At 45.0% G+C, this 72,089-nt stretch overlaps 1 protein-coding gene across 1 annotated transcript; it reads right to left on the bottom strand.

Annotated features, from left to right (window-relative positions):
* Nucleotides 1–18,859: 18,859 nt before the first annotated feature.
* Nucleotides 18,860–50,674, bottom strand: LOC146073006 (splicing factor 45-like). The gene is made up of 11 exons (XM_083180179.1): nt 50,666–50,674; nt 49,556–49,666; nt 48,587–48,750; nt 39,961–40,055; nt 35,398–35,454; nt 29,219–29,357; nt 28,837–28,988; nt 27,870–27,946; nt 24,163–24,261; nt 20,484–20,556; nt 18,860–19,282 (listed from the first exon to the last, which is right to left on the bottom strand). The coding sequence occupies exons 1-11, from the start codon at nt 50,672–50,674 to the stop codon at nt 19,185–19,187; spliced, it is 1,074 nt and encodes a 357-aa protein (XP_083036305.1). The 3' UTR covers nt 18,860–19,184.
* Nucleotides 50,675–72,089: the final 21,415 nt, after the last annotated feature.

The raw sequence follows: 72,089 nt of genomic DNA, 5'->3' as shown, positions 1-72,089 counted from the left end.
TATATATATATATATATATATATATATATATATATATATATATATATATTTATTCACTCCATATATTTTTTTTAACAGGGCAGCTTGATGCTGCTTCTGCTGCTGCTGCGGAGGGGAGGGGGGAGGAGGGAGGAGGGAGGAGGGCAGCGCTGCTGCGCTGAGCTGCCGGGGGAGCCGGGGACGCTGCTGCTGCTGCTGCGGTGAGTGCCCGGCGGGTGGGAGGGGGGTGCTGCACATCGGAGGTGATCGGTGCTGTACCTGACAGCACCGATCACCACCGATCCCTGTGTTACCGAGCGGCTTAGCCGCCGGTAACACAGGAAACGCTGTGAATGGCTGTTCAGATTTGAACAGCCAATCACAGCGATCGCCGACCGGGGGGGGCACCCCTGCCCCCCCTGGGCGGCGAGGGGGGATGTCTGCTGTCAGGGACAGCAGACATCACCTAACTGTCACTGCGTCTCTAGACGCAGTGACAGTTTGAAACCATGACGTACATTTATGCCATGTGTCGGGAAGTACTTCCCGACCATGACGTAAATGTACGTCAAATGTCGGGAAGGGGTTAAGGTCCATACACATTTGGTGGCTTTCCCCCTGCCCGGCGCCGATGGAAGGGGGAGGACGGCTTTGCATAACGCAGTGCTATGCAAAGCCGCCCTCAAAGCCGCTTATCTGCTGGTATAACCAGCAGATGAGCCGCTTTTCTGGCAATGATGCGGGAGCGCGCCGCAACGCTCACTGCTCATCGCCGGGGCATACACACTGGACGGCTTTGAGCTGAAAGCTGCTCAAACAAGCTGTTTTGAGCGACTTTCAGCCCAAAGTTGCCCAGTGTGTATGGGCCTTTATTCAATATATCCTGCAGATATCTTTAATTAACACTTGTATTAATACATTTATTTGTAACAAACAGTGTTTTTGTGACTTATTTCATCTGTAAAGACTGAACATTGTTAGTGTGAAATACTGTTTCAGGATGTAACAGAAGTCTTAAAGAATGGTGACATAAATTAATGAGTAGCCTGTATGTCGGCACTAATATGTGTCGACCAGTGCTCCTCCTGTTGTACTCAGTGCAATTGGAACCGCTACTGATTACCATTTGGTGTATGAGGCGGGAGCTACCGTTTGGTGAACTGATGCCTATATTATAATTTGATTCTCAGTGAAATCTGGGCAATAATCTAGAGGTATGTGTGTAAGGCAGCTGTAATAAGTAAATCTAAAACAGCAGATAAATTCAAAGAGTGAATTTCAATGAGATCCAGAAGAAGGTGTTTATGCCTGTATCTATGAATTGGCGATATAAAAATGCCACAAACTGTAGTTGTTTTCTTTATTAAAGGCCCCCATACATCGAGGCGATTTGGTCCGATGTAAGGGGCCGATTAGTCGCAAGTAGTCGGGTCCGATGCGCGGTCCCGTGTTCTCTTCTGGACCCGTTCTGGGGCGGGCGCGAAGCAGGGACGCATGCGATCCATCACAACGGATTGCATGTGACCCTGCTGCCGGAAGGTCCCGGCGGCTTGCAGTCCATCGGGTGTCCGTACACTTCTGCGAGACGTCGCAGGCAGTGTATGGGCACCTTTAGTCTTTTAGTCCTTTAATCCTTTTGGGGACATTGTGTCTAGTAGGAAGATGAGCCTTGTTTCTTGTCTAAGAAGTTAATTGTCCAGGTGTCAGCACTCAGAGGCTTACCACAGTTAGAGGTTGCTTGCCTGCTGCGTGTCTGTGGCTGTGAGAGGAGGTGTGCCTGGTTCTTTGTGGTGTCTCCGGTGTGGGGGCAGCCATGTTGGAGACTAAGGTTTCTCCAATCCCCTGCCAGGGGTTTCTCCAGCCAATCCGGTGTGTCTTTCCCCCACCTTCTCCCACCCACATTCAAGGGCTGGTCCTGGTTACCAAAACACAGGGGACAAAAGGAGTAGGGGTCCCCCGTATTTTAAGGGGTCCCCCGTATTTTAAGAACCAGCACCAGGCCTCCCCCTCTGTCTATCTCTTCACTGGCTCCCCATTCCTTTCCGAGTTCTCTTTAAACTCCTCATCGGTGGTGTCTATGTGACTCATGTCAACATGGACATGTATAAGTGTACCGCGTCCCCTCGCATGGCTCGTTGCGCTTGCCATGCTTCAGGTAATGTGCCTCGCTGCCCTCGACACACTATTCTAATCTAACTCAATGCCCACTTGGATAGAAAGTATGAACAAAGTTGGCATAAACAAAAAAAACATGAAAAAGTCATTCCGACCGTTTAAGTGTCGACCATGTACATGTCAACCTTAAACTTGTATCAACCTTCTGCCATTGTTGACCTAGGGTATGTCAACCTAAACATTGTCGATCCAGGGACCAAGGGCCTTATTCTACTTCACTCTTTCTGACAAAATCCTTCTTAGATGGACAAAACCATGTGCACTGCAGGTGGGGTAGATGTTACTTGTGCAGAGAGAATTAGATTTGGGTGGGGTTTTACTTCAAAGTGAGATCTATATTGCAATGTAAAAATAAAGCAGTCAGTATTTACCCTGCACAGAAACAAAATAACTCACCCAAATCTAATTCTCTCTGCACATTTTACATCTGCTCCCCTGCAGTGCACATGGTTTTGTCCACGAATACCAAGGCATCAGTGGCAAATGCAGGATTTTTAGAGGGGGGTTTCCAAATGTAATCCAAAATCTCCCACCTTGCAGCTCATTAGAGTAAGTATGGGAGTCTGGGGGTGCAGTAACAGCCCTGAGAATTGGTCTTTTTATATACAGGATACTGTATGGAATACTATATTAATATTTAACAGTACAGATGGTCTATAGTATAGGCTGATTCAAACATTTAAATAAGATAAGTGGTCAGGAAAAGGTTACACATATAATAAATAAATACACAAACATAATAGAACCAGTACTGCTGTTCTAAGATCACAATCTCCCACTTCATGGTAAGGCTCCTGTCTCTTCTTCCTGACAGCTGCTCCCTGGTCCATTGTTATGTTTAAGAACTCAGATCCATATCTGGTAGAAGAAGCTGGTACACTAGGCATGTGCAGCTGCTCTGCTCTGTCCCTTACACTGTATGATGTGGTGGGTGGCAGCTTTATTGATAATCTTATGTACCAGTTCTATTGTCTTAATTTAAGGCACTTGCCAAGAGGAGGGGGGTTTACGGGCAACCAGAACCCCCCCCCCCCCCCCTGTGTTTGCCTATGCGTTTACCCCTAAATCTGTGATGAACCACTTGTAAGTAAATTTCAACATATGAGGGGGTCATCTGCAGGCACCAGAAGGGTATGTTCCAGAATTTCACCAACAGGTGAGAATGAGAAAGGAGGGAACCACGAAGCGCAGTCTATATAGTGTCTATGGAGGGGGCCACAGGGGAAAACGCATTAATACCACGTTCAGACCGCACTCTGGACCCGGTTATTGCCGTGTCCTTGTGTCTCCAACCCGGGTCGAGGTGCGGTGTGAAAGCACCACTGTGAAAATTCCCAGAGCAATACTGCATTTCAACCCTGGTCTTGACCAGAGTTGAACACGGCTCTAACCCGGGTTGGGGTGCCGTCTGAAAGTCAAATGCAGCTATTGTATGAGGTCAACGGCCAAAGCCTGTAAAAACAAGCAGCACACTGCAGAGCACACGCCTGAGGCAGTATTCCGGCAGAAGCACAGCCATGTCCTCAATGTGGTCAGACGAGGAGGTGAGGGAATAGCTGAATATAAGGGGAGAGGAAAAAATGCGCAGACAAATGACAGGAACAGTAAAAGATGCTGTGGTTTACAAAATCATAGCTATAAGAGAGGCTCTCCCCCTGCACAAATATATGCATCGCTCAGTATTCCTCTCAGCCCCTCACTTTTGTTTCCTTTGAGACGTCATGTTTGTGAACCTGAAAAAAGGCCACTTTTAATGACACCAATAGGTTTTGCTGTGTTGTCTGTTTCTGTGTGAAAGTGACCAACCAGGGAATAACCCGGGTTGAAGTGCACTGTGAAAGGTGTCAAAAAGGAGTCTGACCCAGGTCGCAGCAGGTATAGACCCATGTTCAAAATACAGGGTTGGACCCGGGTTTGCGGTCTGAAAGCAGTATAAGTAAACACTCACTGACTCCCTCTTCCAACCCCCATTACCCACTGTCTCCCTGTCGCATTAGTGTTCACTTGTTTTGTGCTCCTGCAATGCTACTGGGTATGTGCAGTCTGCTGACTACACATATGGTCCTGTAATAATTTTTATAGACCAAAGCAGTATATAATTAAAGTCAAGGAAGGTGGATGTCAAGAAAGCCAACAAAAACATAAATTAAATTAGTGGAATTATATCTACAGCATTAAAAAAATTGCATATCTATAATAGATGCATACCAACACCTGAGTCAGGGAGGACTCGCGGTGCACACCATTTGTGATATTAATATAGTTTAAATAAGTAAAGGTATTCTCATTAGACAAAAGAATGAACATATAAATCTGTAAGCAAACTGCTACGTATCTCTCCAGGACATCAGCACCAGCAAAGACCTTGCAACTCTATTTAAAAAAATATTATTAAAAGAAAAATAAATTGCCACGCCCCACAAGGTGAGCTTGATACTTGAGGGAAAAAAGTATGGGACCCCCTAAAAATGCTAATATTACTAGGCAACATAGCTACAGCCATTATATGTAAGGACCGGTTTCACATCTGTATTGCAGTGAAGCAGATCCATATTAAGGGGCCCATTTAAGAAAGATTGCATATACAATGCGATCTGGGCAGATTATTACCTTCTAGGATCGCATAGTAATATGCAGTCTTATTGCTGGGATGCATCTACTGCATACACATGGACAGTGCTCCTGAAAGGACCCTGTCCCTGTAATGCACTCAGCAGGGTGCCAGGGGAGTAACGCTGCTGGCAGTGAGGTCTGTACCCCATAGACTACAATGGGCTACAGCCATCTCAGAATGTCTGTAGCCCAGGGATCTGTTGCAATGCAGAATCACATCCCCCATAGAGACCAATGAGCGATGCAGCTGCCGGCGGAGCAGGAGGGACCACAGCAAGTATTGGCGATTCCTGCCGTCCCTCCAGATACATTCATGTGATACTTAATATTTACAACTAATCCCCCAAAACTGCTTTTAGCCACAAATATGATAACTAATCCCAAGGGATGCAATTGGGATCTTGACAGTAAGGGATACACGTTAGGGTGAGAGTTAGGCTGTGGGGGTGGGATCCTCACGACTGCCAGGATTTCATACTCAGCCAACTCCTAGGCCAGTTAGCACAGACCTCTATTGGAGATTCGTACAAAACAAAATAAAATGTATCCCTGCCCGACCTAGAAAAAGCCAACATCTCTGCTGTGATGATCAACACAGTACAAGATACTGTATTTTATATGATTCTCTGATGGTCCTATCAATCACTGGCAGCCTTAAAGTGATTGGGTATGTTAGTGCTTGTAGAATGATTGCTGGGAGCCGTAGTGCACTATGGGGCACGGCTGAAAGAAAAACACACCAGATAAGTACAGTATACATGATAGATAAATAATACACACCACAACCACCCATCCTTCTCATTTGCCAATTTATTGCTCATCCAATTTATGTGTGAGGAGATCCTGCCCTTCTCTCTCTTAGGTGGCAGTCCAATGGGTACATATACAAAATACCCTCACAGAATGGCGCCACAATGTGAATAAGGCAGAATTACCTCAAACCATTGAAAAATGACTACTGATATATGCTGCAACTATGTCATATGCATTTACATGTTATATTACAGGCTTAGTTTACGGTTTCAAAAGTATAATGAGAAGCATTTTTACATAAAAAAAAAAAATTCTTGCTAATTTGCATTAATGTTACTTAACATATGTTTTATATTAGGTATACTTCAAGTGCATTGACCTTTATTCTTATTTACACTATTGCTTTTGATCCCAATTGATGGCTGCTTAAAAGAATTGTTTGTCAAGGTGGATTTGTTTAATAAGGCAGATACTGTTTCCCGGTTCCAGAACAGTAACAAGGCATAGCCTCAATATCCTTAACATCAGGGACTTGAACATGATGTTCTCTCATTGTTTATAATTAGTGAAGCACCTCTGGGAACAAGCGTAATCACAGTGGCATAAGGCTAATTTATTCGTTCCAGCACTAACAAAATATGTGCCTTTTTCAGGATTTTTTTCCAGGATGTATTTCACCACAGCGTCATCCTGATAGCGATGTGGTGAAATATATATCGAAAACATTTAAACTCTAACTGCGTTGGTCTCTTGTATATCCGAGTGCCGCCTGGATTGTGTAATTAGTCACTCAGGTTTGAGTGTCTTGGAGGGCACCGGAGCCTGTGTCGGTTCTAAAAGGTGTACTGCACTGTACTGCACTGTCTATATATATTAATTTATTACAATTATTTATATAGGGCACACATATTCACACCACTTTACAGAGTATAGTTGAACATTCTCATCCATCCCTGCCTCAGTGGAGCTTACAATCTATATTCCCTACCACATGTACACCCATTTATTATAGGGTTAATTTTGTTGGGAGCCAATTATCCTACCAGTATATTTTTGGATTGTGAGAGGTAACAACATAAAGTGAAAGCAATTTTTGCAGGGACACTGATATGTTTCAAACTTGCTGGATATGGAGGAATATATTTGTAAAGACAGAGATCAGAGCAGATAGGGACTGGGGGTGGGGTGGAAAGTTTGTGGGCTAAAAACTATCACAACTCAAAGTGAAAGTACATTGCAGAAGCTGTCATTTTGATGGGCTTTTAACTAAATATATACTCAAAGCAACATCAGCATGTGCTCCAGTGCCTAACTTTCTTCATGGAAACCATATACCTCTGCTGCTGGCTGGCACTCTGAGTGCCTGCCAACAGCAGAGATTATATACTTGTATATCTAGTTTCCATGAGTCTCCAAAACACTGCCATCTGCTGGCAGAGAGTGAAACTACATCTCTTTCTCACACATGCACAAACACAGAAGGTAGCAGAGGAGCTGGCTTACGTGTGTGTGTGTGTGTGTGTGTGTGTGTGTGTGTGTTCAGTCATATTTGTTAAACAAATTAGGTTCTCATTTCCTACAGTTTTACTCAAGTAATAAAACAATGACAACACAATGTTAAGCAAAATACCTAACCATACATGTGGCATATTTGGACTTATTTATTAATGTTAGACAAATTCAATAGGTTCATTATCTGGCATGGTAGAAAATGTATTAGTTGGGGAACTGCTAATTTTCCTGGTGTGGCCACAGTAAAGGTTCGTACACATTGGGCGACTGTGCCCAGCGTGTAGGATCAGCGCTGGGGGGAAAGCAGCTCAGTGCATACACACTGAGGGGCTTTCCCCCTGCCCGGCGGCATCAGCGGGGAAAGGACAGCTTTGCATAGCGCATTCATTGACCATAAACAGTTTAGTTTATGGTCAATGAAACATTCTTGCACTTCTGCTGTTAAGGCAGTAGCGCACGCAGGGGGGGTTTCTGGGTACCCAGAAACCCCCCCAGGAGTCTAAGGGCACTAGGCTGAAAGCTGAGGGTCCCCTCTTTCCATGGGTACAAGAATTTTAAAAATCGGCCCTTGGGAACCGGAGATATCTGACTTCAAAGCAGTGGTCCCCATCCAAGCCTGTTAATTGCTCTCCCCAGTCAGATATTTCAGTTTCTGTCTGACTTAGAGTTTTTCTGAGGATTCATTCCAAAAGCTGGGACTCTCCCCCTTTGGAGGACACTAGAAGCTGGTCTCTACTGTTTCTGGAACCAGAGATATCAGCCTTCAAGTAGCTGGTTACTGCTCCAGCTCCACACACCTGGTATGTAGTTTTATATACTCATTGGTAGATTGCTCTGCCTCCTGAACTCTGATCCCTTAGTCCCCAATACCATTTGGTAGGTAGGATTCTCTAGTTCTTTAATTCCATTACAATCTAAGAAATCTATTTCCGGGAACTAGAGATATCTGCAGTCAAGCAAGCTGTCCTCCCACCAGAAAATTATGAATAAGTAGCCCACTCCACTATACACCCCTCCTCTGCATATTAAACATCCTCTACCACCCTGGAAGTTATGTATGAGGGCCCCTTCATTCAGCCCAATGCACCTTTCTCCCACCTCATCTCCCACCATTTGTGCAGTAAAGGGGGAATTAGTGGAAATTACTGATCCAGGCCCTACATGCTGAGGGGTTGATATAATACCCCCTACCACCCGCGGGACATCAAAGCTTCCGCTCATAGCACTCCCACCACTACCGCTGAAGGATAGGTAGAGGCCCCAATACATTGCTATGCCCTGGGGTCTACACTGCTGTTGACGCCCCTGTATGTATATATATATATTTATATATATTGGTCTATCTATAATACTTTAAATGACCCGGCATATACTGGGTCACCTAAGTGTTCATCTCCGCCCCTCTGGAAACCCCCTTCTGAAAATCCTGCGTTTGCCACTGTAAGGGGCTTTATCAGTCTGTCTGTAATCACCTTTAAAGGCTAATTCTGTTGGCAGGGGATATGCAGCATTAACACGTGCAACGACTGAGGTCTACTTTTCACTTCTGTACTGCATGAACACCATCAAAACCCACACCATGCCAACTCTATTGCAGTTTTACTGCTTAAGAACAGAATCTGTGTATGCAACCATGTCAACAACCCTCCCATAACATGCGTGTAACGCAGTCCATCTCCATGCATGTGCTTAGACACCTCCCTGTCATTAGTGTCCTTCTCTTGTACGCGTTCGCACCAGTGCACAGGGGCGAGGAGGGAGTGTGGGGTGCATTCCGCTGGGCAGCAGTTACCTGTTTGCTGGGCTACGAGCACTCGCATCTCAGCGAGCAGGTCTGAATCAGGCCCCATGTCACTAGTTTGCAACATTGCGCAAGGACCACAAATTGTATTTGAACATTATACTGACATCTATTTCACTTATCTGTCAAGCTTGCCACAATGAGCAGTGAAAGTAAATTGTGCTTCCTCTTAATTTAGTTTATTCTACACAATCAATAAACAGTTAACGTTAAATTAAGACAAAGATCTAAATGGTGCTATTAATTTAGAAAGACATTTTGTGAGTAGAATAACAGTACTAACAGTACTAACAGCAGTTCAGAACTAAAATGAACATGATGGTCTAGATCACAGGTTCTCAAACTTGGTCCTCAGGACCCCACACAGTGCATGTTTTGCAGGTTTCCTCACAGGGGTGCAGGACAGGGTCCCGACAGACATTTACCTGACGTCAGGACGGCCACCTGCTATTTTCCCTTTGTGGGGGTCCACAACCCCCATAGAGGGAGAATAGAATAGGTGGCTCGCGCGGCGAGCCCGCAAGGGGATTAGTTGTGCTCACCATGCTGTCTGGGTCCAGCCAGTTGGGATCCCGACATCGGGCTAATGACTGTCAGACCCCTGTACCACACCCCCTCACAGAATCACAAGTAAAATAATTAGCTCCACCTGATGGCTAAAACTGGAAAACGTGAACTGTGTGAGGACCGAGTTTGAGAACCCCTGGTCTAGATCATGCTATAAATTGTATTGCAGGCCTGTTTACAATGCCTTAAGTAATTTTAACCTTAGTCTGTCTGTTGTTACCCAGTTTTTTTATTACTGTCTATGATTGTAAAGCGCAACGGAATCTGCTGCGCTATATAAGATATAATATACTGTAAATAAATAAATGTTAGGAGCATGTTTCCATAATCCCTCACAGCAATGTGATAGTCCGATTCATAATGACCCCCAAACCAAACAATGTCAAGCTCTGCCTCCAGGTCCTATACAACTCTGAGCACCGGGTGTTTATATTTGCTGAAAAATAAGGAATTTGGTACTTACCGATAATTCCCTTTCACCGAATCAGCAGGAGACACTGCAGTCATTACATGTGGGGATAGAGTAGGTGTACTGGAGGAGTGGCACTTTAAGAAAACTTTACTGCTGCAGGCTCCTCCCTCCTCTATCCCCACCCAGACCCCAGTCTTAGAAAAACTGTGTCCGAGAGGAGAAGAGAGACCGGGGCCGACCCGGTAGGGAACGGAGCTAAAACATAAAACAGAGTTAGTAGACAATGCACATAACGTGAACATACTAACAGAACAGGAACATAGGAATTTAACAAGTTCCCTATGCAACATATATGCAACAAACATTGCAACAAACAGAAAGAGCATATCTTTCACTCAGACCACACTAACATCATGGCAGGAGAACCAGTGCTGGGTGGGCGTGCAGTGTCTCCTGCTGATTCGGTGAAAGGGAATTATCGGTAAGTACCAAATTCCTTATTTCACCTACATGCAGCAGGAGCCACTGCAGTCATTACATGTGGGGATACATACCCAAGCTTTTAAGTCCGGGCGGGCGAGCTCTGGGGCTCCTGTAACACTGCCCTACTAAAAGCTGTAGCTGAGCTGGCGAAGGTATCAAACCTATAAAACCGTGCAAACGTGCTAGATCCCGACCAGGTAGCCGCTTTGCACACTTGTGTCAAGGAGACACCTCTCGCCATGGCCCAAGAAGTACTTACCGACCTCGTGGAGTGAGCTGACACCCCTGATGGTACTTTCTTCTGTGCATACAAGTAGGCTTCCTTAATTGTACAGCAAATCCATCTAGCCAGAGTCAACCCCTCTTGAGTGCATCATAGAGCACAAAGAGGCAGTCAGACTTTCTCAAATGTTGGGTCCGCGTAACATAGATTTGTAAAGCTCGGACGACATCCAATGAAGCATCTTCTCCCTGAAGAACCGGCACCACAATAGGCTGGTTTAAGTGGAACGCAGAAACCACCTTAGGAAGGAAGTTCCTGCTAGTGCGTAGTTCAGCACGGTCCCTGTACAAAGCAATAAATGGAGACTTACATGATAGGGCCTCTAATTCAGAAACCCTACGTGCTGAGGCCAAAGCCAGCAGCATCACCGTCTTCCAAGTCAGAAATTTGAGATCCGAGGTGTCCAGTGGCTCAAAAACCTCGGACTTTAGAAAATCCAAGACCACCGCTAAATCCCACAGTTCCGTACGGGCAGTAAACGGTGGTTGAAGACGAAGGACCCCTTTCAAAAATGTCCGTACTTCAGGGATCAGCGCTAACCTGTGATGAAAAAATACTGAGAGGGCTGAAATCTGGACTTTGAGAGAAGCCAGCTTTAAACCTGCCGAAAGGCCTGCCTGCAGGAATTCAAGGAGTCTAGCCAGAGAAAAAGTCGCCTTAGCTGCCTTCCTGGCCTCGCACCAGCGGATGTACGACTTCCATATGCGATGGTTGTGAGACACTGTCACATCCTTTCTTGCCTTGATCATCGTAGGAATGACTGTCCCTGGTATTCCTCTCCTTTTCAAAAGTTCGGCCTCAACCTCCATGCCGTCAAATGTAGACGAGGTAAGTCGGGGTAGGCGAATGGACCTTGCAACAGCAGATCTTCTCGCAGTGGTAGGCGCCATGGGTCGTCCACCAACAGGTCCCTGAGGTCGGAGTACCACGGTCGCCTGGGCCAATCTGGAGCAATCAGGATGACCTCCACTGCTTCCCTCTTTATCCGTTTGAGTACCTTTTGAAGTAACGGAATAGGTGGGAAGAGGTATACTAGGTCGAAGTCCCAAGGAATGGACAGAGCATACACAGCAGCAGCTGCTGGATCCTGAGCTCTTGCACAATACTGAGGAAGTTTGTGATTCAGCTTGGATGCCATGAGATTGATCTGTGGCATCCCCCATCTCTGAACCAGTTGTTGGAAAACCTCCGGATGAAGGCCCCACTCCCCCGGGTGGAGATCCTGCCTGCTAAGGTAATCCGCCTCCCAATTTTCCACTCCTGGAGTAAAGACTGTGGAGAACTGGTGGTGTAGGCCTCTGCCCAGGACAGAATCGGGCGGACTTCTCGCATGGCCATCCTGCTCCTGGTGCCCCCTTGTCGGTTTATATAGGATACTGCTGTGATGTTGTCCGATTGTATCCTTACCGCCCTGCCGACCAGAAGGGTGTGGGCCTGAGCCAGGGCCAACCTAATCGCCCGTAATTCCAGGATATTTATGGGTAACCGGGCCTCCTGGCTGGTCCAAAGACCCTGGAATGTGTGACCCAGCGTAACCGCTCCCCAACCCTGAAGGCTGGCATCCGTGGTCACCATAGTCCAGACCTGAGACTGGAAGGAGCGACCCTTGGTGAGGTTGGGTGTATCCAGCCACCACTGAAGGGAGAGTCGTGCTTCTCTGGAAAGCACAATGGTCCAGTGGATGTGAAGATGGGACCCTGACCATTGTGCCAGAAGATTTTTCTGGAAGGTCCTGGAATGAAATCTTTCGTAAGACAGGGCCTCGAAGGCTGCTACCATCAGGCCTAAAAGCTTTGTGCATAAATGCACCGAGACTCTGCGAGGCGTCAGAACCTGACGAACCTTCTGCTGGATTACTGTGACCTTGGACAATGGCAGAAAAACCTTTTCTTGGACGGTGTCGAACAACAGTCCCAGGAACAAGATCGCCTGCGTTGGTTGCAGCTGTGACTTCCTGAAGTTCAGGATCCATCCGTTCTGGACTAAGAAATTGCAGGTAGTCCTGGCATCCTCTTGGAGCTTCTGGGGAGAGGATGCTTTCAGGAGTAGATCGTCCAGATAGGGCACAATCGTTATCCCCTGAATCCGAAGGGCTCATATCATGCAAGCCATAACCTTTGTGAAGGTTCTTGGCACTGATGAGAGGCCGAATGGGAGTGCACTGAATTGATAATGCTGATGGCGAATAGCAAATCTGAGGAACCGCTGGTGGGGTTCCCAGATAGGAATATGCAAATATGCATCCTTTATATCCAGAGATAACAGGAACTCCCTTGGTTCCAGGCTTGCAATGACTGACCTTATAGATTCCATCTTGAACCTGTGGTACACTACATAATTGTTGAGGTGCTTCAGATTGAGGATGGGTCGTACCGATCCGTCCGGTTTTGGTACTACAAAAAGACTGGAGTAATAACCCAGTCTTTCCTGAGGTTTGGGGACAGGTATAATGACCCCTGCCTGGAGGAATTTTTGAATGGAGTTGACCACAGCTGCTTGTGTTGTTGCTAGAGCAGGTAGGCCTGTTGTAAAAAATCTGTTCGGCGGAGCCTGAACAAACTCCAGTTTGTACCAGTGTTCCACAATCTGAAGCACCCAACTGTCCCTGCAGTGAGACCTCCAGACCTTCTCGAAGAGGGATAACCTTGCGCCCCCTTTGGGGTCCCCCAAATGGGCGGGAAGCCCGTCATGCCACAGGCTTGTCTGCAACCTTGGGTTCTGCTCTGGGGGTAGAGGTGGCAGTGGCTGCGGCTCCTCTGGCACCTCTGCCTCTACGCCCTCGAAAGGACGAAAAGCCTCCCCTGGAGCGTCCTCTAAATGTAGCTCCACCCCTAAAGGCCCGAAAGGACGGGGCCGTATATTGCCGTTTTGGTGGTGGAGTGGCCGAGGGGAGGAAGGTAGACTTACCTCCTGTAGCCTGAGCAATAAGTTTGTCTAGCTCAGGACCGAATAACATATCTCCCGCATAGGGCAATGCTTCTAAGGCCTTTTTGATGTCGGCTTCAGCCTGCCAAGACCGCAACCAGATAGTGCGTCTGGCTAAGACTGCCGAAGCTGAAATTTTGGCCCCCAACTCAGCTACGTCCGCAGCAGCCTCTCCTGTATAGACAGCTGCGTCCTTTACATACAGTGCCAGTTGGAGCAGTTCCTCCCGTGGCCTGCCGCTCTGTAAACCTAGCGCTAGCTCTTCGGCCAATTTTTCCATGGCCTTACTGACCCAGGCTGAAGCTAAGGCTGGTCTGAGTAAAACCCCCGCTGTGGAATAAATTGATTTTACCGTGGTCTCAAGACGGCGGTCCGGAGCCTCCTTCAATGCTACTGCAGCCGGAACTGGAAGCGTGGTACGTTTGGAGAGTCTTGACAGCGAGACATCAGCTGGGGTCGGATTCTCCCATTTTTCCCTAGATTCAGGAGAAAAGGGGTATAGCGTTTTCATGCGCCTAGACAACTGAAATTTCTTGTCTGGCGTTTTCAACACATTTATCAATGGCCTATCCAACTCTGCTGAGTCAGGAAAGGTAACCTGGTGTTTTTGTGTTCTTCCAAAAATGGACAAAGGAGTATCCTCCTTAACCAAATTAAGTGTGGTCCTGACCGCCTGAATTAGGCCCTCTACCCCTTGTGGGTCATCTCGAGGTAATACCTCCTCCTGAACCTGCTCTGGTTCATCTAAGGGAGGCAAGTCCTCATCAACATCGGTATCATTGACAGACCCTTGCAGTAAGCAAATGGGTGACCTAGGGCCTTTCTGAGGAGGGCGTGAAGGGCCCGCTACTGTATTTGACAGGGAGTCCACTGACTGAATAAGGGTCCTAGCCCATGCTGGTTCAGTAGAGTTCATAATGGATAGGTGGGCCTGAAAGCGCTCCCTATCCTTTCTGGAAGCAGCTAATTCTGCAGCCAAACCTGCCAATACATTTTGCAATAAGGGCTCAGAAGGCTCTGACTGGGAAGCCTGTATCTGAGGCTCCACATCCTGTGTGCGCTCTGCCTTATAGCAAGATTCACACAGGGAAACACCCTTTATATGCTGGGTGTATTGTTCCTTGCAAACCTTGCAAGTAAAAACCTTAAGGGCAGCCTTGGAGGCAGCTTTTCCTGCCATAGTGTCAGTGCAGCAAGTTTTAGTGCACACTGCCACACACTCACACACAGAATAAAGCACACTGACTGTAAGCCACAGTATCCCTCTACTTAGAGCAGCGGAGCTGAGCTAGGATATGGAGAGGGGGGAGCCTTTGTTACAAAAACCCCCCTATTAGTGTGCCCAAAAAAAGACCCCCACCAACGTACAGACCTTCTCTGTAGAGTGTGAGGGGTGTGCTGGACTGCAGTGTCTGCGCGATGCTGCGCGTTATGCCAGTCCTTTCAGAAAGCCAGCGGCGTGTATTGAGCTCACACGGTGGGACAGTAATGGCGCCGTCGTTGTGAGAGGAAAGGAGAAGGGCGCCAAGCCCTGACGTCACTAAGGACTGCCCTCTCCCTCCGGTGCGCATTGTACTGAGAGCGGAGCGATGTGAACAGCCTCCGCTCTGAACTTGTCCCCTCTGATGGCTGCCAAGATGGCGGCCGCCAGTCCAGGTTGTATATTGAGACGGTTGCGCCTGCCCGTCTCAGGCCACATTCCGGCGTCAATCGCCGCTTACCTGCAGCCATGCTGCTTTATCCTGGAGTAGTGGCCAGGCCGTGGACCCGTAACGCGAGCTGCGGGCAGCTGCGGCGGGTCCCCGGTGCGGTGGCACCAGTGGCCGGGTGCGTGGAAGGCGCACTGCGGGCAGTGGCGACCAGCACCCCTCCAGGTCCCACGAAGCAGGCAGACCCTGCGGAGGGGTCTGCCTGTGTCAACAGTAAAAAAGAAAAAAATCTTTAAAAATAAAAATTAAAAAGACCTAAACTCCCTGAGGAGAAGAGGCCCAGAGAGCCTACTCCTCCGGGCACTTTTCTAAGACTGGGGTCTGGGTGGGGATAGAGGAGGGAGGAGCCTGCAGCAGTAAAGTTTTCTTAAAGTGCCACTGCTCCAGTACACCTACTCTATCCCCACATGTAATGACTGCAGTGGCTCCTGCTGCATGTAGGTGAAATGCATCTTATTAACAATAATGTGACAGAAGCAACAGGAGACTATTGATTAATTTGATATGCGACATAGCTGTGTGCAACAGAGTCTATATATGAAGCACAATAGAACTTGGTATGTAAAGCCATGGCTACTGCATCGTAGCACTTTATATGCAGAGTCAGAAACTCAGCCGCACAAAGTGTCATAAAATTAATCAGCAGTGTCTCCATGCGAGTCAAAGCTGCATTGCGCTGCAACTATTTCCTACAAAAAGATGTCCTATGTAATACGGTCTCACAGGACATGGTGAATCAAGAAGCCATTTGGCACGACTGCAGCAATGATGTATGAGGACATATCTGTAGGTTTTAAATTATAACCTTGTTTATTTTATTTTTATTTTTTTAAATCAGAATCAGCTTTATTGGCCAGGTATACTTACGTATACTAGGAATTTGTTTTCGGTTTGCTGTGCAGGTGGGTAACAAGTAAACAACATACAGTATAAACAATATAACCAGGTGGGGGTAACATGTACAGTCATGCAGAAAGTTATTCCGAGGGGATACCATGTTAGATTATGTGCAAAGGGTTATGGCGGACTAGACAGTGAGGTGTTCATGAGTTCACGTGTCAACAGGTGAACCGCTTGAGGAAAGAAACTTTTTAGGCTTCTGGTGGACCTGGTGGGAATAGCCCTATAGAGTCTGCCTGATGGCAGCAGGTTAAACAAGCCAACTGGATGTAGGTGGTCCATGACTATCTTCGTTGCCCACTGTTTTGCTCTGGACAGGTACAGGTCCTGGACAGAGGGAAGGTCCGTCCCAATTATCTTTTCCACAGTTCTGACTACCTTTTGGAGTCTGCATTTGTCTCTTTTGCTGGCGGAGCCGTACTAGACCAGTATTGAGGAGCACAGTACAAACTCCACGGTACTTGTATACTATCACGGCTCCCACGATGTGCATCGCACAGGGAAAAATCGCATTCCATTTTCCTCAAAAATCATGGACATGTGTTAAAATCATGTTAAAAGCACCCCAAATGTCATTTTACACACTGTAGCACCCCCACTATCAACGGCAACCCAAAGCGTGGCGAGCCCGCGAGGGGCGGCGGTACGCGTCCTATGACCTTTTTATACCCCCACTATCCAAGTCGGCGTGGAGTTGAGAATAGAATGTGTGGGGAGCGCAGCGAGCCACAAGTGTGGCGAGCGCAGCGAGGGGACGCGGATACCTTCACAGTTATCCGTGTCACCTCGCGGGCTTCACAGGTATCCGCGGGGCTCGCCACACTTTCTATTCTCAACTCCACGCCGACGTGGATAGTGGGGGTATGAAAAGGTCATAGGACGCGTACCGCTGCGCTCGCCACGCTTCGGGTTGGCGTTGATAGTGGGGGTGGTAGTGTGAAAAATGACATTTGGGGTGCATTTAACATGTTTACTACTAATTTAAAGGCATTTGGATGCATTTGTGAACAAAATCGCAAAATCTTGTTACATAGTAGGTAAGGCTGAATAAAGACTTGCGTCCATCTAGTTCAACCCTTGTTGTATAGTATATTCTGATATTTTAAAGACAGATTATGTTTCTAAATTGTACCCATGTATTTATTGTGTCTGCCGACACCACTTCTCCAGGAAGAGAGTTCCAAAGTTTGACTGCTCTGACCATAAAGAAATTTTTTCTTCTAGATGAACAATCTTTTTCTTCTATTCTAAACTCGTGCCCTTGTGTCCACGATTCCTTTCTAGCAGAAAAAAGGGTGTTTGACAGTTCCTTATATTGGCCCCTTGTCTGTAGGCCGATTCGTTCCCGTCCTTGATAAGGCTAATGACAGTAGTGTCATCAGCGAATTTGATTATCTTTACTGATTGCGCCTCTGAGGTGCAGTCGTTGGTTTACAGGGAGAAAAGCAGGGGTGAGAGTACACAGCCCTGGGGGGCTCCTGTGCTGATGGACCACACTTGGGAGGTGAATTACCCCGCTTTCACAACTTGTATTCTATCAGTCAGAAAGTCCACAATCCAAGAACACGTATCTTCAGGAATTCCTAGGAGGAGTAGTTTGGGCTGGAGGATGTTGGGGTGTTGAAAGCCGAGCTGAAGTCGACAAACAGAACCCTTGTAAAAAGGTACCAGGCATATCCAGGTGCTGCAGAATGTAGTGCAGGCCCAGGTTGACTGCGTCCTCAACACATCGATTGGATCGGTAGGAGAACTGGAGGGGGTCTAGCTGGTGGCCAGTCACAGCTTTCAGGTGGTTCAGTACCAGGCGCTCAAATGTTTTCATGATCACAGACGTCAGCTATTGGCCGGTAGTTGTTCAGATTTGTAATAGTGGATTTCTTGGGGACCGGAACAATAGTGGAACTTTTGAGGCAGGAGGAAACCTTGCGTAGCTCCAGTGATTTGTTAAAGATCCTGGTTAATATTGGTGCAAGTTAACCTGCGCATACTCCCAGGGCAGATAGTGAAACCCCTTCAGGACCTGGTGTTTAATGTTCATTAAAAATCTGTTGTTACACAATACAAAAGGTTTATTGAATTCCATATGGCATTTGTGCACACTGCATTAGATTATTGCATTAGGCCCTTTAAAATATTAAAATAGGCTATGTTGCCAAGCAAAATTAGTTTAGGTAACGAAGTGTAAAGGTTTCAAGAGATAACTTTATTTAAAAGCACAATACACACAAACAAACAAGTGTTTTTGTCTAGACAAGTTATTTGAATCTCAAAAGTACCATATTGTTTTATTGGCATTTAATACCATGAGCAATCCATTGTTAAATATGGATAATGTGTACCCTAAAAATAACACTGCTGTAGTTTTAACATTTGTCCTTTAATGACATATTGCATTTGTCCTAGTGTATCATAGTGATGACACTGGTAAATTCAATGAATGAGGCCCTAAGTAACCCCCAAAAAAACATGGTTTGGTCATTTTTGTTTTTAGTATATAAAGCATTGTACCTTGCACGTTAAACATTGAAATATTATAAAACTCTAGCATATGCCGGAATATTTTCACAGTATTTTACAATATTAAAATAGATATTGAGATTTGAATGGCAACAGTCATCCAAATCCAGAAATATTTTTTTTTTAATATAATGACCATTTAAATGGACAGGGGGTCATAAAGGGTTAAAGTAAAAATAAATGTTTTGATTGATTTCCTAATCAGGTTAAATTTGTAGGGGGTAAAAAAAAAAAAAAAATGTAGAAACCAAAATTAGCCATTTTAACAATTGGCTTAAATGTTATGAAACTGATAAAGCAGCTAACACTAGTTATTTTACTCTAATAACACAGTGTTACACCGCAGTCTGACAAAGGTAATTTTCAGGAGAAAATGTCACTCGAAAATGGGGATACACCACTTTCTTTTTACCAGAAAAAGACACAAGAATTTTGTAGTTTTAAAAATGTTTTTATACTATAAAACACAAAAAAAGCCTCATCACAATAAACGTGACAAATTTAGATATTTTTTTCAATGAGCAAATTCCTCCCATCAAACAGAACTTATAATAATCATTCCGCAAGGTCCAAAGTTCTGAACTTGTCCAGATTGTAGAAGCATGCCTTAACAATTCGGCCACCGAAGTATCTCCTATTTAGATCCACCACAGCTGAAACAAAAAAGAAGTTATTAAACTTAACAATTGTAAAAAACATCTCATTGCCACCTGTTGCAGAACTATTATATTATATACTATTGGCGGGATGTACTAAAGGGAAAATGCGGTAAAACCCCCGTTTTACCGCATTTTCCTATGTACTATCACCGGTTCGCCCCGTTTTCGCAGGCCAGGGTATCGCCACCCAGAGGGTGGCGATACCCTATAGAAGCCTATGGGCTTCTTTCGCCGCCCGACGTACGCCGTCCGCGCGCCGCCCCCCCTCCCGTCCTCCTTTAACCTCCTCCTCCCCCTGGTGTGACAGCCGGGAGGACATCCGGCTTCAGGGGGGAGGAGGAGACGCAGGGGGACGCTGGCAGCCGCCGGGAGGTGACGGAGACCCCCGCAGCCAACATCACAGGTATCGCGGGGGTCTCCGTTACCGCAGCCCGATGCTGGCCGCATATGTTAGTACATATGCGGTAGCATCGCGGCGGCTGCCGTGCGAAGGGCGCGGATGTATGTTGATACATCCCGCCGTAAGTGAGTTAATGAATTGAAATAGGAGCTCGTTCCCGGTGCCCCATAAGACACAGGGATATGGTCGCTCAGCTCCCCAGCGATTGTGGCTGAAATCGCCCCCTGTGTATGGGGCTTTCGAGATCCACAAAAAGCCAGAAACTAAGTTTCTAATGGTAACTTGTAAGCAAACTACAAGAAGCCTGATTCAGACATAAGGGGCGGCCTACCCTCTCATGCAGAAGTGCCATATACACAGCAATCAGTTTTTTAATGAATCATGTGGCCAGAAACTAAAAAAAAAAAAAATCACCCTTGGCAGTCTTTGCAGTAGATTATACTACAAAATGGCAGAAAAACGGTTTATCAATTTAATACAGGTTGTGACTGCCTAGTAATACATGTTACTAAGGCAGAAAACACGGCCGTGACAGTTCTGATTAGCTCACAGTAGTATTTGTTTTGCTTATTCTTTCACATTTTGCAAGTTCGGGTTTCATTAATAAAACAAAATAAAGAAATGAATGCTGTGGTTGTTAAAAACAGAACGATTAAAAATAGATTGGCAATAAATACTTGGGAGCGAACAAGTAAAAATCATTATTAGATGTGTAAGCACTTATCCTGGAACCTCATCTTCCACCCACTGAAGCCTCTCCTATTAGTCAGGCTTTACAATAGCTATGTAATTTACCTTTTATAGCCGATTCTACACGCTCAAATTCCAGAAATATCCTCACTGCTTCTTCATCTGGAGCACCAGGGGTCTAGAAAAAAAAATAATAATTACAAAATAAGCTCACAATAATGCAAACCACTGTGTACAATCTGTCTTTTCAATTACATGAAAAAACAATCATTAGGCTTCCGAGAACTCACGCAAAGGTGGTAAAACTAAATACATTGTGGTATTTTGCATCAGCATCCAAAATGAATACAAAAACCAAACACATGACTGGTAAAAAAAAAAAGAAACTATTTTGTTCCTGTATATAAATAATGTGGCTTACACAGCTATCTATAAAAGCAAATGTTAAAAAGGAGTATAATAATACAGGAAGCATACCTATGTTCCAGCAATAAAAACAAACCATAGAAAAATGACTAAGATACCACTTATGTTTACAGATAGATACAAAACAGTCTTTCTTTCCTTAATATTACATGCAGAAACCAAAATAATTTATTTTTATCTTTCAAGACCTCTCATGGCAATGGGCAGATGGGATGCGTTCAGCATTCTGGTGGTCAAAATTCCAACATCATTGGAGATTACAAACTCTGGAACCTCTATCATAATTATGCTAGGGTCTCTTAAAATTTAAACAATTCTGTATCCTTGCAATATATGAAGGGCATAAGATATTATTGAAAAAAAGCCATATAATCAAAGTTTCTCCTAATAGCTTACCCAATTTTAGATGTGGTTAAGCTTATAGGGTACACATTTGTTTGTTTTTTTGTTGGGGGGGGGATCCAAAGTATAACCACCGCTTGCACTCTAACTTTAGTGAAAATGTCAGGTCGCATTCTATTTTGGTCGTCATCCAATAAGCTGCAGTAAATTTCCGTAGCTATCCCATCAGCCCTGATGTTATGCTTTCGGAGCCTAAAGCATACTTCCCAATAAGCAGCCAGAGGATCCACGACACATGGGTCCTTGAGGTTATCCCTTATCCAATGTGTTATGGTAAAAAAACTGGACCTTTTTAGCTCAAGAAAAATGTCACTACCACCAACAGCAGTTAAAAGATAAATTGCGACTGCATGGAAATGCAATAACGATTCTCTCGGCTATTGGAACTGCTAACAGTAGCAAGTTAGCTGATCCCAGCCATAATTTTAACTAAAGGGCCCCTTACACTTGTGAGATTTCATCCAATTTGAGTCAATTTATCTGACGAGATCTGATGTGCCGTCTGACAAAATCTTATGTGCCTGATGTGTAGGACACAATCCACAATCCTGTGCCATTGAGTATAACCAAGAGATTGGAAGAGATTGAACCTCCTGCACATAGGATAAATCTCGAGTCAATCAGGTTCAATTTGTTGAGACAATAAGTTGACAAGTGTAAGGGGGCCTTAACAGTCAGTGGTGTAGCTAGGTGTCACAGTGCCTGGAGCATGGGCATGCTTCGCCCCCCCCCCCCCCCCCCGATTTGTGGCAGGATGACACCTCCCCCTGTATTATTATTATAATAATACCCCACAGGCTTCTCCCCCTGTATAACAATAATACCCCACAGGCTACTCCCCCTGTATAGTCTTAACGGATTGCTGGATTCCAGACACTAGCCAGTGGCAAACTCAGGATTTTCAGGGGCGGTTTCCAAAATACCACCTCTTCATACATTTTCACCCAAGTCACTATAGATGAGCGGCACCATCTGTGACTTGCTAACACACATCTCACTTTTTTTTATATTATCCGCAGTTTATAAACAGCAGCAGAGATTTATTGCTGACCTCACAGGTACATGTAGGACGGGATTAATCCTTAGCTGTAAAAGAGAACATGTTCTCTTTCCTTCCAAGTCAAGTTCCAGGTGCATGTAGAGTGCTCGGTCCTCAGGACCCCACACAGTTCACGTTTTCCAGGTCATGTACTGTACTGACACATTTTAAAAGATCCACAGGTGGACCTGATTATTTCACTCGTGATTCTGTGAGACCTGCAAAACATACACTATGTAGGGTCCTGAGGACCGATTTTGAGAACTTGTGCACTAGAGACTGATGAATTAATTTCTCATACTATACCCCAGAATAACCTGAGATCACCCTTTAATTTATTTAAGCAGTATGGTTACCTTCAAAACTATTTAAGTCAGGGTGGATCCAGAAGTAAATCACAGGGGGACACTTTGATAGGGGAAGGGGCTAGCGGTCAGTGGAATATTTTTGTGTATCGCAGGTACGTACGCTCCCATGAGGGGCATGGCAGTGATACAATGTGGGGAAAGTACTGCCAAGTATATGCCCACCTGGGTTTGTCATAGGTATAAGGGATATAAGCGACACCCCACACAATCCATTCCACCCATAAAAGTTACCAGGAATGCTGCTGCTGCCAGATAGATCTCACAAGTCACGCTAAAAGTTAGGGACAGTCTGCAAACTACTTCCCACTATACAAGTGTAGTCAGCAGTGTTTTAATGCACTTGAAAAGTGGCAAACGTTTTGCAGAATGCAGACTATCCACACACACACACACTTCTCCCAGTGGATTATTGTAGTCCACACACACTTCTGAAGCTATCAGGAGTCAGGGCTGTCTGTCCCTCCCCCTTGTCTGCCCGACCAGCACAATATAACTAGCCCTACATGAGACACTCACACTGCTCTACTGTTATTACTCACTGTCCCACGACGACAGCCAGCCTGAGCCCAGCACTGTCAGAATGAAGCAGCAGAGATGGGAGAACTGCAGAGGAGAGGGAGAACTTAGGGTAGAGACTAGTTCCCATGCAGTATAGCTTACAGGAAGTGACGTTCAGTGAGGGCGGAAGGAGAACTTAGAGGAGCTGCACAGTGACTGTGCGCTAACGCTGCAGCCCCCCCCCCCCCACTGCCAGAGCAGTCTCTCACGGAGTCACGGAGATAGAGATGCTGCTGTCAGCCAGGGGGGTTTCTATGTATTCAGAAATCCCCTTGTGTGCACATGTGAACGAGGCGAGCTGCAGTGAAGTTAAGTAGGTATAACTCACTGCAGGCAGCAGCCTGTGATCACCACAGACAGACTACTTCCTACTACCCCTCCCTTTGTACCGGCCTCCTGCACTAGACATGTCCTCAGTGCAGGAGGCCGGCGGCCATTTTTCTGTAGACTAGTACTAACTGAGAAGACAGCGGGCGGGCAGCATAAAGGACAGGGATGCGGTGTGCGGATCAGGCGCCATGTCAACTGTCAACCTCTGATCCATCACTTCCGGTCAATCGCTTTACAATGTAATCATCAGTGCAAGCAGAATCACAGGGCACCTCAGTTTATGCATGTGGAAAAGGTTAACAAGCAAAAGGTCGACAATATTTTTATGATTTTTTAACCAACTTGTTCTTACTTCATAATCTATGCCAGCATAGAGTGAGATTGCAATAACCTCACTCTACGCAGACATGGATTGTGAAAAATTCAGTTAAAGAAATAATCATGAAAAAAGCATGTCAACCTTTCCATGTGTCAACCATTTACATGTTGACCTTTTACGTGTGACAACCTTTTGTCAATGTTGACATGTGGCACGCGTCGACCTATTGCCAGTTGACCTAGATATTGTCGACCCATCAACCAGATCCCTGTAAGAACTCACTGTTAATGCATACCACTATACCAGATAATTCTGCAATACCCCAAAAAAATTGGTACCAACCTCAAATATAACACATTTTCCAACTTTGCCATATTTCTCACACTCTTCTTTTGTTTCACCCTCCAAGTCTTCATCAACTTCCCCTGAACCCACCATGTTCTGAAAAAAATGGGGGGGGAAACCAGAACAACATTTCACACACAGACTGGACAATATGTAAAAGGACTGGTGCACTATTAGGCCGATATTAAAGTAGAGCCTTGAAAGAAAAAGAACGTCCAAAGTCCCTCAGGCCATCCAAATTGGATGCCGGAGACAGACAATCACCCCCGGCCTACTGCATGTAGCCTCCAGGGCAGGTCATTGTATGCTTCCTGGTGCCTAGGCTTTATCACTGGATCAGACATCTGTTTCTCTTTCCTCCCATGAAGTAGGCACATATGTTATTTGTGTGCAGACAGCAAGAAGCAGTGCCAGATGGACAGAAAGGTTGTGAGCTATTGATGTAAATCGCCAGGTAAGAGTGGAGCCAATAACAATGGTGAGTGGGAGCTATTCATGTGTTGGCAGGGTGATGTTGGGAGTGGTGTGATGTATCAGTGTTGTTATGGTGGAGACTCACTTTAATGGAGGTGATGGGACTATTACTTAACCCCTTCACAACATTTGACGTATATATACGTCATGGTCGGGAAGTACTTCCCGACACATGACGTATATATACGTCATGACTTCTAACTGTCACTGCGTCTAGAGACGCAGTGACAGTTAGGTGATGTCTGCTGTCCCTGACAGCAGACATCCCCCCTCGCCGCCCAGGGGGGGCAGGGGTGCCCCCCCCGGTCGGCGATCGCTGTGATTGGCTGTTCAAATCTGAACAGCCATTCACAGCGTTTCCTGTGTTACCGGCGGCTAAGCCGCTCGGTAACACAGGGATCGGTGGTGATCGGTGCTGTCAGGTACAGCACCGATCACCACCGATGTGCAGCCCACCCCTCGCACCCGCCGGGCACTCACCCGGCAGCAGCAGCGGCTCCAACGGCTCCCCCGGAGCGTCTGGAGCGCACGCAGCGCTGCCCTCCTCCCCCCCGCAGCAGCAGCATCAAGCTGCTGAAAAAGGTGCACAATAAAATATATGTATATATATATATATATATATATATATATATATATATATATATATATATATATATATGTGTGTGTGTGTGTGTGTGTGTGTGTGTGTGTGTGTGTGTGTGTGTGTGTGTGTGTGTGTGTGTGTGTGTGTGTGTGTGTGTGTGTGTGTGTGTGTGTGTGTGTGTGTGTGTGTGTGTGTATATATACCCCACCGATCGCCAGCCCCCCCCCCCCTCCCACCCGGCAGCCCCCCTCCCTCCCACCCACCCGGCTGCCGCAGCGCCAGCACCCCTCCCACCCCCCCGCCAGCCGCAGCGCCAGCCCCCCTCCCAAAGCTGGTGACTAAAATGGGGTCACTTGTGGGGGGGTTCCACTGTATTGGTGCTTCGGGGGTCTTGCTAATGCGACATAGCACCCACCATTCATTCCGCCACCAAAAATCACTCCTTCCCTTCTGAGTCCTGCCATGCACCCAACTGGTATTTTTTGGTCACACGTGAGGCATTGCCGTACTCGGGAGAAATTGGGGCACAGATTTTGGGGTGCTTTGTCTCCTTCATTCCTTGTGAAAATAAAAAATTTTGAGCCAGAACTGCATTTTTCTGTAAAAAATTACATTTTTTTACACAAAAATGCAGATCTGGCTCAAAATTTTTCATTTTCACAAGGAATGAAGGAGACAAAGCACCCCAAAATCTGTGCCCCAATTTCTCCCGAGTACGGCAATGCCTCATGTGTGACCAAAAAATACCAGTTGGGTGCATGGCAGGACTCAGAAGGGAAGGAGTGATTTTTGGATTTTGCAGCACAGATTCTGGTTGAATGACCCCCGAAACACCCATACAGTGGAACCCCCCCACAAGTGACCCCATTTTGCAAACTACACCCTTCAGGGAATTCATCAAGGGGTATAGTGTACATTTCAAACCCCCCGGGGTTTCACCAATTTTGATACAACTGAGCTGTGAAAATGAAAAATAATTTTTTTTTCATTTTCACTGCCCAGTTGTACCACAATTGGTGAAACCCCTGGGGGTTTGAAATGTACACTATACCCCTAGATAAATTCCCTGAAGGGTGTAGTTTGCAAAATGGGGTCACTTGTGGGGGGGTACCTAACTTTTAGCATCTTATGGTGCCTAGAAACCTACATTGTGCCTAAAAAATAATCTCATAAAAAGGAGGCTCCAAAATCAAGTAGGTGCTCCTTCTATTATGAAGCCTGTGGTTTGGTCACCGTGCACACTAGGGCCACATATAGGATATTTATGAAAACCAAAGAATTGGGGGAATCAATTTTTAGTCACATTTCTCTAGTAAAATCTACTGTGTTCCTTAGAAAAATGTATTAAAATTGCAAATCTGCAAAAAAAATGAAATTTTGAAATTTCACCTACACTTTCTTTTAATTTCTGTGAAACACCTAAAGGGTTAACAAACTTCCAAAATGCTGTTTTGAATACTGTGAGGGGTGCAGTTTTTGAAATGGCATCATTTATGGGGGTGTCTCACATACAAGTCACTCAGTCACATCATAACTGACCTGGTCCCTAAAAAAATCAGAGTTTGAAATTTTCTTGAAAATTTGAGAATTTGCTATTCATATTTTAAGCCTCCTTGTGTCCAAAAAAATGAAAATGAGGTTGAAATAATCATGGCAACATAAAGTAGACATATGGTCTATGTTAGTTATTCACTATTTTGAGTGGTAAGATTATTTGTCTCACAAGCAGAAAATTTAACATTTTGCAAATCGCAAAATTTTCCATTTTTTTACGACATTTTGGTATTTTTCACAAAAAAACACAGACTGTATCGACGAAAATTTACCACTAACTTGAAGTACAATGTGTCACGAGAAAACAATCTCAAAATCACTGGGATAAGTAAAAGCAAAAAAAAAAGTTATCCCCACTTAAGTGATACATGCCAGATTTGAAAAAAAGGGCTCTGTCAGGAAGGCAAAAACTGGCTCTGTCATGAAGGGGTTAAATGCTAGGTTAGCATGGGGGCTATAACTGAACATAGAGAATAGTTTGTGGAGAAATAGGTCTATAGTAAACGTGAAAAGTATTTAATAGTGGAGCTAGTTGAGTGGATATAGGTCTATTGATTAAACGGGACTGCTATTGAATGTAATACTTGTGGTTGGTTGCAGGAAAGGATGCATAATTATTAATTACCAATTTAAATGTCAGGTTTGGTGGGTTGGGAGAGGGAGGTCTAGCTTTCCATATTTAATTTTCCTATCCCATCCCTTTTCGAAACAGGTTCCCAAACAAGCAGTAGCTGTGCTTAGGAGAGATCCTAATCCATAAACCATCTTGAGTGTGATTTTGAGTAAATACCCCACTCTGGCTGAATATTATACACGAAACAGCTGGATTGTGTACGCTCTCTTCCTTATCAGGCTGCTATGATTGATGGGAAATGCTTTTTTAATTGGAGTTTTATACACCAGCTATACAAAAGCACTAAATCAGTTGATCTATACATGGTGTTGACGTAATACATGCAAATAACAGCCTTCCAACTTATAGGAGATCCCATTAGGTCAAGATTGAGTTGTCTTGTGGTGCTAGAAGGCAACGCTGCTACTATGGGCATTGATCGTACTTTTAGCCTAATTAGAAAGTATACTTTTTCCTTACCCGCAGTAAAACCACCTTGGTAGGAAACTTTAGAATTTCCGTTAGGGGGTTAGGATCACTTTTCTTACCAGTTTCAGCTGAAAAACATGAATGCATTTGTTAAACTATACATTCCAAAACAGAAAAGTAAGATAGGTACTGATCAAACAAAAGAGGAATCAATCAAACAAAAGAGGAATCATGTGCACAATTTATTGTCACAATAGTGTCACATTGCCAACAGTGACAAAAACAACAAGTCAGTGTTGTCCTGAGAATATCCAATTTTAAAAACTCCTCAGGTAGGCTGTGCGTCTTCCGGCAGCTGCCTTCTAGTACAGGGAGTCAGGCTGCCTATGGGCTGACTGAAGGGGAGCTAGCTACAGAGGCAGCGTGCAGCTCCTCAAAGGCAGGGCTCCATGTGGCTGCTGTGTGGGGAGAGCTGGCCAGGGGAGGCAGGGAGTGGGACTGACTGCTGCAGATTAGCAGGTACATTATTCTAATGTTTGAGGGAGCTGGGGGTGTGTCGGTGCGTGTGTGTGAAGGTAAATGCGGTGTCTGCCTGAGCGTGTTTGTGTGTGAGCACATGCTGTGTGCACGTATGGTGTGCGTGTTTGTGTCTGCACTGTGTACATATGCTGAATGTTTGTGTCTGCGGTGTGTACATATGCATGCATACCTCCTAACTTTAAAAATCAGCAGGGTCAGGACTCCTGCGTGCGACTTACCATGTGAGCTCCCAAAAAATGGGTGTGGACTCACAAAAGTGAGTGCTGCTGTTGATCTATGAGCTGCTGCCCATTCCCCCTTTTCCTCTGTGAATAGACACTGTCATTTATCTCAGTTGAAAAAAATAAACACTGCTATTAACTTACATATAGCTTCTTTATAAATCGCTATTATGGAAAACCATCTTAAATAAAATATAGGTATCAAAAACGTAATTTTTTTTCCCTCGACGATTGATATAATAAGGAAGGATGCACACCCTTATCTGCCAGATCTCCAACAATGATTTTGCCTCCCCTCTTGCTGGTTTTCTCAACAGAGAGCGCTGTGCTGAGTCCTTGCTCGTGTTTGCCCAGACCCTGTCCTTCCCGGAAGCCGTACTTCTGCATGATTTTGTGGGCTACAGTTCCACTGTGAAACAAATATAAAAAGTGATAAAGTAATTCCTTCAAGCTTTGGATGTCGCATACATAAATCATATCAACCCACTTTGTAAAACATGGAAGGGGTGAAATTAAGCTATGCGTAGAAGAAACTAAATACAACGGTGCATGGATGGATTAAATCATGTGCCATTTGGGAGAGTAGATAATTTTCATCTGGACTGCTTTATGCAAAATAATTAAAGATCAGAGTCTTACCCCATGTTTGCAATAAAGGAATTACTTGGCCCAGTTGGTGAGCGTGGTCTCTCTGGCTCATCATATATAGGGGGTGGAAGTGCAGCCTTCGCTGCTGGGGGACGAGGTCTAGGTTCATCATCATAGGATGGTACTATAGCTGAGAAGAGAAATTTTCAAATGATAATGTATACCTCAATCACACGTAAAAGTAGATTTATGCAGATAGAATAAATAAAGCGCTACTTACAGGTACAGTATTCTATTTTAGCAAACGCTACATACAGCTTTTTCTTCACTTTTTACAGCAAATGTAAGGTTTACAGGTGTTTGCAAATGAAATAAGATCACTTATATGCACACACACATTGGCAAAGTCCAATGGGTCATCGAACTAACTTTAGTAATGGATAAGACTCCACCTAGTGGTAGCACTAGGTATTCCTGTAAGTCCTTACAGTTGGCTCACACACTGACAAGTCTGTTATGTGAGCTCATGAAGTATGTATGCAAAACATTTTTTATTTAGATTATTGTTATTGCAACCAGTTGATCTAATTTAGCCTACTACAATTTTGTTGAATATATATATATATATATATATATATATATATATATATATATATATATATATATATATATATATATATCGAAAGGGAATGGGGTTTAGTGATCCTTTTTCCGCGCCGGGTAGTGGGCAGCACTTCTATCGTACCTAGCTGTTACTATAGGTACCAGATGAGAAAAGTAGAAATATAGAGAGAGATAGATGTGCGCTCTATTCACCAATTAATCATCATACATTAGTACAGAAAATGTATATTTATTCAGACTTTTCTTTACAGTATAAATGAAGTAACTTTTCAATAAAAACAATGACAGCAATGCAGATTCCAGAGTCAGATAAGATGTTTTTCAAATGAATGTCAGGAAGAAGATCCGACTTCAACACACAATAGACTTCTTTAGCAGACTGCTAAAGAAGTCTATTGTGTGTTGAAGTCGGATCTTCTTCCTGACATTCATTTGAAAAACATCTTATCTGACTCTGGAATCTGCATTGCTGTCATTGTTTTTATTGAAAAGTTACTTCATTTATACTGTAAAGAAAAGTCTGAATAAATATACATTTTCTGTACTAATGTATGATGATTAATTGGTGAATAGAGCGCACATCTATCTCTCTCTCATATATATATATATATATATATATATATATATATATATATATATATATAGAGAATCCAGCTGGGGGGCGGCACTCAAAATAAAATAGACAAAGCAGTCAAATGGTCATGAAACAAAGTGTATTCGCGCCAAGCGCTTTCGGGGAGAATCCCCGTCCTCAGGGCATAGATACACGGGAGAGAAGCACATACACTACATACTCACCCCTCTATATACCCCTCTGCCGTCTTCAGACGTCTCACGCCGCCGGGCGCCGCCATCTCCATAGCCGGAAGTCCTGAGCGCGCACTTCCGGGTATCGCGGACCTCACACCCGGAAATGCACTGTGTGCGTTCCAGCCGGAGCTTCCCTGCGGTTCACCTGGACTGCTGCTCTCACTGACTTGCAGCACGGGCTAGCGACACCTGCTGGTCTGGCGGAGATCTATCAAGAAGAGGAGAAAATACATGTAAAAAACACATCGTATACATGTAGCTACACCAGCCTTAATACTCCAGTGTCACCACCAGCATAATGTGTAGTATATTGAAACAAAAAACGTGGAAAAATCATACAAAACAAGAAACCAGAATAATCAAACAGAAAAAATAAAAAATAAACAAATGAAAAAGAATAAAAATCAATAGACAATAAAAAGTGAAAAATAAAAATCTATTACACAAAACAAGTAAATATGCAGTCGACACTAATGATAATGAATACTTCAATGTGCCTGGACATGGTCAGTATTAATATGGGACCCTGTTCCTCAAAGTAAACTGTTCCAATTTATTTTTTCGTTAAGGCCGCCTGGACTGGTAGTGCCCAGGCGTACAATCCATTGTGACTCCTTCAGGAGAAGGGCCTTGGCACGGTCACCTCCTCTAAGAGACAGTGGGACATGATCAATTATGAAATATCTCACTGACTCCAGGGAGTGACCAACTTCTTTGAAGTGCCTGGCCACAGGTTGGTCCAGATCCCGGCCCTTCAGAGCCAGGGATATGGATGATCTGTGGCCCGCCATCCTTTGCTTAAATTTGCAGGTTGTTTGGCCAACATAATGTAAGCCACAAGGACACTTGACAATGTACACCACGTGTGTGGTATCACACGTGAGAACATATCTGATGTTGTAAATTTTCTCAACGTGGGGGTGTTTGAAGGTTTTACAGGGTAGGAGGAATTTACAAGTGATACAGTTAAAACAACTGTAGCACCCCATTGGTTTGGTGTAAACATTCGGTTGAATCTTCTTCCCCATCCCTGTAATATCTGATTTGACCAGCCGGTCTCTCAGATTTCTACCCCTGGTGAAGGCTAAGATAGGACGTTTGTCCTTGAATACAGGTAGATCTTTGTCTGTGCTTACAATTGGCCACAGAGCCTTACTTGCTCTCTGCAGGATGGGGTGCACTGTAGAGAATTCTGTGACAAAAGGGATGATATTCCTGTTGTCTTTCCTAGATGGGCCAAGGAGCTCAGCTCGATTCCTCTGCAGAACTTTGCGCTTAGCCTGTAATAATGCATCTTTATCATATCCTCGACTCAGGAATTTTTCAATCACCATATCTAGACTTGCTGGTAATTCCTCCTTGTCGCTGGTGATACGTGCCACCCGAACCATCTGCGACATCGGTAGGCCCCTTTTAAGGGGTGGGGGATGAAAGCTAGATGACCGCAATAGTGTATTGCGGTCAGTGGGCTTGTTATATACTCTGGTGTGAATTTTTCCTTCTATCACTTGTATTTCAACATCGAGGAAGTGCAAACATTTTTGGTCACAGGCATATGTGAACTTGATAAACGGACTAATAGCATTGGTCCTGGTCATTAATTGAACAAAACGCTCCTCTCCGCCCGTCCACATCAGGAACACATCATCGATGTATCTGGTGTACATCAACATGTGCCCCCTAGTGGACGGGTCAGAGAGGAATAAATCAAACTCAACAAGGAACATAAAAACGTTCGCATAGGAGGGTGCCACAGAAGAACCCATGGCACACCCCCTATGCTGAACATAGTAGCTCCCGTCAAAAAGGAAATAGTTGCGTCTCAGCGTAAGTTCAAGCAAGGTCAAAAACAAGGTGTGATCAAATTTCGCATTATCAAGATTGTCCTGTAGAAATTTTCTCATAGCTGAAAGCCCCCCTTCATGGGGGATAGATGTGTATAGGCTACACACGTCGAGGCTGCAGAGGAGAGTTCCTGGCGGAATCGTATCAAATTCTTGTAATTTAACAAGGAAGGATGTAGTGTCCTTGAGGAAGGTGGGCTGTTGAGGCAGTAAGGGTTGCAGAATACTATCAAGGAGTTATGAGGTCGGCTGAAGTAAGGAATCTCGTGCCGACACTATCGGCCTCCCTGGAGGTCTAGCGGAGTCCTTATGCAGCTTAGGTAAGGTATACAGGACTGGAGTTTTAGGATGTTGAACTCGTATGGCTTTTAACACTTTTGATGGTAATTTCCCCTCTTGGTGTGCTAAATCCAACACTTCAAAGAGTTCCCGCTGGTATTGAATAGTGGGGTCATGGGACAGTTTACTGTATACCTCCTGATCTTGAAGTTGACGTAATATTTCTGTGCGATAGTCTTCAATCCTCTGAATAACGATCGCCCCGCCCTTATCTGCGGGGCGTATGATAATCGACTCATCCGTTTCCAATGAGTGAAGTGCCAGGGATTCCCTTTTTGTTAGGTTTGGACGAATCTTGCGCGGGGTTGCCAGGTAGCGGGTGACGGAGTCATCCATCAATCTCGTGAAGGTTTTTAATGACCCATTGGTCGAAATCGGGTCAAAGTTCGACCTAGAATTCTGACAAAGAAAGGGTGTAAACACTGTGTCTACTTCGTTAATAGGCTTATGTTGGAAATGTTCCTTTAAACGAAGTTTCCGAGAAAACTTATGGAGGTTAAGTTTCCAATTGAATACATCATGTGTATTGGTTGGTATATAACTGAGACCAAGGTTTAACACCCTCATTTCATCTTCAGACAGCACCCTGTCTGACAAATTAAATATTAAACCTTTAGTTTGGTTGCCGCCACCGCCGCTGCTTTCCTGACTTCTCTGAATTCTCTTGGTTTGGCCCCCTCTACGGGTGGCCGGGCGTTTTTGGAATTCCTTCGTCCACCTAAAGGGATCTGACCTGGGCCGCTCACATCATCGGTCTCCGATACGAGGAAATCACTGTCACTGCTTGTAGCATCCTGACGGGATTGTGCCCTCTTCTGCCATGGCCTACGGTTTCTGGGTGCAGGCCGATCTTGTTGAAATGAATTACCCCCATAAAGCCATCTATACACACGATTGTCTTCATAATCCTGGTCGACCGCCATTTTCTTATTGTTTTTGAATTTCAGAAGATCTTTCTGATATTGATCACACTTTTTTTCAAGTTGTTGTATGCCCAAACTATGGTTTTCGTGTTTCAAAGCGTCTTCATGAACTGACTGGAATGAGGAAATCTTCGATCTGGTGACCACAAGTTCTCTATTCGCCTCCTCGACCACCAGGATCATCAGATCAAATGCACACTTATTAAGGATGGCGATCCACTTTCGAACAAAGTCGGGATTAGTTCTTCCGATAGTAGGGGTGTTACGCACCCTAAATCCCCTGGGGATTTTATGCTCCTTGAAATAATTGGCAAGAGATGTACTATGCAATTTAAAATCAATTTCACGCTTTCTAAGCTTAAAGAGCTGTTGCAGGAGGTCATCCACATTGGGAGATGCAATCGGAAGATCCGAGGATTCCTGTGCTAGGATATCCTCAATTTGTGTCTGGGAGAAGCTAAACGTCTCCCCAAGTGGGGTGGTCACCAGCCCCAGATTCCTGTCAGGTTGAGACGCTGAGTCCATACTTGAATGGGGATCCATATCACGGTGTGTATCAAGAATATGTGCCCTCCAAATGGCAGTAATAGGTTCACAAAAGAAGATGAATTTATAGTAGAGAAAAACAATGATTGCTATGGTGCCACGCAACTCAGTACAGGGGGATATCCAGATACACCCACAGTACCCACATGCACAGTTCCAATATGCTGGCACTCCAGTATATAGGTGAAGCAGGTGCCTTCCCAAAACAATAATGCAGAGAATCCAGCTGGGGGGCGGCACTCAAAATAAAATAGACAAAGCAGTCAAATGGTCATGAAACAAAGTGTATTCGCGCCAAGCGCTTTCGGGGAGAATCCCCGTCCTCAGGGCATAGATATATATCAGTGGTTCCCAAACTGTGTGCCGTGGCTCCCAGGGGTGCCTCAGGACACATACAGGGGTGCCCTGGGTTGGTGGTCCCGGACCAACTCAATTTATTAATGGTTAGTTATTTTTGAGCAAAAGCCGTGCTGCTGGCTGCCAATCATAAAATGTGTACAAACAGAAGCAAATCCTGCCCTTTACCACATAAATGACCCTAAGAATCGCATATAAACACAATCTAATTATTATTTTTTTAGCGTTGGGGTGCCGCAAAAAAATTCTGATATTCTAGGGTGCCGTGATTCAAAAAAGATTGGGAACCCCTGATATATATATATATTTTTTTTTTTTTATTGCATGTGAGTTAGGTGCCCATACACAGCATGATTTTATGAATAATCCAATGTCACCCAATTTCCCTTGAAATCCGGAACACTCCTGACTAAAACACATCATTGCTCACAAACTGAATGACTGTGTAAAAGATCAGAGGATTAGATGGGTTCAGTGCCTCATTGAAGGTTCCAGGTGCCCTAGGCTAATACACATGTAGCTCCCAGTTAATGCTGCTCAACACACGTGTATGGGCGCTCTGGGCTCGTCATTCATACTGGCCATGTGCATGCAACAAAGGTTATACAACTGGCATGTATGATCTAATGCTTATGGCGTGTGAAGGAGACTTTGGCTTTAGGCTGCCCAGCTGGAGCACAATGTAAATAAAGTAATAGTTCCATCAGTAAGTTACATTGGCACAGCCATCTGGCGGTCACCTTAAGAACTCTATTTCCATTTAGTCTTGTAAATCATCAACACTTACATTCCCTGTCTTTCTCAACAAGTGATGTAGGCGGTGCAATAGCCGCTCCTCCGACTACTGCAAAAAGGAGAAAAAAAAAAAAAAAAGTTATAAATATAAATTGCAAGCATTTTATTTTCATTTAGGAACAGTTACTTACATAGCGCTGCAAATATTGTGGTGCTTCACAATTGAAAAACAGTGATAAAACAAACTGGGTATTTACAGACAGTCATAGAGGTAGAGAGCTCTGCTCTCAAGCTTAAAATCTATAGGGAAGGTGGGTTGTATAATATGGTCACCCAACAATGTTGGCTTTGGGGTCAGGAGGATGGGAAAGTCCTGATCAGCCTCGCAATTGCAATCAGGGTTGATTGTTGTGGTGAAAATGTCACAGATGAGAGCATAGATTAAAGTTTTAGCAGTGTCATGTGTAAGGTATGGGTGTATTTTGGATAGGTTTTGTAGAAGCATGTATTGTAGCATAATTTTCAGACAGATTGAATGTGGTGAACAAAGCACAGTTCAGAGTCAAGGGTGACACCTAGGCAGCAAGCTCTTGGGGATAGGATTGATTGTTATTAGTTGGTAGAAATATAAATAGTTTTTTTACATATTCAGTTTGACGGGAAGAGGACAACCAAGATGAAATGGCAAAAAAGGCATTAAGTGACACGGACCAATAGAGATGCTGACAGGTCTGAGATGGATAGGTAGAGTTTAGTAACATCCAGCGTACATAGGATATAAATCCAAAAGACCCAAGACTGAGCCCTACTCCAACTGACAGAGGTAGTGAAGAAGAGGTGGAATCAGAAACAATTAACAAGTAGAATAAGAACCAAGAAAGGGCTTTGTCCTCAGTAGCACACACAGGGAAGGAGGGTTCTGAGTACCCAGAAATTCCCCCAGGAGTCTAGGCTGAAAGCTGAGGGTCCCCTCTTTCCATGGGTACAAGAATTTTAATTGGCCCTTGGGAACCGGAGATATCTGACTTCAAAGCAGTGGTCCCCATCCAAGCCTGTTAATTGCTCTTCCCATTCAGATATTTCAGGTTCTGTCTGAGAGTTTTTCAAAAGATATATTCCAAAAGCTGGGACTCTCCCCCTTTGATGGACATTAGAAGCTTGTCTCTACTGTTCCTAGAACCAGAGATATCAGCCTTCCAGCAGCTGGTTACTGCTCCAGCTCCAAACACCTGGTATGTAGTTTTATATACTCGTTGGCGGATTTCTCTGCCTCACGAAATCTGATCTCCTAGTCCCCAGTATCATTTGGTAGGTGGGATTCTCTAGTTTTTAATTCCATTAAAATCTAAGAAATCTATTTCCGGGAACTGGAGATATCTGCAGTCAAGCAAACTGTCCTCAGAATCAGAGAGCTGTAGAAGAATAAGAAGTGAGTAATTTATAAATTAGCAGTAACCAAATCATTCACTACTTTAGTCAGTGCTGTCTCTTGAGTGTTGGGAACAAAAGCCTGACTTAAGTATCTCAAGTAGCTTGAAGAGGCATGGGAGCTGAGAGATAGGATGGTACTTAAAGAGAGTTTGGATCAGAATTGTGTTTTTAAGAATGGGAGTAATCATTGCATGTTTGAATAGTGAAGGGGATAGAGAGGAGGAAGAGATAGATTGATCATTTTAGTTAAGTATGGGATGAGCACAGAAGACAGAGCTTTACTTATGCATGAGGGTACAGGATCAAGAAGAGAGGTAGTAGAGCAGGAGGAAGAGAAAAGTGAAGATATTTCATCTTCAGTTGTGGGATCAAATGAAGAGAAGGTCCCAGAGGGTTCAAGTAGAAAATGGTCACTGACTGAGGAAGTGCATACCATTTCATCCCAGATCTCTCAAGTTAATGTTTTTTATGGACCCGGCAGAAAGTCTTGAGTTCCGACAGAATTGGAATTTGGAAACTGTAGTTTTGCAGGATTTATGTAGTGCATATGAATCAAAGGGTAGGTTTACAGTAACTAGGGAAATAGGTTGAGGTGACCCAGGACAGGGTCGAGGAGTATAACACTTGAGGTGGTCTTCACCAAGAACCCACGCAAGGAGGTTTGGACTTTTAGCGGCACCGGATATGCAGGTCGCAACCCCCTGCCTCATGGATAACCAAAGAATCCATATGACCTGAAGACTATCCGAGTTCCTAGTAAGGACATAAGAAAGGATTGGAGCTGAAGACTGAAGAACATAATCAATAACTGAATTGATCGGACTGAAGCTGAACAGTTGATGGGAGCTCAGGACACTGCTGCAGACAAGCTGAAGGATAGTGTTGCACTAGAATCAGACCCTTGTGTAGTAAACACCTTTATACCACCTGGCGACGAATTGTCTGACAGTGGCTGAAGATGGAATTGGTCAGTGCAGTCATGTGGTCTGGCAAGATAGTGGCACCCTGACAATGGACCCTGAACAGCAATACCGAAGCGCCCGATACACCAAATTGTGAAAAGTTCATATCAATATTGTCCTTTAATTAGGAAGCAAGAGTAGTTGGTTTGGTGGGTAACTGAGGGTTTAAAAAAAGTAATTTAAATCTATTACAAAGTCACTTAAGCAGAGATGATAGTTTGTAAATATGCGTTGTAAGTTGGGACCTTCTATAAAAAATAAAAAGAAAGTTTGCTATTTCTGTTTACGGTTCAAGCAGCAGTCTAGGTGACTGGATACTCCACCCACACTAAAGAAAGCCAATACAACAGAATTGATGTATGTTATTCTTGTTAGTGCATGCAAATATTCTGTGGTTAGTAAGCAAGTCCAGTTGTTAACTATAAATTAGTGGTCCCAATTGGAGTAAGATTTTGCTGTAGTATTAGTACTAATACAGTTAGTTGGGTTGGTAATAGTTACACCTCTTTGCATTTATCTATCGTATGGGGTGCTGATTATGTGGTAAAAAGTCGCAAATGATAGCATCCAGCAACTGGGGTCTGTGAACTATTGCGTTTCACCGCCTTTTGTATCAGCGGCTTCCTCAGAGGAGCCGCTGGGGAGTTGTATACATCGTAACTTTACCACTTTTTGAAGCTTACTATATCTGACCCAATACGTTTCACTTTCTTTTCTATTGCCTCAAAAATGACATATGTACACTTCCATTACACAGTAAATGAAAAGAGATGTCAATTGTTTTGAATCATGGCAAAACTATAAAAATAGAATAAATAAATCGCTATTAAGCGAGTTTAGCTTTTCATCTGGTAACATCTGCCCTTGAATTGCAAAGAGTTTGGCCTAGAAGCAGGCATCAGCTCATGTCATACATTTATCCTAGAAATACGGATCAGCGAGTCTGGCGTCTGTATCTGGTTGATCGCATACACATTAAATCTCTTAATCCTGTTCTTGGGAGCAACCTTCATTATACCTCATAGCATTTAGTCAATCTAGTCCATTGAGAAAAACCTCTCTGAATGAATCAAACATTACTATAAATAATCGAGGTTGGGTACATAGTGATGAAAACAAGTTGAGACCAGCACTTAACAATATTCCGGTAATTCCTAACCACAGTACTCCAGGCACACTAACAGTCCAGGTTTTAAGGTTATGCATGTGCTTTAACACAGATGATTTACCATTTAACTGATGATTTTTGTCTAACATAAAACTGCCCAAAATTGTAAAAAAAATTTTACCTACTTCATAATAGTTCAAAAACTATTTATATGGAAATATTTTCTTTAAAGATTTATGTAGGCATCCCCATAGGGCTCTATTACAAAACAACTTCCCACCCCCATTAGTAAAAGACCTCCCCAGTGGTCTTAAGTTTTAATAATAGCACCACCACGTTCCCTTAGCAGTGTATTAAAAAAAAAATCCTGCTCCTCCCAGTTAATAGCTACTCCCATCCCCCCCCCCCCCCTGATATGTTGAGTCGCAAATAACCATAATTTCAGCCCAATCAGCTCTTCACATGCCGCACATTAGTTTAGAGGGGATTAGCTGCTGCTAAACCAGGTTAGTTTGGGTGCGATGTGGGCCGCCCACAAAAACTCACTTGATTATTGCCCTGTAATCTCTAGTCCCTTTATGGTAGATCTGGTGTGCCTTGAGGACTGAGGTTGGTGAACCCTGAACTAGTGAGTTACAAGGGCTGGCTTCCTTCTCTGTGTACAGTAAGGTATACCGTTAGTGTAAAGGTCCCCCATCCACTAGTCCAATTTTGGCCACTTTTTACCCAATTCCAACAGATTGGGATGAGAACTCGGGTGAAAAGTGGCCAAACCATATGTGTTTGACATCCGATCTGACGCGCAGTCCCACGCGCATTGGATCAGAGTTACCGATCAGACCCGCTTGCAGGTCCGACACTGGCAGCCTCCCGGCAGTGGGGGAATGGGATCACATGCAAAAGGACTGTCCACAGCACACACGTACATCATATATGTTCAGCAGTACTTGTCTGGATTCAATGACAACATGCTGAAATATACACTTTCAATAACATACAGTGAATTTCAGTTGTTATGAATTGCTAAATCTCAATGGTCTTAATTCAATATTAAGAAATAGTGTGTTTGAGATCAAAAGAAATAGCTAGCCATAGCACCACACAATAAATATACCTCTCTTCCGCCTCTCTTTTTCATATTCTTCATCTTCAGATTCCGGGTCAGGCCTACGAGAAAACCCACTAGCTTCATGTCTGTCCTTTCGCCTCCTGTAATACAAAGTAGAGTATATTGCACTTAAAATCATCAGGAGAACCATTTATAAAATTGCAGGAATGTGGTATTCTATAAAAGAAATGGCTTAAGCAATATGACTGATACAAGTTCTCGAGCATTAACAGCTATTAAAATGTACCCAGAGCAACAGTTCTCATTTAATATTAAACAGGGTTACCGAATACCCAATGTTCTACAGGGCTAAATGGTGTAAAAACAGAAAGAAATATAGTAAATAGTGTGGGGCTAAATACAATTTGCTGGTTAATTACCTCAGGTTGATTAATTGAACAGCTCTGGCAGATCAGAGCCTGTAGGCTGCACTCAATGCAAAGTTTTGTTCGAGACTAAGGGAGATTCGAACAGATTCGCGGGTGCAACTCTGGTTATTTAATTTGTATGCTATGGGTTAATGCACGCTAGTGGGTAACTTAATCGTGAGTAAAAAGAGGCTCTAATTGAATATCCCAGGCATTAAAGCATGAAGTTACCACCCTTTTAATGCTCTTGAAAGCAGTGCTTTTTCATTGGGAGCATACCAGGTTTGTTCTGCGGCAAAACAAATAAATACGAGATGCTAAACATGCTGGGTACAATGAAAGCAGGTATAACTCTACCCTTGGCGTGCCCACCATGAACGGTGTCGTGTGGATTAGCTCACAGACAATGGGGCAGATGTATCAACCAGCGTTAAGTGCAAAAATGCACTTAACGCTGGTTAACTGGGGGGATTACGATTTTGCTAATGTATCACTACTAGCGCACCTAACGTGCGCTAGTGACAGCCCACCGAGTTACGCTCGGCGGGGCTGTCCCCTGCAATCCCCCCAGGGATTAACAGCCGGGGCGATGTATTAACAGCCTTCAAGGCGTTAATTCGCCCCGGCCGCTTCGCCAGCTCAGGGCTAGCTTTGTCCTATCCCCCACTATGGGGACAACGCTAGCCCTGCGTCTGGCTCGGGCTGCGCTGGAGATCTCGCGTTTTTGCGAGATCTCGTGCATGCCCATTAGAGCCGGACAGGGGGGAGAAGCGCACTGAGCATGCGAGGGGCGCCGGGGGAGACGAAAAGGAGAGCTGTTAACACTGGGCATAACGGCTCTCCTTATCGGCTTGAGGGATGTTAATACATCCTCGTTATGCAGGAGAAGCGGGACCCGTTATTTCACCAACGTTAAAAGGATATTGATACATCTGCCCCAATGGCCCTTATTCAGATCTGATCGCAGTACAAATTTGTTCTCAAAATAGGCAAAACATGTGCACTGGGGGGGTGGGGCGTTACTTCTTAATATAAGGATAGGCATACCGCGCACTTCCTCGCCACTCGTAAGTACTGTCTAAATTTCAAATTGAGAGGAGGGGGTACTCTTTAATGAAAAGCTTAATCAAGGGGTACGGGAGAGAAAAAAGGTTGGGAACCACTGAATTAGAGCCTCTTTTACTCCCGATTAATTGACCAACTAGCGTGCATTAACCCATAGCATACATGTTAAATAACCAGAGTTGCACCCGCAACCCGGGCATTTCTGTTCGAGTCTCCCTAAGCATGAAGTGGGCCAAACAAAATTGGAAAGCGTGTGGAAAAAACTCATGTCGACCTTCTCCATGTTGGATCTTTGTCAATGTTGACCCATTGACAGTTTAACTAGACATAGTCTGTGAGCATTCCAGATGCCGGAGTCAGTATATAATATTTTCAGACTGAATACAATATATGGTATTTCAAACGGTTTTAAAAGCACTGACAGGGCAATACAGGGTATCACCGCTTGCTTGAGCAGATTTGTTTAAAGCTAGGCAGTGCAGAGCACCAACAAGACTTGGCTCAGTACTGCCCCACTCAATGTTCGGCTGTGCATGACGTCAAACAGTATCGGCTGCGCAACCACATGCCAGACCCACCCACTTAAGTGGAGGACTGCCGAGCAGTGATTTGTTAGCACTGGCCATGTCAGCGAGTGTCACACTTAGCGGTGCCTGCAACCTGAGAGCTCAATGCTGTCCTTTTGATGGTGTTTGGGTGGGACTTAAAGTTGTACTGGCATCTGTGTGCTTCTGCCTGCTGCTGAGAGAGTGTTTCCTGAAAACCCTGCTTACAATCTGCTGCTCCCTCCTTGTACATTGCTGCCTAATTGCGGTGTCTGCTGTTGCTGTAGACTAGTACTACTAATACTCTCCTGTGTGTCCTGTCCTTTTGGAGTGGAATCTGGAGGATGGTGAGTCAAGGGGGGGAGTAGTAATAGTAATTTTATTCCTGTGGAATAAAGTAGGAATGGCCATTTAGGATCACCATTGATGGTATGAAATAAAATCAACAGAAGACTGTTTTGTCTATTACTTACTGGGCCAGAGTTGAGGGCGGTGCTTCACAAGTCACATTAGCGACAAAGAACTAAATTTCCACTCAAAAAGTTTGAAAGTGCTCAATGATCACAAGAAAATAAAATATAGCAAAATAGTTCAAATAGAAAGTAAATCAAACTGCAACTTATATACATGTATAATGCTTCTAAAGGAAAGATTACATATATCAAGAAGGAGGAAATGACCTTCCCAGCTGGCTTAATACATGCACACACTATCTGTATGCACATGCACAGGAAAGATAGCTAGTATTACAGCAAATCCCAGTGAGCTGATTACACAGTATTTGATTAATAACTAAACAGTGTGAGCACCTTAGGCTACATTTTATTTACTAATTGTACTTAATAAAGTTAATTCGAATAGGATCATTTAGTTTTTTGTGTGTTTTTGAACCGGAAGTGTAACTTCTTTACAGCAGGAGCCTAATGAAGGAGTAACCATATAAAATATACAGTAGTTTCACCTTTTCTTGTGGATTTGTGGGGCTCACAAGGTCAGACACGTCATATGCTGAGATATGTATTGTATGTGTGGGATACATACGGATGACCGGCAGTGGGAATTCCATGGTGGTAGTCGGGATGCTGGTGTCAGTATTATGAACACCGGCATACTCACCACCATGAGAGGAACTTATCCCATATGTGTACCTTATTGGACTCTACTTGATGACTGGTCACAATGATCAGTTACCAGTTGTGCTTTTTCCCCCCTTCTATTCCATGAAGAACTGGTACATATAGTATACATTTAATGTGCCCAGACAGCAATAAGCAAGCTTCTAAATCCTGGAAATGGCAATTCCAAACTGGATCAATGATCTTTTCTCTGCTATACATATTGGAAGACTTTTTTTTCTACCCAACACATAATCCTACAGGTTTCCATTATTACAAAAGAGCACTCTACGACTCCCTCATGGTTAACAGTGCTATGTATCAAGATCAAGACTGCCAAGCTTTTTGGAGCAAATTCAGGCGTGGGTGTGACAGTGCTTTCCATAACACCACTCTCTAACGGACCATACCTGCGGTGACTGTGTGGTGGTGTTGCAAACTTGTTTTGGAGACCTGGACACCCCCCCCCCCCCTGTGCCCATTATTACTGGGGACGAACCTTGCCCAACCATCTGCCCAGCTAACTTTGTAACCGGCGAGAGATGGAGGTGGACGCGGACTGGCTAGGGCTCCCATTATGAAGCAAAACCCAGACAGCTGCTACCTCGCGAATCGCCTAGGACCCGAGGGAGACATGACTGCTTCGGGAAACCTCTGTCACTCGTGGGACCTCTGTCATACACCACAAATCAAACTTCCTATGCCCTGCTGTATAACTACCACTTCAGAGGTGATCAGCAGTGTATCCGTTGCCCTCAGAGTTGCTGTGGGAATTTAGCGACAGTCTTCATGGCTGCTGTAAAAGCCACCCTGCCCCTGTAAGTTCCAGCAGTGAATAAACTCAGAGGGAAATTGTGTAGCAGAAGCCTCTGGAGGACTGCTACCCTTGTTCCCCCTACTTGTGACAGTCCCTGCTTAGATGCCTATCTGGCTGCACTTGGGTTCGGAGGCATTCGCTGTCTGGCCGAGCTGCACCTTGCTGGACAAAAGCCTGGCAGCTAATGTTGGAGACTATGTGCCGATCGTCGACGCCCTTGTGGTGCTACTGCAGGAGACTGGTGTGCAGCCTGGAGGAGCCACAGCTGCCGACCTTTCCCAGTTACTGCAGACATACCCACTATCTATGGTGCTGCATCCCTAGGTTGCATTTTAGACGCCCTGCACTCTGCTGACAATTTTAACTAGCTGGACCCTACAGCTGTGAGACTATAATGCTGGAGGAGTTTGAGGTCTGCCGGTAAAGCTGGCCATACATCAGAAAGATCGATCTTAAGAGCGATTGCGCTCATGATTGTGTACAATTTCCCTTGAAATCCCCGGCAGTCCTTGGTGGTTTTTGGACACACAATCGATCATACAATCCATCTACTGCATGATTATGTACACACAATTTGCATACAATCCATCTTACAATCAATTGAGATTGTATGATTGGGTACAATATCTTTCTGATGTATGACCACCTTTACTGCTACCTTGGTCACTTGGAATTGGTGAACACCCCGACCCCTACGGCTCAACTCTTCAACATTTACTTTTATTTGTCCTCTAACCATCCCATACTCTGACCAAGTCACTTCTTACAACAGCGGCGGTAGCTAGTGGTCGCTTGTCCATATCTTCACTGCTGACCCCCACTCTGATTGAATTGTGACTGGGCTAAACCTCCAACGCTTGGAACAGGAGGTCCTTTAAAAGGGGTTGTGTATCGTGAGCACTATTTACCTGGGACTTTTGCTGCTGTAGTAGTAGTAGTACGTTTATTTATATGGCGCCGCAAAGTGTCCGCAGCGCCGTACATAGCAAACAAAAAAAAATGACGAGGTAACGTACAGGGTGTGTTGAAGAATACAGTATACAGTAAATGGGGGTATAGCTGGTAGAACTAAAATCAGCATCAGTTCAGAAGTAGGTGTCAAAATTGTCAAGGAGACTAAAGATGAAGTAGAGGAAGGGAAGAACAGGACAGGAGCACAGGTGAGGTAAAGAGGTAGGGTGAGTACGTGAGGAAGGAGGGCCCTACTCATAAGAGTTAACATACTAAAAATAGGTGGGTGGACGAACGAAAAACAATAGGATAAGTAGGAACGGAGGGGAACGGAGGCAGGATAAGAGGATCAAAAGAGGTTAGGAGGAGGGATAGGCTAGTCGAAAAAAGTGGGTTTTGAGGGAGCGCTTGAAGGAGGTAAGGGAATCAGAAAGCCTGATGGGTGGCGGGAGGTTGTTCCAGTGCAGGGGGGCAGCTGTAGGAAACGCATCGACTTAGCGGCCTACTACCCTGTTCACTAAAAATTACCTCCGTCCCTGTATCACTTGTACCGACCTCCACCCTGTGCCACAGTTAACCCACTGTATACTTCTATAAACTCACTTTGAAGTATCTCATTGTTCTAATTGCCAGCTTTTCTATGGAAACCAATTCTATCCATTAGTGACTATTTGCATTGGAACACCCCCACCTAGTGGTAGAAAGAGTATATTACTTGTATTTCTGTCATAAATTTAAGCCTGGTTAGATCACAACAGCAGCTGGTTACTTCACTACATCACCAATTTTGTTTTCATGAACTGATATTCTAGGGGTAGAATACACAAGGAAGAAAGGACTGTGCAGTTCTTGAAAAAAAAAAAATACACTTATTTAGGAAAAACATCAGTTATTCTCATACATTGCTCTAATTTCAACACTATATTTTTACTTCTGGAGTATTGAAAGGTTAATAAAGATGGCCAGGCTTGTAATTATAAACACAGCCGCCTCGACTACCCAGTTAGCGATTGAATTATCGCAGATCCTCGTACCTTACTTTGAAAAAAAGATGAATCAAATAATGCTGCTTGTTGATAGAACACAGGCCCCTCAGTCTACACACTCAACTTTTATTGAAAAGCCCATGTCTCACCACAATATCTTTGAGATCGGTAACTCCCAAATCACTGAACCAGTAATGGTCACTGATGATACCATTTTAGCTCCCTCTGTAATCTCTACTACAGTTCTAGACACATTGAATTATTTAAAATGGCTGTGGCACATCCCTCCCCCTACCATACATATTCCACATTTACCACTCAGCGTTATTGGAAAAGTTACGTGAACAAACTAGTTGTTTTCATTCTTCAACCTCGCTTACCACTAGACACGCTTCTATTACTTGACTATGACTTTGTTTGTCCTTTGAGCAGAAGATCCTCGATACATGGCTTAAATTTGACATAAACACTGCAATAACATTTGATAGGTATTTCTTTTCACTGTTAATTGACCTCAACAATTCTAATATTAGAGTTGTAATTTTCATATTTATGGTTGTTTAGGATACACTTGGGACACATTGGCTTTTATGATTCTTTTATTGATCGACACATTTTTACTTAGTCAAGTCCAACTCGTTCCTATAACCACTGTCACCCGGGCATGGGCAGCGCTGCTGATCACTACATCAGCTACTGCCCGGCCCTGTCCCCGGCAACCCGGCTGTGTGTGGCGTGACTTTAGTAAGGTCACGCAGCACACAGCTGGGGGGGGGGGGGGGAGGAGGGGCTGGGCAGCAGGAGCCAGGCAGCCGCTGAAGCAGAACTAAGCAGCGTAACAGTGGCAATCTCGATAATTTTCCAGGTTTGCCAGTCTGTGCGCTAGAGCATAGGCCGGAAAAATCTTGGGAGTACCACTAAGGGGTTAATGATGTCCATTCACCTTACGATATGAGCCCACATAAGCCCTTTACTATCACTGATATTTATATGACTGATTGGACACGTTTCCTTAGCTTTTAATCTTTTAGAATAATTCTGGGCTCCTCCTTAATAGAGGCTATTGTAATAGTGGAATCTACTGTCAACTTCTCTGCAAAACTTGAAAGGCCATTTTGTTAGGTTAACAATAATTCAGATAGTTTTTTTCTTGTATGCGGACTGTGATCGCAATCCTCATTGGATTGGAAAATTATTAGAAATCAGGTTGGACTCATAACATCAATAAATATTATAACTAAGTAATTGTTTGTTATAGTTTATACCTTCTATTTAGTTTATTATTTTTCATCAAATAGTCCTTTTATTTTTTTAGGTAACTATCTAAAACAAATCAGTACTTTGTAATATCTGCATTACTATATTATTTTTGTACTGTATTTGCAAACTATATTGTATGTTATATGGTTTGTTCTTCATCAAAAACAAAAATGAGAAAATATTTTTCATTTTGTAAAAAATATGCATGATAATTTGACACAGAATGATCACATACTTACCAAATAGACCTATCAAGCTAATTCTTAAGTTATCTAGCAGAATCAAAAGAAACCCTTATATATCTATAATATTCCCTGAAAACTCACCTCTTCAGACAAGCTTATCCAATTCCAGAACTACTCATACTCCCTTTGTAAATTTCCTATACAATAATACACTCATTTTCCCGTTCTTCACATTCCCTTCCTCCTGACTCCAGGCCAACATTGCTGTGTGACTACATCATACAGCCCACCGAGAACCTTTGCAATCTAGTGGACCTACATGTAATAGATAAAACCTTTTCTTGTATAGCAATGCCTATATCCCTATAGATTGTAAGTTTGAGAGAAGGGCCTTCCTACCTCTAGGACTTTTCTGTTATTTTCCAGTCTTGTTTTGTCACTGTTGCCAATTGTTTTGTTTTAGGTTATTATGGGTTTTCAACTGTAAAGCACAATGGAATTTGCTGCACTATATAAGAAACTTAGGTACTGGTTTCCTAGCATGGCGCCCATGATTTTCAGTCGTATGGCATCTTATGCATTGTATCGCATTCCATATAGCCGCATGCGATGCGATTTTGGCCCCCCTATACGATTTATAATTGTAGAAGCAATGGGTGCTTACAATGTCAAATGCACCCCCACTATGAACGCCAACCCGAAGTGTGGCGAGCGCAGCGAGCCCGCGAGGGACGGCGGTACGCATCCTCCGACCTTTTCATAACCCCACTATCCACGTAGGCGTGGAGTTGATTTTAGATAGTGTGGCAGGCGCAGTGAGCCACCGAGCCCGTAGCGTGGCGAGGGGACGCGTATTACTTTACATGTATTCCGTGTCCGCTCGCCACGCTTCGGGCTCGGTGGTTCGCCACACTATCTAAAATCAACTCCACGCCGACGTGGATTGTGGGGGTATGAAAAGATCGGAGGACGCGTACCGCCGCCCCTCGCGGACTCGCTACGCTTCGGATTGACGTTCATAGTGGGGGTGGCATGGGGGTGCAATTATCATTGTAAGCACCCATTAGGGTGCTTATACAATTAATCTTATAGGGGGGCCATTTAACATTGAAAACATCCATTAGGGTGCTTATACAATTTAAAAATCGTATACCATTGTATATGGCATACAATGCGATGGTATACGATTTTAAATTGTATGACATGGGGTGCCATCGCATTGCATACCATTGTAAGGCTTATGGGTTGCTATGTGATGGGCACCGTGCTAGGAAACAAGTACCGAAACTTAATATGCTAATTTATCTTCTTCCATTCAGGAAAAATAAAATTATACTTACTTTTCCCGCTCCTCAATTTCTTTCTGCCTTTCTATCTCTCGTTGCCTCTGCCTCTCCTCCCTCTGACGTTTTACCACTTTTTCATATTCATTAGGGTACATGGGGTCATATTCATCAGCTAAAGGAACCAAGACTTCCACAGAAAACCCACTGGGAACAGGGTCCTAAGAAGCAGGGTACAATATTATATTTTATGGAAAACAAAATCACATGATGTGTAGGGGAAAAACAAATACTTAGACTGATCTATATATTTTGATTTGGTACAGAAAAATAAACCTGAAGTTAGGTGATATTTCACTGTCTGAACATATTGTGTACCTGTTAATATTGTACTGCCAAAATAAAATGATTCAGCGCACTTACAGTATATACCCATACAATATTCACAGCCAACCTTGGCACAATAGGTCTTCATGTTACACTGCTAGCGCCAGGCATCTTTTACCTAAAAATGCATCTTAGTCACAATGCAATTCAACTAGGATGCACCAGGAGACTTTGCAGATTAATTGTATATGCAACACGTGTACATCTGTGCACAATAACTGGATGACTCCAGATCGGAATGGAAGAACTACGATGTAGCGGTTGTGGGGTTTTACCATGCCAAGTTCCATTGTGCTTTATCTACAAACTCATGAAGCACACAAATATACAAATGTGCATACCAAATCAAAATTCTAGTCAGTGCAGCAAATACACAATGCAATTTATCTTTCCAAAAAAAGTGTCACTAGGTTCAGCAGTAATAAAGGTGCAAGTAAAAAAAAAAAAACAAAAAGGGAGGACTCTCGGGGGAGAAACTAAAAGGAAGAAGAGGGTCAGATTATTGTGTCCATTCTTTACCAAGAAGGACCACTAGTGGCACTGGTGCAGATAACAGTAAAACAGACCACTGCACATAATAAATGGGATGTTTTAAATAACTAACTGCCATGATCCATAATAAAACAAGAATAAAGGTACCTTAATTGCAGCAGCCACATGAGGTGGAGTATCAATGATTAGGCGATCTTCACTGCCTCGCTTAAGGTAGATTACAGGTGTGAGTACTGTGCTCTGCTTCGTCTTGTGCGTCTGGAACATATACAAAAAAAACATTTTATGTTGTTTAAATTCATCCAAAATCATAGAAAGTCCAGGATGCATTAAAAAAAAAAAAAAAAACACACAACAAAAAGAAATCCACTGAGGAAGTGTAGACACAGTAACCAGGACATTAGATGGGATTAGCCGCTGTTCACAGCTAAACCCAATCTATTTGGGCTCCTAAACAATAATGGGTTGCCCAATGAGAGCAACAATGGTATTGCTCTTATGGGCACTCATTATTTTGGGCACCTGAAAAACATACTAGTCCTAAAACAGTAATGAGTACACTATTAGATAATTAATATGCAATATGCCTTTTTACTCTGATGTGTTCTCATATAGTGATTGTGTTCCTGCTAGTATGCGGGCAGGGCAGAGCGCTTAGGGAGGGGGTCACAGCCTTGTCTGCGTCATTCTTGGTGGCAAGCCAGGCTTCCCCCAAGTTCTCTCCTCATTGGGAACAAATGCCATGCGCATGAGCATGAGCATGGCATATATTCGCCTGATGGCAAATGGAAGCGGCACATTTTCCCACCTGTGAGACATTGTGGGCCTCGAGTGGGGAAAGCAACAAGCAGGCTGCTTCAGGAGGGAGCTGTGATTAGGGAATGGCCCATCTTGCCATTTCAAAATTGGGCAGGGCTCGGCAACCTCCATAAACAGCATAGTGTAAACACAGTGAACATCTTTATACCATACGGAAGAAGATTTCCGGCATAACCAAGACGGACAATTAATATTGTAATTTCCTTTAAATTATACATTTTGACATGTTGCAGATACAGGGAAAAGCTGCTCAGTGTACCAGAGACACTAGGTTTCAACTTAAACCGCACAGGAATTGGTTTTATATGCATATACAGTTGAATATAAAGCAACTCAGCATGAGATTTGGACGGTACAGAAATCTCACGGAAGCCACAGTATGAGACACATCTGTACCTATTTTTTCCCTGAATTGCCATTTGTGTACTAAGTACTTACGATCAACATAGTAAGTTAAGATACAGATTCTGTCAGAGACTATCAGCCCTGAGATAAGTCCCTTTGGGACTTAACACAAGGGGTAAACTATAGAACCTGGCACTTCACGTGGAATCTATGGGTCAATGTGCGTTTACCTTGCTGGCAAACTGACTTACTCCAAGAGTTAAATCTAGGGCTTCCCATATGGCAGTGATGGGGAACCTTCAGTCCTCTAGCTCTTATGGAACTAGACATCCCAGCATGCCTTGTTACAGTTTTGCTATGTGGCCATGCTACTGTTGCAGGACATGCTGGGATGTGTAGTTTGTCAACAGTTGGAAGGCTGAAGGTTCCCCATCTCTTTCATATGGTAACCCTCCAACGCATACTGGGGCAGATGTTTTAAGCCTTAACAAGAGATAAATGCAAGGGTGATAAAGGGGCAGATGTATCATAGCAGCGCTTATCGCGCCGCTATGATGCTTCGCCTCAATAGCGAGGCGAAGCAGGAAGGGACATCGACAAGCTGTATTAACATCTTGTCTGCCGAAGCGGGGGAGTGTTAACTCCCCCCTCCGGCGATGTCCCTTTCTGGAGATAGCGCATCAGTTAATACTGATGCGCTATCTCCTGTCCCCCGGCCGGCCGCACTGGGCATGCGCGAGATCTCGCAAAAGACGCGAGATCTCCAGCGCAGCCCTAGCCAGAAGCAGGGCTAGCATTGTCCCCACAGTGGGGGATAGGACAACGCTAGCCCTGAGCTGGCGAAGCGGCCGGGGCGAATTAACGCCTTGAAGGCTGTTAATACATCGCCCCGGCCGTTAATCCCTGGGGGGGATTGCAGGGACAGCCCCGCCGAGCGTAACTCGGCGGGCTGTCACTAGCGCACGTTAGGTGCGCTAGTAATACATTAGGACAGACGTAATCCCCCCCGGTTAACCAGCGTTAAGTGCATTTTTGCACTTAACGCTGGTTAATACATCTGCCCCAAAGAGAGATAAATGTCCAGCCAATCACCTGCTAACTGCCATGTTACAGGCTGTGTTTGAAAAAAAGTCAGTAAGGAGCTGATTGGCTGGATGTTTATCTCTCTTTATCAGCCTTGCATAATCTCTTGTTAAGGCTGCATACATCTGCCCCACTATAAGAAATAGTTGCATGGCACAGCTAAGTCGCAAAGCCTGCGATGCACCACAAAGAGCTACTTTAGCATGATTTGAGCATAGGGGTATGTGGATACATCAATATGCTAGGCAGTCTAAACAAAAGTATAATATACTGATAAACAAAAGGGTACTTGTTTCCTAGCACAGCGCCCATCGCATACCGTATTTAGTGGTGTGCGATGCGATCTTCCCGTTAAATTAACAGGAGTGCTTGTACAATGAAATATCGCATGCCATGCGATTTCATTGTACAAGCACCCTCATGGGTGCTTACAATGTTAAATGCACCCTGATTGACAATGCCACCCCCACGCGTGGCGAGCGGCGGCGGTAAGTGTCCTCCGACCTTTTTATACCTCCACTATCCACGTCGGTGTGGCGAGCCCTGTGAGGGGACGCGGAATACGAGCCCGAAGCGTAGCAAGCGCAGCGAGGGTATGCGGAATACATGTAAAGAAATCCGTGTCCTCTCGCTCGCTCCCCGACGTGGATAGTGGGGGTATGAAAAGGTCGAAGGACGCGTACCGCCTGCGCTCGGCACGGTGTTGAAAGTGGGGGTGGCGATGACAATGGGAGTGCATTTAACATTATAAGCACCCATCAGGGTGCTTGTACAATTAAAAATCGCTTCGCATCGCATGCCGCTATATTGCATGCGATGCGATAAAATGCACTTCGATCAAAATCGGGGACACCATGCTAGGAAACAAGTACCCACCAAAGTGCTTAAAACACAATAGAAAAGACAAACCTAGTACAGTAGTTTCCATTCAATAATTGAGGAGTCCCAAACTACCATTATGTGCGCTACATGATATGCAGGCTTACCTTCGCTTGTGTTAGCGCTGCCTTTTTGACTTGCAGCTGTGACTGCAAAAGCTTGAAGTTTTGACCATCCTTCTGTTTTTGAGTCACTTGTCTCAACCACTAAATCATATAAAGACATTTTGTCTCCCCTTCAACCTTAAAGAGAGAAAAAATAAGTCTAAAAATAAATATTATATATTGTCTAGCAGCATGTAGAACAATTGGAATTCTAATACATGTATAGAGAGTTACAATTTAAAAGAGTTCTTGGTTGCCAGTCTCATTAGGCCTCATTATAGTGTGTAGATTTCGGGTTGCATAGCGTTGCACTACGGAAAGAATAAGGCAAGAATAAGGAAGTAAACCTTAGTGGACAGAGACACCTACCAGGTGCATAATTTCTTGTTTACGAATATCGATCAATGGTCAGCCCTAGTACCACCACCTTCAGTACTCCCTACACTACCTATGACAACTCCAGGCTTACAATGCAGTGGCTTTGTCAGTGGGAAACTATCCAGTCAGTACAAGGAATAGCAACAGTGTTCAATTCAGCAGAAGCAAATTGTTATGGCACACTTGTAATACTGTAAAGCTGGTCTATAGTGTACTCCAATTGGCTAAAAAGGAGACATTGTTGACAACATTTCTATACACTTTAATGGGTTTTAGCGGGGATACAGGAGGTGATTCAGCATTGTGTGAGAACATACACAGTATTCCCAATCTACAGACTGACTGATATGCTGAAAGCCAGTGCTGGAGGCAATGCTGACCGTACTGGAGGCACGCCTCCTTCAGTTTTTGGGGTGGGTCAAAGCAAGTGGCTGCCTTCTTCTCACACAGATTTACTGAGCTACAAAGATGACAGCCACTCTTTAACCCTCTTACAAATTAGATGATATTATAAGGGGCTTCTAAGCGATATTGCTCACAATATCGTCTAGTGTGTACACAATATTGTTAACGATGCACACTTCCATGCGCCGAATATAGCCAAGCTACCTGCATGGTATATGGATCTCCAGGAATCGATGATCCGCATTAGGTGGCAAGCATAGGCTGAAGTTGCACCGTGTGCAGGACCCATAAGACGTGAAGATAAATTACTGCGCAACTGGGGAGTATTAAAATACTGGGACTTTTCCAAAGACAAGGCTGTCAAATATGGAAATTAGGGACAGCTGGCAACTAATAAGAAAAGAAAGTTAAAATGGTGAAAGTAGCCTGTTTATAGTCAGCATCCTGGTGCTTGCTCTCCTGCAATGGACTATCGACATAATCTCTTAACACACACATAGGGTTCCATCTGACTTGACGACCACATCGTTTGTGAACTGGTGCAAATATTAAATGGGTCACCACTCTATAAATAATAATTCAATTTCATGCAACCACTGAACATGAACAATGAAGGACTGTGAACAGTAACTTGGGCAGCCGTGAGTCCACAGCTTTCGCCCATGAGCCATTGTTATACCTCACACTTGCCTACCTGACCCTCTCCATGAGGGAGAAAATGCTCTGTTCCTGGACTTCCCTGGTAATGTAGAATTGCCATCACCTGTGGGGAGCTAGGTAATTGATAAGAAAGGTGTTTCACTACAGGTGATGGCAATCCTACATTACCAGGGATGTCCAGGATCAAAGCATTTTCTCCCTCATGGAGAGGGTCAGCTAGGCAAGTATGGAATACCTACAGTAATTCTATTTCACAGAAATAGTGACCCCACTCTGTATTGCTTACCTACTGCCCGCAGCTTCTCCTCCATAAAACCCCGGACCCGCAACCAGCACAACGACAGCACCGTCGGAAAGCGTCTCACATGCGACAAATACAACGACTGTCACGTGACGACCACGGTCAGAAAAGAGGCTTGGAACGCACTGCTCGGCTTCAGGTCCCGGAAACTACGTAACTATATGGGCCTTATTCTGGTTGATGCGTAGTTTCCCGAATACTTTCGGATAGCGTGTTTACGGCGTCTGCGCATGCGTGGGGAACGCAAGGCGCATGTGCCAAGCATTGACTCCGTACCTGTTCGTGCTAATCCCGTACAAAACTGTGCACCGCAATCAGTCTGGAAATATGGGCGTCATGCGGAATGACACAGGGGCGTAGTTTCAAAGTGGGCAAAACTGGGTGGAAACATGGGCGGACACGGGGGAGTACACTTATGTTGGGGGGCGTGCATTCGGATAGCACTCCGAATGCCCGCGAACAAAACCGATAGAAATGTGCGGTGTCCATAAGCAAGTATTGCTTTGCGGAAACCACTCGGTCCTGCTGTAGGCGAACGGAACGCCTAATGACTACAAGCATTAACAGCTGAACACAATACAATCGACTCCTTTACTCATTACTCACTAATGGCACGCTTGTCAGTGCTTTAATTGAAACCATTGCTGCTTCAAGGAACCTTTACTAAACACACACATATGCTGTACTTGTCACACACTTTTAAACTGCTAAGAATGGACATCACTGAATATTAATACACATGTGTATTCTACATGTACTAATTAAACCACACAATTTTGTTGAAATAAATAAATTTATTTCAATAAATTTCACAGACACTGACACTGAAGAAATAAAAAAAACAAAAACAAAAAGCATGGCAGGAATGTACATAAATAAATTATAATAGAAAATAAATATAATTGTACACATTCATAACCACAGCAGAATCATTTGGAACACAAAGGGACTTAGCAACATCACTTCAAGTACAGCAGACAGTAATGGCAGGCCAAAGAGGGCAACAGGGGAACCAAAAATGACATTTGAAGCAAGGGCTAATCTGGTTACCCTCAGCACGTGATTGGACACAAGAAGCTGACACACACAGCACAATGAAAGAGTTGGGACCACATAACGGTGGAGATTAATGCAGCCACAAGTTCATTTGCGGCCACGTTTGCCCTTGGTAGGCTCCTTGGCCTGTGCAGCAGCTCTTCGGCCACGGACAGATGCTGGCCCAGGTGGAGCAGATGCTGATGAGGGGGTGGATGGTCTACCCCTTCTGCCAGCAGGGAGTGTTGCTGGTGGTAATGCACCAGAAACGGATGACATTAGGACCCTATTGCTGTCAACTGGCTCCACCATAAGCTCATTATGGTGGAGGAGGAGATCATTTTGACGCGTGGCTTGCTCGGCCAGCACCTGAACACTTGCAGCCATGGCCTGATGCGCCTCAGCCATGGCCTGCATGCTCACAGCGATGGACTGCTGGGTGCTGACCAAGCTCGCCATGATCTCCTCTGTCCTACGCATCCGTTCTGATGCCAACTCTCCCTGCTGGTTAATGTCTCCAAGCATCTGGGCCAAGCTGGAATAATCGGCTTGGACCGATGGCTGCTGCTGCACAGGCCTACCACTGGGGCCAGGTGGCACGGACTCCTCCACCTCCTGAGAAGAGTCTTCACCAAACAGTGGGGTGTCTGTTGAAAATGATAAACACAATTAGGACACATTCTAAGATAATTACTTCCACAATCTAATGGCATGACAAATATTTACCTTCCACAAAAGCCGCAAACACTTCAGCTGGGGCCTCGCTATCCATGGTGCTCACCCCCCTGACCTCCTCAACTGCAACACAGCACTCGGCCATCAACTCCAGGGGGGTGAACTGGAGGCGTGATGGCATGGGCCCGGCCCCAGATCTGTGGCTGTGTTCCCACCGCTTGGTCATCTTCTTCAGGTTGGTTTTGAAGTCGTGCCACCTGCAATGTAAGTTGACATATTAATACATGTCACTCCAGATGTTTGCTGTTGCAGCCATTGCTATGTGCTACATATTACGACATGTGCTTAATGTCAAAAACATAACATTACATTCAACTATGATATCAACCCTTACAATACACATTCACACTCACCCTACTATAACTCTCAACTAAATGACATGTCAATCATGTATGTGTATCGTACCAACCTCACCGGCCATTTGCCAAATCCATCTAAGCATGAATTCAAACATTACTTGTCTATTACTGGTCACATGTAACACAAAAGAACTTGCCTCTTCTTGACGTGCTCCGCCTCACGAACTTGTGGTGCCACTGCATTAATCTCCGCAGTTATGTCTTCCCAAATCTTCCATCTGCGTGTGTGTCAGCCTCTCCGGTGGACACTCAATCCAATCACGTACTCGCGGAACCAGGATGGCAAGCTCCTGTGCTTCAAATGCCATATTTCTGGAACTTGGTTCCTCTGTTGCCCTCTTTTGCCCATGGCCACGCCCATGGCCACGTGTCGCTGTACTTGAAGTGCTGGCCATGCTACTATCTTGGGAAGTCCCTGGTTGTGTTCCAAATGATTCTGCTGAGGCTGCATACGAGGCAGCTGCAGGTTGCCCTGATGGTGATAGGCCAGCTGCAGGTTGCCCTGATGTTGATGGGCCAGCTGCAGGTTGCCCTGATGTTGATGGGCCAGCTGCAGGTTGCCCTGATGTTGATGGGCCAGCAGCCTCATCATTTCCCACTGCCTGCCTGTGCAGTGGCACATAGGAGGTGCTGGAGTCCATCCGGGAAAACAGTTGCTGCAACTCCTGGTCCACCTCAGATTGCGATCCAGCCATGTTTCCAGCAACTTTGTCACATTCTAATACACCTTTATATACTGTTTGTGTATCCTGTTTGGCGTACATCAGCGACACCTGCGTTCCATGCGCGAGCGTAACGGCCGCCAGCGTACGGCGTGTTTTTTTCGCGCCGCATACGCCCATAGTTGCGGAAATTCCATTGTGCAAAACCTGGCGTAACTTCTACATTAAATATCGGTCACCAATTCTAAAATTGCATAGAATCTTCTGATACACCTGTGAGTATCGCACAATATACATGCTATTTGGGAATGTTCATGACTACTGTGGTATTCTTGAGTTTGTTTGAAATCTAAAAGTAACCCAATCCCTTAGAAAATCCAGGCCACAAGTCATGCAATACTCATCACTAATGTTATAGACAACACATGTGATAGGCCTATAAATAGTGGATTGCTGCTAGAATCATTTGTCTCCAGATCTGTAGTTGGCCAGGGTCTAAGGTAAGCTCTTCCATGGTCCTTGTAGATATGATATACATTAACAATGTAAGTGTATTAATGTATGCACCATTGCCTCACTGAGTACAGATTGTTGGCCCAGCAAAGGCTTTGTAGCATTATTGCAACATGTCACATGTTCACTATTTCACTCACAGGTGTTAAACCTGTGTGTGTCCATCTATTGCAGGACAACATGTCCCAGCAATAGTTGAAATGTGTCATAGTACATGATGTCGGCATCAAATGCAGACACCTATGATACTCAAGTAGTGTTTAGTAGTTAGATGTTGTAAGCATCTGTGTGTTTAGGACGGTGTGTATTGAGTTCATATTATTGTTACATCATTATAGAGTCAAATGGATATTCGTGACTTCACTGGGCGGCCATCTATTGTACGTATTGAAGCCAACAAATATATTGGTTGTCGGATATGTCCATTATGTGCATAGGTGCATCATTATTTATAGGTTGCTGAAGCAATGATGGCTTTCATGGCTAGGAGGCTAAGGGCACTTGCGGCTCTCCCCACTCGTCGGCCAAGGAGGCCAGGACGTGCTAGAATCTATCGCACACGGGTGACTCTGTTTGGTATGCCCGATGATGAGGTACTTACTAGGTACCGGTTACCGCCACATGTCATTCTGGATCTTCTCTCGTTAATTGAGAGTGATCTGGAACCTCTTCACGGGATCACGACAGCAATTCTGCCTCACACACAGCTGCTGGCGGTGTTGCATTTCTGCGCCTCAGGATCATTCCAACAAGTAGTGGCAGTACTTGCTGGAATATCTCAGCCGGCCTTCTGCCGAATCCTGAGGCGTGTGACGTCGGCCATGTTTAGGCGCAAGGGGCACTTCATGGCCATGACATTTGCCCAAGAGACCCTTCGCAGAAGCCAGCAGGCCTTCCATCAAATTGCTGGCTTCCCTAATGTGATAGGGGCTGTGGATGGCACCCATGTACCATTTGTGCCTCCATCACGAAGTGAGAAGATGTATAGGAACCGGAAATTGTTCCACTCACTCAACGGGATGGTGGTATGTGGCCCATCCATGGAAATTCTCTCCTTCAACTCGAAGTTTCCCAGAAGTGCCCATGACTCTCATGTTATCCGACAAACCGGGATTTGGCAGAGACTACAAGAGCTGGAAGGCAGTGATGCGTGGGTTCTGGGTGACTCCGGTTACCCATGTACGCCCTGGCTACTTACGCCGTACAGCTCCCCAGCACCTGGCCCACAAGAGGCATTCAATCGGGCGCATGTTGCCACCAGGCAAGTGGTGGAGCGCTCAATTGGCCTTTTAAAGGGTCGATTTAGAGTGCTCCACCGCACTGGTGGTGACTTACAGTATGCGCCTGAAATGGTGTCGAGGATCGTGGGCCTGTGTGTATTTTTGCATAACATTGCTGTGCGGCGTGAGATACCCTTTGATGAGTGGGAGGTTCCATCTGAGCCGCAAGATCCGCCCCTGCGCCCATCCCGCGCCCCAGAATGCCGGAGGGGATACCAGCTGCGGGACTCTGTGGTGCAAAGATTCTTCAGGTACATTTTATATAGTTGACCAGAACACACCAATTATTGTAAAAATCACCCCTTCAAATATGTACAGTGTGTTAGTTGTCAGTCTTACAAAACAACAATTAGGCAGCCTGCCCTCCTAATGGCAAAGAAATAGGAGATATTTATCATATGTGCTTAGTTTTGGTGGAAGTACTATATAGCTGCTCATAATTATACCTTGTGCAAGGGATCTTATGTGTTTGTTATATCTTCATTATTGTAGTTGATACTATCACTGATGTCTGGTGAGTACATTGATTTATTCTCTTTTTAACACATGTATGTTTGTTATGTGTTGGTGACTTTTTTCTGTGTTGATGTATGATTTGTTTGCAGATATATAGATATATAGATATAGATATATATATATATTTGAATTTATTAACATGTTTAGACATTTCAGGCAGGCAGCCAGGCAGCGCTGGTGTATAATGGTGGACTCAGGATACCTGCACGTATGTGTATGTGTCTTTTAAACATAAATGTACGCATACACATAGATGCATAGAGTAAGTAATGCGAAGTACAGCTATGCGTTGCAAAGCTATAGCACGCGTTGCTTGGCGGTGCGATGCGTTATTTGATTTGCAAAGTGCATACACACTGTGTTTTATATATAACAGATTTGTTCATTGCCATACATCAGCACTACCGTTGTTAAGGCATGCGAAGTTTTCGCCATTTGTGTTGGCGCAGAGACGCTGTTCATGTAAAGATGAACAATAAAGTTATTAACACAAATAACTGTGATAAACCAATTACAGCACATGATTGGTTGATTTATGCCAGTGCTAACATGGCGGAGTCACGCAGAGCAGACCCATTTTCGCCTGCGGAGCTTCGGGCACTGGTCTCCGTCATGGAGACAAGGCTGGGCCGTGCGGGGCCCTTTATTACGAATGGCCAGAAACGGCGGGCCTATGCTGCGGCAGGGCGCCGTATTTATGCCCGCACCCGGGTGCGGAGGAGCATCGCCCAATTGGAGAGGCGGTGGTCAGACCTCCGCAGGCGCCAGCCAGAGCTACTCCAGGAGATTAGGAGGCAAATAGCTGATTGTGAGTATTTACACAAGGAAATTTCGCACTTACATCATAGCATATATAAACTATAAAAATTGTAGAATGTTAAGTGGGTGTCCATGTGTTTAAAAGTCCATAGACTGTTATGTGTGCTTCTTCCTGGTTAACATGCAGTCATGTGTAAGGAGCGGGGTAACCTCGCCTGCCCTACCTCCGTTGTACTCAGATGGAATTGACGTGTGTGCGGGGTGCTAGGCTTCACCAATAATAGCCGCGTTCGTGGGAGCCCGTTAGTCAGGCTTCCACCTCGATGCCACCTGGTCTTATGTTAAGGACAACACACACGCCAAGGCCAGTGATGAAGGGGAACCTCTAACTGACACTTATTGGCAAGGATACCAGCTGAGCTCCTAAAACAGTGACCCCGGGGGGCCAGGTGTGAAACAGTGTACTGATGCGACCACACCGCAGGTGTAACAATACACATAAGATGACTCACTAAGTAAGCGTGTAACAATACACAAAAGATGACTCAATAAGCAGGACTGTACTAATACACAAAAGATAACCCACGCAATGATGGTACCAAAGATAGGGATATCAACTTAGCTGGAGCTGAGATGCTGCGGACAAGGCAGGGAACCAGCCGAAGGGAGCACCACGCTGGAGAAGGGATCCCACACAGACCAACAGGAGCTGCAGGGACCGGGAGACGGATAAAGGACGACACACGGACACCGGGAGGACAGGAGACTGAACGGAGGACACAGCTGGGAAACAACGGCAGCATGCAGGAAGACTGGGAACCAGGAACACCAAGGCACACTGAGGTATTACCAAAGCTGACTGAAGCTGGACAGAGTGAACTGAACAGGGCAACAGAATTCTATAACTGGCACCAGAGTGTGTGAGCAGAGAGTCTTTATAGTGAGCACAATGTGGTGCTGATTACACATTGCCTAAAGGTGTGCACTGCAGGCTAGGAGCCTAATCAAGACACCTGAGGTCCAGAACACACAGTACTGAAAGTAACCTGCAATGCCCCAGGCTGACCACTGGATGCCACTAGCGAGTAAACACACACACAGGCTGGGAAAAACCCAGGGAGCAGAATCCAGGGAGAACATGACACTACACACAGAATATGTGAATCTGCGCATAACACAGATCCGCTGGAGGCGGATCCTAACAGTACCCCCCCCCCCTTGAAGAGGGGTCAAGGGACCCCAATACCAGGTTCTCCACTACATGGAGAATACCAACCCCTGGAATGGGGGTATTAACCAACAAACAGGAACAAGCTGTGACTGCAGCTTGTAACACTGCCCCCCTCTCAAAGGTGGCCTTTGGACACAACAAGACCAGACAAACAGATATGACAAACAGGACAAGCAAAAGGTCAGTGCATATACTTCTTTTTCCTTCTCTTAGAGTGTTTGGTACGAGAAGATGTCCCTGGTCTTAAACAGGCTTCTTCATAAACCATAGGGCCTGTATACACCGGATACCCATCAATCTCAGACACAAATTCTGAGTCTGAATCTAAGAAAGCATCAAACCTGGATACCAGCGCTCTAGGTGGTAATAATTCAGGGAGACCTTTGTAAGAGGGAGACAAAAAGGCACACCCAGCGGAAATAGCTATGGGCTGGGCCCTTTGTATTGACTCTCCTAAACATGGAGTCTCTGCAGACAAGATGGTCGGCCCAGAGGCATCTGAACCACTTCTATTGGGACCAAATTTTTTCACTACAGCATCACTGAATGCTGGGAGATTCTTAAGAATGGGATCCTCAGATTCAAAAAATTTGCATGCCCATTCAAACGGTTCACCTCTGAAGCGGTAGATCATATAGGACACAATATTATCAGAAGTGATACCTAAAAATGGTCTGGACTCCATAATGGAGACATAGTGGTTAGCGAGTGCAACAAATTGGGCTAAGTCCCCATCAAAGACTAGAGATGTAGAGATATCGTTCAAAGAATCAACAGTAACTTCATTATCAGCTAACTGACTGGACTGTATAGCTGGAATTATGGCCCTTGAGGCTGAGACTTTAGGGACCCCCTTAGAGGTAATGACCTCTTCCAAGTCTGATGGTCTTTCTGGTTGGGCAGCACTATGATGAGTCTCTGGCTGATCACCACTGTGACGTACTTCTAAGTGGGCAGCACTATAGTGAAACTCTGGCTGGGCAGCGACAAAAAGACCAACAGATGGTCCCTCCATGTTACCGACATGGCTGGAACTCTGCTCAGAGACAGGACAATCAGAATCCCTCTTAGGGACTAGATGGACAGAGTCCCCATCTGGGGCAACACAGGCTTGAACCTCCTCTGGGGAGACACAGGCTTGAACCCCTTCTGGGGCGACACCAACTTGAACCCCACTCGGGGCGACAAACTGAGGCTTCGGGCCCCCACTTGGGGCTACAAACTGTGACTGTGGGCCCCCACTTGGGGCTACAAACTGAGGCTTCGGGCCCCCACTTGGGGCTATGGCCTCCGGGCCCCCAGCGTCAGACCGGCTCGGCGGGCCCCCGGCGTCAGACCGGCTCGGCGGGCCCCCGGCGTCAGACCGGCTCGGCGGGCCCCCGGCATCTGAGTCAATCACCTGGGCTTTCCCCTTAAGGGTTTGTAACTCTGGCTTAATGTTAGCAGAAATACCATCATGCGGGGAGCACCTCCTCTGCTGATTCTTAAACTCAAAATGAGGTCTCCCAGCACTTAGACCAATGGTATTAAACAGAGTGCTTTTACTGGGAGACTCAGAGCGCCCCTCTGCCACAGTGAAGACAGGCATAGATCTGACAACCTGCCCTGACTTGCCCAGAGGAGACCCCCTATCGCCACCACCAGGCCTGCGCAATCCGCAAGCCTGGAGATAGTGGCCTGAAGCTCCACAGTACAAGCATAAATTCAGGTCTCTACGCCGCTGACGCTCCTCCAGCGAAAGTTTTGGCCGTAGAACACTTTTATGCTTCTCCTGAACCTCCGGGTTTATGGACTCGCTGCCTAATAACTCCTTAGACAGGGTCTCATTCGGGGCTGAATTACCCCCAGTGACCTCGGGAAGGATCAGAAATATTTTAGTGAGGAGTTTTTGCAGCTGCAGTAGGGACTGCTGCAAAATCTCCAACCGCCCAGATTTAAAGGTATTGAACGCCAGGTTTAGGGCCGCTAATGACTCTTGCATGGCCTGCATGATATGGACGTGCAAGGTTACTGTGCAAAAAGACTACGACACAACAACAGAGACAAGGCAAAAATACTATGACCAGACAAGACTGTGACAAGGTAAAAAAAAAACTGTGACAAGGCAAGACTGTGACAAGGCAATAAAAAAAACTGCTGGACTGAGAGAGGGCAGAACTCAGCTCCAGAGTTTCTGTTGTGGCCAGTTATAATGTAAGGAGCGGGGTAACCTCGCCTGCCCTACCTCCGTTGTACTCAGATGGAATTGACGTGTGTGTGCGGGGTGCTAGGCTTCACCAATAATAGCCGCGTTCGTGGGAGCCCGTTAGTCAGGCTCCCACCTCGATGCCACCTGGTCTTATGTTAAGGACAACACACACGCCAAGGCCAGTGATGAACAAGGGGAACCTCTAACTGACACTTATTGGCGAGGATACCAGCTGAGCTCCTGAAACAGTGACCCCGGGGGGCCAGGTGTGAAACAGTGTACTGATGCGACCACACCGCAGGTGTAACAATACACATAAGATGACTCACTAAGTAAGCATGTAACAATACACAAAAGATGACTCAATAAGCAGGACTGTACTAATACACAAAAGATAACCCACGCAATGATGGTACCAAAGATAGGGATATCAACTTAGCTGGAGCTGAGATGCTGCGGACAAGGCAGGGAACCAGACGAAGGGAGCACCACGCTGGAGAAGGGATCCCACACAGACCAACAGGAGCTGCAGGGACCGGGAGACGGATAAAGGACGACACACGGACACCGGGAGGACAGGAGACTGAACGGAGGACACAGCTGGGAAACAACGGCAGGATGCAGGAAGACTGGGAACCAGGAACACCAAGGCACACTGAGGTATTACCAAAGCTGACTGAAGCTGGACAGAGTAAACTGAACAGGGCAACAGAATTCTATAACTGGCACCAGAGTGTGTGAGCAGAGAGTCTTTATAGTGAGCACAATGTGGTGCTGATTACACATTGCCTAAAGGTGTGCACTGCAGGCTAGGAGCCTAATCAAGACACCTGAGGTCCAGAACACACAGTACTGAAAGTAACCTGCAATGGCCCAGGCTGACCACTGGATGCCACTAGCGAGTAAACACACACACAGGCTGGGAAAAACCCAGGGAGCAGAATCCAGGGAGAACATGACACTACACACAGAATATGTGAATCTGCGCATAACACAGATCCGCTGGAGGCGGATCCTAACACATGTGGCTTTTATATGTAATTACATAACATTATTGATTCTGATGCATACAATGTGCCTGATGTAATATGTGTTAACCATTGAGAAATGCAAGGGTTGTAATGATTTAACAAATTACTAACAATCACATATTAACTTAAATTTCAGATTTTTAAGTCCATTAACAGTAAGGAGCAACTTTCAAGCATCATTTTCGATCATTATCACCCTTCCATGTATCTCTTGTTATGGCTTAATACATGTGCCCCAATGACCCTACATTGACAATGATGTTTGTTTTCTCCCACACAGCACGAGCCCAAGCACGACAGGCACGGGAAGAGGCAGAGGCAGCCCAGGGCGAGGAGGAGGAGCCTGAGGAGATGGAACAGGATGATGTGGAGGAGGAGGTGCCGGAGGTGGTGGAGGAGGAGGATGTTGTTGTGGAGGAGGAGGAGCAAGTGGAGGAGGAGGTGGTGGAGGAGGAGGATGTTGTGGAGGAGGAGGAGCAAGTGGAGGAGGAGGTGGTGGAGGAGGATGTGGAGGAGGAGGAGGTGCCTGAGGAGGTGGTGGTGGAGGATGTGGAGGAGGTGTTGGTGGCGGAGGAGGATGTGGAGGAGGTGGCTGAGGAGGTGTTGGTGGCGGAGGAGGATGTGGAGGAGGTGGCTGAGGCGGTCGTGCCTATTGAGGAGGCCAGGAATGTCGAGGAGGCGGCCGATGCAGAGGAGGAGGAGGCGTGTGAGGTGGTGGAGGGTGAAGAGATCGGTATGTATACATAATGCATCATTCATCAATTATTTGTACTCGTATTTGTTATGTAGCACTGGTGAGGATAATTTTTGTTACAATACTATTAATACATAACACAAAGTGGGTAGCTACAGATACAGGTACGGGTTAGATGGGGTGACCAAGGCATCCCTTTCATCCAGGACACATCTTAATTACACAGGTTTGTGGGATGGCTTGGAGCTCCATTTTGACTGCCACATAACCGTTGTAGTTAAACAGGATCCTGGAGTAAAGGGATGAGTTTATAATTTTTGGATTAAATTCACCTGCTGCAAGCGTAGATTCTGTCCCATCATATAGCTGAATATATGTTTTAGGTGAATGATATTTATAAACTATATGATGTATGCTATAAATGGAGTATGGCCAGGCCTGCCTTAGAATGGAGTCACAAGTTGACAGTGTCCCTGGAGCCTCCTCTACCTAAACACCCCCTGTGGTTCAGATTGTTTTTTTCCCCTCACAGAATTGTAGGTTGGTTTAGACTGAATAATGATTTTGAGGATGTGTACTGTGCATTCCTGACATTTGCATAACTCTCATGCCACGAACCATCACTGAACTTAGACTGAGGAGATTGTGACAAGTTGTTATTGACGGAGGACATGACATGCTTGTCATTGCTTAGTCATGGGTGGGTTGTGAATCAGAAGAAACACTATGACTGTTAGGTCTTCTGCAGAGTAAAGGGTAGAGGGACAAAAACACAGTATTAATTAAATATGTTTGCATGTACGTATATATGTATGTGTCATATATATTTATCTATGTGTGTTTCTCTCTGTGTCTCTCTCTCTCTATCTCTCTACATATATAAATATATATATATATACATACATGTCACCTTGCATTTCTTCGATTTATGTAGCAGTATGTGAAATGTATGCATGAATATCATGACTCATTTTTGCCCCTTTTACATGCCCACAGATGCCACAACACAAGCAGATGAGGGTGTTCGTGGGGCCCTCATGCGGATGCGGCACCACTTACAGCTGCTCATTGCAGACCTGCAGGACCTTAGCGACTTGCTATTGTAAATTTTTATTTATTTTTTTTATATTTAACTGTTGCAAAGTTGTCTGAATAAATGTTTTATGCAAGTTCTAAGTTGTTGGTTTTCTTTTCACATTAAACAGTATATGTGTAGATTGTTTATAATATTTTACACAGGGACAAATACAAACCATTGCACTTCAATTGATGTAAGGGTTAATGTGTGCAATGGATGTCTTAGGCATGGGTTTAAGTATATATTGGCATTTAATTGATTCCAATTACAAATAAACTTTTTTTTATGAGGATAGGTAATTGAATAAGTGGGTCATGTGATGTATTGCAGAGTAGACATAATAGTGGGTAGTTTTGCGTAAATACACCGCTTCGGTGCGGACGCCCAGCTTGCCATCCATTCGGATGCGGTATCACCGTGCATACTCTGTAATACCGTGCAGAATCTGAGTGTGTCCACCGCACACGCATGGTTTGTATGTCGTCCGTAAACACGCCCTGTTCTTAAAGAGTGAGTCCGTCCGAATGCGGAGGACACGTGGGCGTTTCTACGGACGATGCCCGCACGCTGCCGCACAGCGTGGCGTGCGGACCGCACCGTCAGAATTCGGCAATATCCGCACCGATCAGAATAAGGGCCTTTGTCTTGCAGGTGACAGGTCACACAAACACTGTAACATTCCTAGCATGCTGCAATACAGTTGAAGGATTGTAGTAGTAAAGCCCCATACACACTAGGGGCTAGATTCTCTAAGCTTCAAAAGTGATAAAATCCAGAGTGATAAACAGCCAGCCAATCAGCTCCTACCTGCCATGTCACAGACTGTGTTTGAAAAATGTCAGGCAGGAGCTGATTGGCTGGCTGTCTATCTATTTTATCACTTTTGAAGCTTAGAGAATCTGGCCCTAGATGAGAAAGTAAAAGATATCTCTCAGAAGTACTGTAGGGTTTGTACACTATACATTTTTTATTTAAGAAAACATGAAATTGTTTCCAAAATCAGGGGATGTCAGTCTGGTCTGCTGAAAAGGAATGACAATTGACTATAATGGGAGAAAATATCATTTATATTAATATTTCTGAAATTATTAGACCTATGAACTATATTTTTAGTACACATCTTGCTAACACTATTATACATATGTTACATGCAGAATGACGCGGAATGACGGCTGCCTCCTATGGAATGCGATGCGCACTCCCGCAGGCATATCATCGCACAGTACAAAAGTATGTGCTGCACATACTTTTTGTACTGCCTTCGGATCGCATCGCATGCGATTGGATCGCATCCGATGCAATGCGGTTTAGTACAACACGCACAGGAAAAACCGCACTGTGTATGGGCACCTTAAGTATACCCATACACATCGCAAATGTTTCCCCTTGTATACCCCCGGAAATCCATCATCCGATTTCGCGCTTCATGTGCCATATTTACATTTGATTTATTGCATGTAAAAGGACTACCGGTGCGCTGCCGCAGGAGATCCAGGAAAATCGGATACGATGCACCCAGCTGTCGGCTGCACATCCGGCCTCCAAACCGGTAAATACGGGACCTGGCATCGTGTTATAGCGGATGTCAGTCACAGGCCATTTGGCCACTTTTCACCCAATTTCTCAGCACCATCCCTAGGAATCGGGTGAATGCAACTCATTTATATATACAGTATATTAAGATTGTGTTTCTAGATAATGTATCTGTCAGATATTATATATTCATGCTTGATTTTAATTGTGATATATTGATTATATGGTCTTTATAAGCTTGCAGCAGGGCCCTCCTACCTCCGAGTCTGTCTGTTGTTACCCAGTTTGTGCTATCACTGTCTACTATTGTAAAGCGCAACGGAATCTACTGCGCTATATAAGAAACTGTAAATAAATAAAATAAATAAATTTAATCATACCCGCCTATTTTAGTATTTAGGGCAGGTTATTCTAATAATCAGTATGTATGTGTGTGCAGGAGCGGTATGTGAGTGTGTGTAAGGAGCAGTAGGTGGTGTGTGTGTAAGGGGTAGTGAGAGTGTGTGTAAAGGGCAGTTTGTATATTAGGGGGAGTGGGTGCTGTTTGTATAAGAGGCAGTATGTGTGTGGTGTGTGTAAGGGGCAGTATATTCGGCATTTGTGTGTATAAGAGGCAGAATGTGTGAGATGTGTAAGGGGCAGTATGTGTGTGGTGTGTGTAAGGGGCAGTATGTATGGCATTTGTGTATAAGGGGCAGTATTATGGCATTTATGTGTATAAGTGGCTGTATATGTGTGGTGTGTGTAAGGGGCAGAATATTCGGCATTTGTGTGTAAGGGGCAGTATGTGTGTGGTACATTTGAGGGGCAGTATGTTGGTATTTGTGTGTAAGAGGCGGTATGTGTGGTGTGTGTGTGAGGGGCAGTATGTTCGGCATTTGTGTGTATAACGGGGCAGTATGTGTGTCGTGTGTGTAAGGGAGAGTATGTGTGTGGTGTGTGTAAGGGGCAGTATGTACAGCATTTGTGTGTAAGGGGCAGTATTATGGCATTTATACGTATAACGGGCTGTATGTGTGTGTTGTGTGTAAGGGGCAGTATGTTTGGCATTTGTGTGTAAGAGGAAGTATGTGTGGTGTGTGTGTAAGGGGCAGTATGTTTGGCATTTGTGTCTAAGGGGCGGTATGTGTGTGGTGAGTGTGTGAGGGGCAGTATGTTCGGCATTTGTGTATAAGGGTGTTAGGGTCCGGGGACTCTCTTGCCACCCCTACCTCCGTTGCCTCAAACCGGAGTTGGCGGACGCGTGCAGAGGGCTAGGCTTCACCAATAATAGCCGCGTTCGTGAGAGCCCGTTAGTCAGGCTCCCACCTCGATGCCACCTGGTCTTACGTAGGGACAACACGGCCGCCAAGGCTAGTGGAGAGCAAGGGTAAAACTGACTAAACCCACGGAAGGCAAGGAGGCCCCTGATACCCACGGGGTAGCCACGCAAGGAACAAGACAAATCCAAGGGGTATACCAGGCGTAACAATACGTGACGGTGGAATATAAAATACAAGATACAAGCAACAATGCTGACAAGATGGAATATAATAATACAAGATACTAGCAACAATGCTGACAAGATGGAATATAATAATACAAGATACAAGCAACAATGCTGACAAGATGGAATATAATAATACAAGATACAAGCAACAATGCTGACAAGATGGAATATAATAATACAAGGACTTATCCGAATCACAGCAGGGATCACGGCACGGGGCACTGTAACGAAGCTGCTGGAACCAGGAACACTTTAGGCTGCGGGGCACACCAAAGCTATAACCGGCGTCTGTTCCCAGCAGACGCCGGCTATTTATTCCAAAAGTGCCGCCCAGGGTCGTGCTGACGTCAGACACGCTGACGCCGCACGCTAGCCGGATGTTCGGGTAGGTCGCCTAGCAACCTCCCGACGCCGGCCGCAAGAAGGAGGAAGCTCGGGACGTTGCTAGGCAACGCCCGACGCTTCCCTGCACGAAGATGGCGGCGCCCGCTCCGTACGGCGGCTCTGGCGCTGCCTGCTATGGCGATGCGCTTGGAGTCGCCTGAAGCCTGGAGCGGCGCCTGCCACCGCCCCTTACAGTACCCCCCCCTTGAGGAGAGGTCAACCGACCTCCAGCTCCTGGCTTCGAAGGGTTTTGTCTAAAAAATAACTTTTTCAAGGACGGGGCATGAAGATCTTTATCCACAACCCAGGATCTTTCCTCCGGACCGTAACCTTTCCAGTGGACAAGAAAGAACAAACGACCTCGGGAAATCTTAGAGTCCAGAACGCTATCCACTACAAACTCCCTGCGGTCCTGATGAATGACCGGTACCGGCCTGCGAGTACAAGGCCGGCGGGCAGGTTTAAGTAATGAGGCATGGAATGTGGGATTGACCTTCAGGGAACGTGGAATCTGGAGTCGGAAGGCCACCGGATTGATCCTCCTAACGATCTTGTACGGACCAATGAAGCGAGGACCCAACTTCCTAGATGCCTGATGGATATTGATATTCCTGGTGGATAACCACACCCAGTCTCCAACTTTAAAGGAACAAGGTCTCCTGTGACGGTCGGAGAAGCGCCTTGCGGCCATGGTCGCAGAGAGGAGAGCCCTACGGACCATAGCCCAGGTACCCCTCCTACTGGTCACCCACCTGGGATTACCTGTTCTGGCGGGAACAGGATAAAAAGAATTTGCCCGAGGATGAAAACCATAGTTACAGAAGAAAGGAGACATCTTGGTGGCAGAATGCCAGCCATTATTATAGGCGAATTCTGCAAATGGTAGGTTCTCCACCCAATCCTGTTGGGACTTAGATACATAACACCGCAGGAACTGCTCAAGTGTCTGGTTAACACGTTCCGTCTGCCCATTAGATTGCGGGTGATAAGCAGAAGATGGACTGAGTTTAATCTGTAATGCGGAGCAGACAGACCTCCAAAACTTGGCCACAAATTGAACACCCCTATCCGAAACAATATCTGTGGGAAGGCCGTGTACACGAAAAATGTGACACACAAACAAGGAGGCTAACCTTTCTGCGGAAGGTAACCCCTTCAAGGGGACAAAATGTGCCATTTTACTAAACCTATCTACCACTACCCAGATGGAATCAAAACCTAAAGATTGTGGCAGATCAGTTATGAAGTCCATGGAGATATGTGACCATGGCCTCCTGGGTATTGATAAGGGATTTAACTGCCCTATAGGAGGACAACGAGGAGACTTGTTTCTAGCACAGACGTCACAAGCCGACACCCATTCTTTGACATCACTCTTCATGGTGGGCCACCAGACCGATCGTGATAACAAAGATAAAGTTTTCTCAATACCGGGATGACCTGCCGACTTACAGTGGTGAAACTCTGAAAAAAATTTTCTTCGGAGCTCAGACGGAACAAAAAGTCTACCTTCCGGAACGGCTTTGGGAGCGGATGCCTGTGCCCAAATGACTTGATCAAGAATACTGTGTGCAACGCCAGCAACGATACAAGAGGCAGGAAGGATAGGTTCTAACTGTAAATGAGGGTCTTGAATAGCAGCAAAACTCCTTGAGAGAGCATCAGCAACGACATTCTTGGATCCGGGTCTGTATGTAATAATGAAATTGAATCGAGCAAAGAATAACGTCCATCTCGCCTGCCTGGCATTAACTCTTTTAGCTGATTGAAGATAGGCAAGATTCTTATGGTCAGTAATAATAGTAACTTGGAACCTAGCCCCCTCCAGCCAATGCCGCCACTCCTCCAAGGCTGTCTTTATAGCGAGAAGTTCCCGATTACCGACGTCATAATTACATTCGGCTGTGGAAAACTTTCGGGAGAAAAAAGCACAAGGATGTAAAAAGCCGTCCTGCCTATCCACCTGGGACAGAACAGCTCCAATCCCTACCTCTGAGGCATCCACTTCCACCACAAAGGGCACTTCAGGATTAGGATGCCGCAAGACTCCGGCAGAGGTAAAAGCTGCCTTCAACCTTTTGAAAGCATCAACGGCGGTCTCCGGCCAGACCGAAGGATTGGCGCCTTTCTTAGTTAACGCAACTATGGGAGCCACAATATCCGAGAAGAATGGAATAAATCTCCTATAATAGTTGGCAAACCCTAAAAACCTCTGAGTGG

The sequence above is a fragment of the Crinia signifera genome, chromosome 4, assembly GCF_055691185.1.
Source record: "Crinia signifera chromosome 4, ASM5569118v1, whole genome shotgun sequence".
Lineage (NCBI taxonomy): Eukaryota > Metazoa > Chordata > Amphibia > Anura > Myobatrachidae > Crinia > Crinia signifera.
The sequence above is the reverse complement of the archived record's forward strand: the minus strand, read 5'-3'. Positions and strand labels throughout refer to the sequence as shown.

Coding starts and splice junctions, on each gene's coding strand:
- LOC146073006 (XM_083180179.1), bottom strand. Junction 29,358..35,397: donor TGTTGAGAAAGACAGGGAAT/GTAAGTGTTGAT, acceptor TTCTCTTCTCAG/CTATAGTACCATCCTATGAT. Junction 20,557..24,162: donor GAAAATGTGTTATATTTGAG/GTTGGTACCAAT, acceptor TTTTTTTTCTAG/ACCCCTGGTGCTCCAGATGA.